The sequence below is a fragment of the Solanum dulcamara genome, chromosome 12, assembly GCF_947179165.1.
Source record: "Solanum dulcamara chromosome 12, daSolDulc1.2, whole genome shotgun sequence".
NCBI lineage: Eukaryota > Viridiplantae > Streptophyta > Magnoliopsida > Solanales > Solanaceae > Solanum > Solanum dulcamara.
This window is the reverse complement of record NC_077248.1, coordinates 10,318,784-10,390,872: the sequence shown is the minus strand read 5'-3', so window position 1 is coordinate 10,390,872 and position 72,089 is coordinate 10,318,784. Positions and strand designations below refer to the sequence as shown.

The window sequence follows — 72,089 nt, the reverse complement described above, 5'->3', positions numbered from 1 at the left end:
AGAGCTAGCTTATGATTAGGGGTTCCTCCGAACACTCTTCAACGAAAATTTATATTACTTATGTATGATTAAAATTATCGTTCGTGGATAAATTGATAAATAATTTGAACATATATTTTTAATAACGTGGATAAATATATAGGACGGAGGGATCGAGTAGTATAAAAGGAACTAAGGGAGTGTTAAACGAACACGACAAGGCTTGAATAAGTAATAGGGTTACTCTATTACTATTATGGAAAATATTAGATGGTACAACACTAAAGATTAATTATGAAAAATATTAAAGATAGTACAATAATTGAGGACAGGGAAACTAAAGGCTCAATTGATGCACGTCTTTTCCTTACTTACATTTTTTGTCAAAAATTAATATTTATGGAAAATATAATTAGGATGCTGAGTAATCATGAACTTTATTTGTGCTGCTACCCAACTAACATACATAATAAGGCACTATTTGGATCTTTAAATTAACAAGATTTTAAATGTTAGTATAACTTATAATCGAATTTAAATGTTAATTTGAAAAAATATAATTTGATGATGATGAAGGATGAATATTTCATCGGTTATGATATGAGGTCACGGGCTTTCTTAATATGATTTAGACAATTTTTTTCTTCTGAAATAGTTTTTAAAATTGAATTACGTTTAAAATTTATTTAACATAATATATTATAAAAATTAGTCAAATAGACCCCGTTGAGAACCAAACAAATTATGGATGGGATACTCATAGTAATAAATTTATCATTTTTCCTCTAAATATATATGACCAAAAATATGTTACAGTGGTGATATTAAAATATTCCCAAAAAGGAATACCAAAATATTCTCACTAGTATGGATCAATAGTAGGGGTGTACATGAATCAGGTTGGTTCGGATTTTTTACAAATTAAATCAAATTATTTGTGTCGGATTATTAAATCTATAAACCAAATCAAACCAATAAAAGTCGGGTTTTTTAATATCAATTTTTCTCAGATTTTTTGGATTTTTTTGGGTTTCTCGGATTTCTCGAGTTTTTTCGAATTTTTCGGATTTTTCATAGTATCTACTAAAAAGCACAGAGCAGTGCTTCTTAAAAAGAGTTTTAGTACAAAATATCAACATATAAGATGGACGCAGAACACTGTTTGAAGTTTTAACTTTATAATATAACTTTATAATATGGGCTATTTTTGTATATTATTTAGATGAGCTTCTCAAGTCCAAATCTAAATGTAAGAAAGAAAATAAAAATTATGAAAAAAATTTAAAAAATATTTATAAATTACATTTTAATAAATATTTTTATGTATAACATAATTTAAAATTAGTATATCTATAATCGGATCGGTTTGGCTTCGGTTTGACTTTTTTTAGTTAAAATCAAACCAACTCTATAATGGTCGATTTTTTTTTAAACACCAAACCAAATCAAACCAAACCACTAATCAGGTTTTTTTTCTGATTTGGTTCGATTTATCGTTTGATGCGGTTTATCGATTTACCCTGTACAGCTCTAATCAATAGTGGTGATATTTTATACTTGCCCAATCACTAGGAATATTGGTTAGCAAAAAAGAGAAAAATAATTTAAAAAATCAACTTTGTTTCTCTTCTTGAGAAATTGAAATGATTGCTTTTGATGATGCTTTTATGTGATGTTTATCTTATTACTTTATTATGTCTTTTTTATTTTTCTTTTAAAAACTATTTTGGTGTGTTTTTTTAGTTGGGGTCTTTTGAAAAATTCTATACTTTAAAAATAAAATTTGTGCGCATTTTATTTTTCTCATACTCCACTTATAAAATTATACTGCTTACATTATTTTTCTTGTTATTATTATTTTTAATAATGCTTTAGGACATGCAAGTGACTATAAATATTAACCCAGCAGACTATAGAAGCGAAGACGTTTTCAGAAGAATCATTAAATTTGAAATTTGACATTTGATCACTTGTCTTAGCTGTATGATATATATTTTTAGAAGAAATTATATTTAGATAAAATAATAGCACGTCCAATTCTTGTATTAATTTTATAATTTATAATTAACCCGACCAGAAAATTCTGAAGACAAAATCCTTCCAAATCAGCACTTGCAAAATATATTATGATGTCCATATAATCTAGATTTCTTCTTCATGTAAATATTTAAATGTCAGCTTTACAACTTATCACACTATAAAATCGGAAGTTTTTTATTACTATATAAAAGTTGTAAGAATAAACTCAGAAATTTGTTTTTTTAAAAAAAATAATTCAGAAATTACATTGTTGACAATACAAATTCCACTAGTTTAGGAGCTAATTACATGTATTTCTGTGAGTTTTCAATTGTAACGACCCGTTACAATTGTTATGGATAAGCCAAATGGAAAAATTTTGGTCGAAAAGCCTGTGTGTAGTAACTTAGAAATTTTGAGAGTAGGCCAAACATGGATTGAATCTAAGTCAGGTGAGGTCTAGGACAATCCGGTAAGGGATTGTAGTTTGATTTTTTTAGTTTGATTGTGTGACTAGTAGCCAAGGCGTTAAGGAGCCCATACGACTTTACAGAATCAAATTCGGACGAGTAGAACTCCTCGAATTGATCTTGGCGTGAAAGGGTTGTATTAGAACGTCAAAGTTTGATGTTGTGTTGCAAAATGGGGGTTTGGGACATGAATTTTAAGCTTTTGTCTCAGTGCAAACCGTTGCGGCGGGATTTATCCCGCTATAGCGGGCTAGACATGGATTTATCATGGAAAAAGTCTCAAAAACGTTATTATTTGCCGCAACTTCATTTTTGAATAGCAAAGGGCGACCTAGGACTATTTCCTTTCAGTTTTCCACCAAATCCTTTAGTAAAGGTAAGTTATTCATTCCTCTAACATGCAATTCGATTCTTTGACCTTAGAATTTATAGGGATTCACTTAGGGGAAGGTTTTGCCTGTAATTAATTGTGGGAAAAGAGCTATTTGGGTGAGATGATCATGAAATTGGTTAAGGGTTAGAATTTTGATATAATATGGATAAATTAGGCCATAGTTCACTGATTACTTGTATTCTTTGTTTATTTTAGATAAAAAACGAGCCAAAGCATTGAAAAAAGTGAAAGCTCCAGTTCTTTAGAGTTTTCAAGGCTTGTTTCGAGGTAGATGATGATTGTGTTATTCCCGTTTGTGTTATGTGTGCTTGTTAACTACTTCACTAGTATTGCATTCATAATATTTGATTAGAGAAAAGGAAAGAACATGAATTGAAATGACATCTTGTGATCGAATTGCAAGCAATGAATGTATTACTTGGTTATGCAAGTGAGTGTACCTATTCATTATGATTGTGATTTTGATGTGTGAATTCATGTTGGATCAGGCACCACGTTGACACATTTGGATCGGGTACCACACCGATACACTAACTATTGGAACGAGTACCACACTGGTACACTAACAGTTTGGATATTGGTTCCCATTGTGACTGCTAAACTGTTATTTTACCTGTATAATGATTTAAGAGTTGACATAACCGTGATGTGATATCTATTGACATTTATCTATACTATATTAAAAACACGAAGGTCTTTAATAATGTTGTTTGAACTTTTTGCTCTTCATTAAAAGACTTCTCTTTAGACAAAATTATTTTTTTAATATTTTCCTTTAATTATTATATTATTATTTTAATGATATTAAATATGGACTATACTATAAATCCTATAATAATTTTTCCCAAAAGAATTGGTCAAGTCCTAAATTTTTTGGTAGAAGGTTTTGTTAATTAATGTATCATAAAATAATGAAAGATTCCATGAATTCTAACTATATAATGAGAGGTTTGAAACTAAAAATGTCCATGAATAATCAAATTGAATTAATCAAGGACTCCTTTCAACTCATTATGATCATCTTTAAGAATTTACACTTTTATCATTAATTTTTAGTTTATAACCTAAATATATTGTTTACGTATTATGTTTTCGAGGTTTATTAGGAGTTATAATTTAAAATTTTCTACATTAAGAATTTGAAATAAAATATTTTTTATATATTAAACACATGTGTTTGGATTACCATTTTTGATTTCTTACCCTTTTTATTTTTAGAGGAGTCCACCTTTTTTTCTTTCGGTCGATATCCTTTTTAAGAAAACTTCCAATATAAATTAATATTTTTTCTACCGATACTAATTCAAAATCTGATTCCTGATTCTCAATTTAGAATTGACTTCCGACCTCGATTTGAGACACAATTCTCGAATCTCAAATCGGCTCAGGATCGAATTTTGATTTCGATGTCGTAAGTTTAGAGGTCAAATCTTAAGTTGGGTGTCGGAGTTGGGATTTGAGTCAAGATTTGGAATGGTGTTTTGAGTTGGATGTCAAAGTCAGGTTTTGGATTGAAAGTCGAAATTGGGTCATAGATCAACTGTCGGATTCGAATTCTGAATCGATCGTCGGGATCAAATATCGAGGTCGAAGCTCAATTCAAAAACTGAGTCATGAATTTGCTGTTAGGATCGGGTCCCCATCATGTGTCAGAGTCGGATTCTGCTTTGACAGTCAGGTACTGAATTAGGTGTCAAGGTTGAATCTCAGTTCAAAAGTCGGATCTCAAGGCCGGGTCCTAAATTAGTCGTTAGTGTCAAGTGTCGAGGTCGAGTCCTGATTCGAAAATCAAGTCTTGGATCAAAAGTTGGGGTCATGCCTGATTTAAAAGTTGAGTCCTAGGTCGAGATTCAGGCCTCGAGTCGGGAGTCGAGAGTCTGGATCGGATCCCGCTTCGAATTTGGGGTCGGGTCCTGGTTCAGATGTCACATCTCGATTTTGATGTTGGATCCCGGGTGAGGGAGCCAGAAATCATGTCTTAGGTTGAGTGTCGGAGTTGGATTCTAATCAATCATCGAGGTCATGTCAAAATTCGGATGTCGAGGTCAGAGTTTTCTATAGAAAACATTTTCCCACGTTTAAATTTACTCCTTAATTATTGATATGGTGATGAGTTATAATATTTTTTTAGGTGTATTTTTAATCTTAAAAAACTTAGGTTATTTTTTAAATTGTATACTTAATTATTATTTTTATTATTATTATTATTATTATTATTATTATTATTATTATTATTATTATTATTATTATTATTATTATTATTATTATTATTATTATTATTATTATTATATATTCATTAATTAACGTAATAGAGACATGCAAAGCACATACACTTAACTAGTAATACTAAAATAATACTACTACTAACTAGTAAACAAATATTAAAATATAGACCGAACAAACAAAATCAAACTCAGAAGGGAGAAATATTTATTCTAAATGAAAATCAATAAATAAACAATTCTGCCATATTACAAATAATAATTTGATTGATTTAATGTATTGTATAAAGAAATAGAAGAAATCACGTCTAATCAAATTAAATTGCTGAATCAATTACTATAATTTTTTTAAATAAAAAGATGAGTTCAAACATATGAAAAGGCAATTCAATTATTTTCCTTAAATCTTACCATTAATTAATAGATAATTTAACCAAAGTATATTGACTTAACTAAGGTACATGTACAAGAAAACATTTATTGAATAGACGTTCACCAAATGAGTTAAATTCATAATAAGCGATTAGGCGTTTTATATTTTAATTTTCCTAACTTATTTATAGTCATTTCTTTCTCTTTTATTAACGTTTACATTAATCTTCTCTGTTTCATTCAGGCAACGAAGTTTTAAAGCCTTTTGATATACAAAATTCTTTATGATTTTAGTATTCAAAGAACATTATATAAAAATGTACAAATCGTCAAACTGACTCAAATCAACAAAACTAAAATCGTTAAATATTACATTAAATTGGGTTTACTTTACATATTTAGAAAGTCGACTTAACTAGTTTAGTTCCTTCTAAACAAAAATTAAAATAATCTAAACCACAAACACAACCTAGTATTGAGTGTAAAATATTTGCACAATCACCTAATTTATAAGGTAATCACAAATCAATCTCTATAATAAATAGTAGTAACTGATTGTCTGAAAAATGGTAATTGACTTATTATTAATGGTTAAAACTTAAAAAATTATTGACATGTAAAAGAATCTTTATACAATCCATATATATAGCCAAAATCTTTTACAAATACATTTTTAGAAGACATACGTAAAAGAAACAATATGAAAAAAAAAAAACTTATTGACATATTTAAACATTACTATTCTATGTATAGAACTTTCTTTACGTGCAATTGTCAACCCAAATAAAAGAGGCGACTTCTATTATTAATAACATCAAATTACCTTTTCAAAATTCTTCCATATGTAAAAAGAAAATAAATTAATTCCTTCAATAAAATAAACCAAAAAAAAAAACTGTTTTTCCAAAAGTCAACATTCTTCACCTTTCTTCCCTTTGCAAGTAGCAGCCATAAGTCTTCATTAAGCCAATTATTTATATTAAATTAATTTTACCAAAATAAACTTGGAAGTGTTCAAATTTGGAGTACTATAAATTTTCTTGAAAAAAACTCAAAAATTTCATCTTTATTTTTTCTCTCTACCTTTTAATTTTCAATATTGAAGATGTTTGATTACTACAGAAAAAACAGAACAAACAAAATTCATCTTTTTTCTGTTCTTTCTTTTGCTTTGATTATTTTTATTGTCACTTTCTCTGATAGTCTCATATCTAATTTTTCTTCATCTCATTCAATTGCTTTTGTATCAAAACCAAGTTCACAACAGCCATTGAAATCAACTTTTGTACAAAAATCATTTATTTCAAAGAAGCAAAAAGTAATCAAAGAAGAAGAAGTTGAAGATCATGTGAATTTAGTGACTCCTTTTAATCTCACAGTGGAACAGAGAATTTCTTGGTTCAAGAAAAAATTGCCTGAATTTAGTATATTGAAGTCATCAAGATTGTCAAGACAGTTCAACAGTAGAGTAAATAAGTTTCTAATTTCAAGAAATTGCAGAGTTCAGTTCTTCATGACATGGATTTCCCCTGCAAATTCTTTTGGAAGGAGGGAATTTTTCGCATTGGAGACTCTATTTAAATCTCATCCAAAAGGGTGTTTGATAATTCTATCTCGAACTCTGGATACGCCTCGTGGGGTTAGAATCTTGAGTCCTTTTACTCAATTGGGATATAACGTTGTTGCCATTACTCCAGAATTATCTTTTTTGTTCAACAGGACGCCAGTTGAGTCTTGGTTTGATGACCTCAAGAAAGGTAATAAAGACCCTGGTGAAATTCCATTGGCTCAGAATTTATCCAATTTGATAAGACTAGCTGTACTGTACAAGTACGGCGGTGTTTATCTAGACACGGATTTTATCATCCTACGAGATATTTCGAGATTGAGAAACTCTATTGGTGCGCAGAGCGTATCAACAAATGGGAATTGGACTAGATTGAATAATGCAGTATTGATCTTTGATAAGAAGCATCCACTTCTTTACAAGTTTATGGAGGAATTTGCTTTATCTTTTGATGGAAATAAATGGGGACAAAATGGACCCTATTTGGTTTCAAGAGTAGTAGAGAGATTGACGATGACCTCTGTAGGGAAAAATCAACTCAATTTCACTATATTGCCACCAATATCATTTTATCCAGTTGATTGGATTCGAATTCCCGGATTCTTCATGAAATTAAATACAAGAACTCATTCAAGATGGATAGATGCAAAATTGTTACAACTTAGTGGGAAAACTTATGGAGTTCATCTTTGGAACAAGCAGAGTAGTAGAATGAAAATTGAACAAGGAAGTATTATAGGGAGATTAATTTCTGATCATTGTTTGTTTTGTAAAGATATTTACACTTGTTAACTTGTGAATTCTTTAATTTCAGATTTGTAAAAAGTCAGGACACTTTATTTATATTCTCAAAAACAAGTTTCATCAAGTAAGAAGAACTTCATTTCTTGCTCTTTTGATTTTAATTATATCAGATTGTTTCTTTCTCTATGTCAATGTCAATATACATGTTTAAACAATCGTACATATTTCTTGTTTAAAGTTTTACATTATTTTTTTCAGAAAGTGGGTATAGAGAATTAAAGAATGAAAATCTTTCAACAATTGTTTTTGAGGGGGGGAATCGTGGAGGAAGGGGTCGAGGGGGTAAAAAATAAAATAAAAATTCAATCTACTTTCTATTTAATTTATTTTTTATAAAAAAATTATAAAAATTAGAAGTTTGAGTGGTTAAAAATTTAAAATTTTAGAGGGGATGGTGGGTGTGGGAGGGGGATCATGGGGTGGGTGGTGTAAAAATCCAAAAAACAACTTTTAAAATTGTTTTTAAGATTTTTTTTGGGGTGAAGGGGTGGGTATGTGGTAATGTAGAAAATTCAGAAAAAAAAATTAAAAACTTTTAAAAAAAATTCGGGGTGGGGGGTGAGGGTGTTGGGATATGTGGTGTTGTAGAAAATTTAAAAAAATAATAATTAATAATTAAAAAAAGTGGGTGGGTTGTGGAAGGAGGGGGGTATGTACCGTGTAGGAAATTTAGAAGAAAAAAATATTTTTTTTTAGAGAAAGGGTAAAAAAATACCCTTGAACTAAAGAGGAAGAGGGAGAAAGACTGACGTGACTATTGGATTTTTTTTTCATGTGTTACTGTCACGTCAGCTTTAACAGCCAACCATTAAGTGGAAGGGTACTTGTGATCTCTTTAGATAACGACGAGAGTAATTTAATCTCAAAAATAATTAAAAGGTATATTTGAGATCCTTTTCCGTAAATTAAAAGTTGGATGATGATTTCGTGAAATTAAACTGCATTTGACAAAATCTTGTGCTAAGTGGCTTTTATTTGAAGCAATTCATCTTTGACCTATGACCTACACGGAAGGAATCGTCCATATTGGTGGCTTTATGAATTGCTATTTTCCAATGGACGCCCAAGGATCGTCATGAGTTACATCATGATCTAAAAACATAACCCCGCAATTTATTTTTTTAAAAAAGGGCTTAATGATGATTGGTGATTATATTCACCTAATCTTGAAAATTATTTGTTTGCAAATTTAACCAATTCGGAAATAATAATTTCATCTATATGCGATTGAAATTGTAAAATTCGTGTTTAATGTTCAACAACAAACTTCAGATATGACATGTAGTTGTTTTTGTGGAATATTAACTTTGAAAGCTATAAATTACAAGGTTGATTGCCTCATACACTGTAGTTAATTGGCCATTATTTGATATTATACTACAACTTGATGTTTACTCATCATATCTAATTATTCACGTTTTAGTACGAGTGTGTATCGGTTGATTTGGTTCGATTTTAATTATTATCAGTTTGGTTTATCGGTTTTTAATTTCTAAATATACTAAATCAATAAGATATTTGTTATCGATTTTTGATTTTCGGTTTAACCAATAAGAAAATATTTTTAAAAACAAATATACGATTCCTGGAGCCGCCGTCGCAGCAACTTGCAAATCCTTTCCGTTGAACACTGAACCTAAAGATGCAAAGCCTAAAAGGTAAATACTAAATATTAAATAATATGATATAGTGATTAACTGATTCTATACTTATATTAATACTTTTTGTTTGATATTTGTGTATGAATAAAAAACTAAAAATTAAATTAATAAATTATTATAGTCTTAATGGGTTATCGATTTACCCAATAACTCAATATTAAAAAATCAATACCGAACCGATAACCCAATATTTTTTTTAAAAAAATCATTAAATAACCATTAACCCAATAACCCAATAAAAACAAATCAATAACACTTTTTCGGTTCGATTTATCGGTCGGTTCACTTTTCGCACATTTACTATGTTTTAGTCCTAAAAGGGAGAATGTTTTTTTAATTAGAAACCTGAAATGAACTGTTACTACATATTCTAAAAGTTTTCTTTAGTACTAAGGAAGGGTGAAATCATAAACATATATAATTACTCTATCAAAAAGTTCAATTCATATATCCATAGACAAAGTTTATATAAATGTTACAATAATTACAAAAGAATTCACTTGTAAAGCCCCAATTGTGACATATATAGTTAGTGTAGTTAGAAAGCATGAACAAATTATGAAGCTGTATACTTTATAGTTTTGATATAACTTCAAAGTATACTTTGTTATTTCACTTGTGAGTCACTATGCAAATCCTCAAACTCAATCTGTAAAATTACACTGAGTCAGTTATTAATACAAGTCAAAATTAAGAAAGAATTTAATTATTCAATGAGGGACAAATTTGTCTTTTAAGATGAACAAGATTACTAACATCTCAAAGGATGTTAGACGGTAGACGTGCCTATTGGATATGTACAAAATCTCTTTAATTTTTATATTAAATCTGAAATTATAATTTTAATTATATAATGAATCTGGTCCAAAATCAAATTATTAAATTTAAATTTTGAATCCGCTCATAATTTTACTGATGGATAATAAGAATAAGATGCAATAAAAAAATAACTAATCAAACTTAATTTTGGTGGTTTGTATTAGTTTATACCTTATTAATGATGAAGAATTTTGCACTATTCTTACAGAATCCTTCATAATTCTACAAGCTACAAGCTTTGGAATATGTGTATTAAAAAGTAGATATTTGTAAGGGATAATTTTAAATATATCCAATTAATTAATTAATTAATAATAAATATAACTATATTTTATTTACATAAAAAATAATCAAAAATTATTGGAAATATATAATGACTATACAATATAGCTTGTCAAAACTCATAGAAAGTATACACTGACTATACAATATAAATTATTTATACATGAATTATACACTAAATATACATTATAATACAATCTATATATAAAATATACAACAACAACAACAACAACAACCCAGTGAAATTCCACAACTTGAGGTTTGAGAAGGGTAAAGTGTACGCAGACTTGACTCCTACCAAGGTAGGACGGCTGTTTCCGAAAAACCATCGGCATAATAAAAACATAAAAGAGGTTAGATAAAGCATATATAAAAAGTAAATAATGAGAACGACAGGAATAAAATAGAATAAATCTATATATAAAATATATATTAAATATACATAAATATACACCAAATGGCCATCTACCTTAATTATCCTACCTGTAATGGCCAACAAAGTATATATGGGGTTTCAATCTTACCTAAGGCAGGACCCTTTTTTTCTCTATTATCTTCGTATTCACATGTCACTCCACCAACTCTTAAATATGTATTAGGATTAACTACACTAAATACTTTTGTACTTTAACTTAGCTATGGATAAACCTCCAATATTTTAAAATCAAACACTTATATCTTTTATTTTATGAAAATCCTGCACTTACGTGACAATACTTACATTTGTTATTCAGTTGACCCATAGTCCCATACCCAATTGGATTTTTTTAACCTAGAACTAAGTTACACAAATTGCATACCATATTGACGGTGCGCAGTGCACCCCCTTCCCCACCCTCCCAAACCAATGTACCTTATTTTTACCCGTGATCACACTGTATCCTAATTTTCCATAATATTTGTCTAAACTATATACAAACATATTAAAGATGATATTTTTAATTTATCGTATCAAGCACAAAAAAATAATTAAGAAATTCACGTCTTTCCTACTAAAACATTACCAAACACACCCATATTGCTAGAAATTTGTTTTAACTTATCAAATAGTAAAAGTATTCATAGATTATTGTGAGAAGTCAAATAGTTGGAGGGTAGAATTGTCATTCTACCAGAAATTAGTTAGTGGAGTTGTTAAATCTGTTAGTGTAACTAATTTCAGTTAACAAATATAACATAGTGTATATATATACACTAATTGTAATTAGAAGAGGCAGCTGAAGAAATAAAAAATATCTTCCCCTTTCTCACTTTACTCTTTCACGTTTCTGCTCCTTCTCTCTTCTCCTTCATCTTCATCTTCATCTCTTTTTCTTTCTTTCTGTACAGCTCATGTTTTTCTTCATGGTATCAGAGCAGGACGCTGATCCTCGATGTGGAGTCAAAGAGTCTCAATGAGATTCACTGATTCATAGGTTGTTTTGTTGTTTGTGTTTGACAGAACAGTAGATCGGAGCTCCGATCTGTGTTAAAATTTGGCGATTGTGTTACTGGTTGAAGAAATGGCAGGTGACACGGCGGCAGCAACAAGTTCACCTCAAAATGTCAACCAAAATCACCAACAAGCTAGTGTGCCAGCCTCCTCAAGTAGCAATCTCACTCTAGGGCAAGGTATTGACTATAATCATCCGTTATTTCTTAGTCCTACAGATGTAAGTGGAGTTAGCATCATTTCTTTTCAACTGACTGGTGTTGAGAACTACACTCTGTGGAGTCGTTCAGTCAAGTTAGCCTTGTTAGGGAGGAACAAGTTGGGACTGGTTGATGGAACATGCAGAAAGGACATGTACAGTGAAGAACTGTGGTGTCAATGGAAGAGGGTAAATGCAATTGTTTTGTCGTGGTTAATGAACTCAGTCTCAAAGAGTTTACTTAGTGGAATTGCGTTTGCCTCAAGTGCATTGCAAGTGTGGGATGATCTACAAGAGAGATTTGATAGAGTAGATGGATCAAGGACTTACAGCTTACACAAAGAAATTGTTACTCTACAGCAGGGTACTAACTCTGTCTCAGTATATTATACGAAGCTGAAGGCATTGTGGGATAAATTTGAAGTGTTAGTGCCCTCACCTTGTTGCAACTGTGAAAAATTCAAAGGATTTGTAGCTCACATGAATAGACAAAAACTGTATCAATTTCTAATGGGATTAAATGATTCATACATTCAGGCTAGGAGTCAGATTCTCATGATAGATCCATTACCAACTATAAACCAAGCATATGCCATGATAGCAAGAGATGAGAGCCACAAATCTGTAGTTACAGGCATCAATAATTTGGGATTGCATTCATCTATTCTAGACTCAGCTGCTATGTACTCTAGAGGTGGCAGTAGTTGAGGTGTAAATAATAGGTACAGGAAGAATACAACTCTACTTTGTGACTTTTGTAAGTGTAGAGGCCATACTAAAGAATTCTGCTACAAGGTTGTTGGATATCCACCAGATTTCAAGTCCAAGAGGAAGGCACAAAGTATATATGCTGATGCCTCCAATCATACTCAAAAATCAGGCCAGGCGAATTTTTCTTATGGTTTGAATACAAATGTAACTAATGAATTAGTGTGTGGTAGGAATATTACAGGACAGCACTGTCTAGACACAACATCAGCTGAAGCTTCTACTAAAACTCTGAGTCAGGCTGAGAAAGATGTCAAACAACTACTTCAAGGGTGCACATTCACAAAGGAACAATATGAACAGATACTCAAGATGATGAATCAACAGCCAGGAGCTACTGCATCTGCTACTACATCTGACTGTAATAAGGCAAATAATGCAGGTAAAACCTTGTTTGTAACTGAAAATAGTGATGTGTGGATTGTGGATACAGGTGCAACAAATCACATGGTATCTAAGTTAGATATGTTACAAAAAGAATCTTTCCTCAAGCTTGACACACCCAAGGATGTATGCTTACCAAATGGTGGTACTACACAAGTTACTCATATTGGCTCTTGTAACCTATCAGCTAGAAGTATGATCACTAATGTGTTTCATATACCTGAGTTCAAGTATAACTTAATGTCTGTCAGCAAAATAACAAGGGAGTTAGGCTGCTCAGTCTCCTTCTTCCCTGATTTTTGTGTTTTCCAGGATGGGAAGGTGAAGGAAGTTGGTAAGGAAGAAGGAGGACTATACCTGCTGTGGAGACATTTAACTCAAGGTAGTGTCAATAATGTCAAGGAATCTGCTAATGCTGTTGATACAATTCCTTCAAATGGTAAGGAGTCAGACATGGAGCTATGGCATCAAAGGCTTGGACATCCCTCTTCTACAGTACTTTCAAAGATGTTTGCTGACAATAAAATCACTATGTGTAAAGTGTCTAACTGTTTAGTTTGCCCATTTGCAAAACAAACTAGACCTGTGTTTCCTTCTAGCAGCATTAAAAGCAGTAGATGCTTTGACTTGATACATATTGATCTCTGGGGACCCTATAATACAGCTACGTTTGATGGCAATAAATACTTTCTTACAATTGTGGATGATTTTTCAAGAATGACCTGGTTATTTCTACTTAAACTTAAGTCAGATGTTTCTGTATCTCTTCAAATGTTTTTGCAATATGCAAAAACACAATTTGACAGGGTTGTGAAGATGGTTAGATCTGATAATGGTATAGAATTTGTTAATTCTGTGTGCTGCAAATTGTTCCAAGAATGAGGCATTATTCATCAAAGGTCTTGTCCTTATACCCCTCAGCAAAATGGTGTTGCTGAGAGGAAACATAGACACCTGCTGGAAGTGACAAGAGCCCTGAGATTTCAAGCCAAAATACCTATCAAATTTTGGGGCCACTGTGTTCTAGTTGCAGCCTATCTCATCAACAGACTCCCTAGCAGTGTAATTGAGTTTCAAACTCCCTATGAAAGACTATATGGCATCAAACCAGGGCTATCTCACTTAAGGACTCTTAGATGTCTTTCCTTTGCTAAAAACCTTGCTGAGCATGACAAACTTATGCCCAGGTCAAGGTTAACAGCTCACATGGGCTACTCTGAAGTGCACAAGGGATATATTTTGTTTGACTTACTTAACAAATCATTCTTTATCAGTAGAGATGTTATTTTCAGGGAGGATATCTTCCCATTTGTCAATAAAGCTGATGCTGATTCACAACAGTTATTTGTAGACAGTTTACAAGAAGCAGATATGACCATTCCAGGTTTATCTACTATAGCTCCCATATCTTCTAACAATATTAATCAGATTCCAAGCCTTGATATAGGATGTGAGCATACTACTGTGGAGCATTCTGATGTGGAGCATTTTGAGGATCAAATACATGTTGCAGATGGTGCTGGCTCTGGGGAATCAAGCCTTGCTGAGGATCCTAGTGCTCCTAGAAGATCTTTAAGATCTAAGCACCCTCTAACATGGCTGAGGGACTTTGTTTCCCTAAACATAACCAGTGATGTTCAATATCCTTTATCCAACTATGTGAACTATTCTCATCTATCTCCCACATATCAGCATTATATTGCTGCTACCTCTACTATAATAGAACCTACCAGCTATGCAGATGCCATCAAGGATTCAAGATGGGTTGATGCTATGCAAGCAGGGATTCAAGCATTAGAAAACAATAATACATGGGAGATCACTACCTTACCTGCAGGTAAAAGACCTATTGGCTGTAGGTGGGTTTATAAAATCAAATACAAGTCCACAGGTGAAGTAGAAAGATTCAAGGCCAAGTTAGTTGCCAAAGGATACAGTCAGCAAGAAGGTATTGACTATAAAGAAACATTTTCTCCAGTTGTGAAGATGGTCACAGTAAGATCTATTCTAGCTCTTGCTGCCTCCAACCAGTGGCACATCCATCAAATGGATGTGTTCAATGCATTTCTTCATGGGGACCTTGATGCTGAAATCTATATGCACCTTCCTCAGGGGTTTGTCAGTCAAGAGGAGAAGGTATGTAGACTGACAAAGTCCTTATATGGACTTAAGCAAGCCCCAAGACAGTGGAATCATAAGCTCATTGAGGCTCTTATCTCCCTTAAATTTAAACAGAGCCAATATGACCACTCACTATTCATCAGTAAGTCAGAAACAGGAATTATACTTATACTTGTGTATGTGGATGACATGCTGATCACTGGAAGCTCATTGAAATTAATAGAAGACACAAAGAAGGCTCTACAAAAGGCCTTCAAGATGAAAGACCTAGGGGAGCTTAAATATTTTCTGGGAATTGAGTTTACAAGATCCACAGAAGGGATACTAATGCATCAAAGGAAATATGCCCTTGAGCTTATAGCAGAAGTTGGAATGGGAGCAGCTAAACCAGCAGGAACACCTATAGATATTAATGTCAAACTAACATCAAGAGAGTATGATCAACATGTGAAGAGAAGGCAAGAAGCAGATGATGATCCTCTAATAGACCAGGTCAGTTATCAGAAACTCATAGGGAAACTATTACATCTCAATATGACAAGACCAGATATTGCTTTCAGCACTCAGACACTAAGTCAGTTCCTGAATCAACCAAATAAGATAGGTGTAACAATTTACTTACCACCAAAAGTTGGGAAAAAAAAAACTTAAAATTAGCATATGCTAATCTAACTAATTAGCTTATCCTTTGATAGCAAATTAACCAGTAATTCGACACGTTATCTTATCTAAAATCATATAAGAAAAAATCGAAACATTAGCAAAAGAAGATGAAAGATTTAACACACAGCACATTTTGTTTTTACATACAAAAATATTCGAAGAAGAGTTTGACCGTTGACTTCGCCGACATATTGGCGTGGCGGATCCAAGTCAGCATTCCTAGTGGTGTACGGTGGCCTGAGGCGCCGGATGTGGTGGCTGGCCCGCTGGAGGTTTACATTGGTAACACTTTGCAAAAAGGCCAAATGTATCAACTTGTTTGATGAAATTGCTCATACTGGCCCATCCACCAAACCCAAACCCAACAACAAAAACCCAGCCCACTATAAATATGTTAATAGCATACATTATAGTCCAGCTTGGCATGAAGGATGGTGGTTTCTCTGCCGCATTCTGCAATTTTTAATCAAAGAAAGTAAGTTTAATATACCGATTATATAAGTATTATTATGTTATAGACAACATGGATTGGTCACATGATATAGAAAAGGAACATGTCAAATTACATTGAATATATATATATAAAAGAATTCTACATTGAATTAAAAATTGCACCATTCATTTCAATCTATGTGACACACTTTCGTTTTTATCCTTATAAATATCTATAACTTTTTTTGAACCACAAATTACAAAAATCTTCATTTTATTCTTAAATTTTGTACCAATTAAAGTCATTCACATAAATTGAAACGAAAAAACAGAAAACAGGAAATAACAGTGTACAACTTAATTAATAGAAAAAGTATAGGGTACAGACTAAGTTGACAAGTGAGTCAAGTTAGTGTCAAGAAATTTAAGAATTTGGGTCCACAAATCTATTTGTCAACACGTAGACAAGTCCTCACACAACTTATTACACAGTCGTGCGAGATACACTTTATTTTATTCCCTAATTCAATAATAACACAATATATATGTCAAGACAAATAAAATACTCTATGTAACAAGGGACATAAAAAGAATTGTAAATATAATCAAACATCTCTCTGTAACAATATCATTTGTTTAGATAATTTTTAATTGAATGACGTTGTTATAAAAATAATTGTAATAGAAGGGACTGACAACTGTATATACACAAATAAAGTATTAGCGAGTGAAGATAGAGAAAGAAATAAATGCATTACCTGTCGAGCAGAGGCTTTTCTATAAGTGAGCATATGAGCAAGAGCTGGGATGATGTAGACAGTGAAACTAACCAAAAGAGCCCCAACAGCAGAGTTAATAGGCCCAAAGAATGGAAATATAATAGCCAAAAACCATATAGGTATCACCACAGGCAACCTAACAAGTGCCCTTAAGCATATGCTTTTAGTGTCGTGCATACCTATCACTTTCTCCCACACAAAATACAACGGCGTACACGCGAACCCAAACGTAATAAACTGGTGAATAAGCATCAATATAACTGCAGCATCGCGCCATCCGTCTTTGGGCAGAAGCGAAAATGCGTTACTATGGTTTAGAAGTTGGTCACCGAATGCCCAGTAGACTGCTGTAGCTGATGGAATGGTTAAGGTGAAAACGTAAAGTGTGGCTATTAGGTAAATGTATTTGAATTTCTGGGGTTTCCACATTGCATGCATAATTTCCCTATATATAAACAACACGCAAAATGATGATACTGTGAATGTAAGAAGTTACAATACAGGAATATAGTCACGGGCGATTCAATTCTATAGAATTAGTGGACATACCTTAAACTTATTTGATGAAATTCTTATCTAAAATTTAATCTTTCTAACTTTTTGAGATACAAAGTAATTATTTCTATAAAATCAGCTTTATAAAAAAAAAAGGTAACTTGTTTCCTATTTACTATACAGTCAATTTCAAGTTTAAATACTATTCAGATTATGTACTTTTTTAAGGCATGAAAGCAGTGTCTTCATTGACTTGGCCACTTGGGGGTTAAAGTAGCCACTGAATATGGAATATAATGATAAGCTCTCTAAGCAATTATTTAAAGTGATTGTAAGTACATTGGAGAATATTGGCATTGGATTCTTCTGCACTACAACTCTAAGTTGTCTCGTATGGATTTAACTCACATATTGATATTGACATTACAATAAATAAAGAATTTTATGAAAATAATATAATATGGATATTTATAACTGAGCCGAGGGTCTTTCAAAAATAGCCGTCCTACATTGATAGAAGTAAGGTCTGTGTACACTTTACCCTCCACAGACCCCACGTTGTGGAATTTTACTGGGTTGTTGTTGTTGTTGTATAACTACTCATTTATATAAATGCCATTAAAAATTTTAACAACATTGAAAGCAATGAAATTAACTCAATCGACGTTAAATATAAAATATACACTACTCATACACTTTGTATATATTTTAAAAACTAGTCGACTAAAGTGTTGTTTAGGGCCCTAATTATACCAACTTTTTCTGTTAAATCGTAGTAATGTACTTTTAAAATAAAATATCATTTACAAATGGGTAAAAGAATTGAGAACTTACACAGTAACAGCATGTCCACCAAAGGTGTAAAGAATATTGGTTGCGCCAGTGAAATACAGCACAAGCTTTGCTGGAGCAGAGTGTTGTACATTTTCAACCTATAATAACACATAATAATTGACCCTTCCATCATTTATAGAAATTGCCAAAAAAAATAAATTGAATGCATATTAGAGTAATAAATACAGGATGATATGTTTTAGGAAATAATTGTATTATTATTTACCTGGCCATGAAAGACAGCAGCAATAGTTAAGTACCATGCTGTATAAGTGGTCATCCCAAGGCCAAGGAAAGACCAAATCCGATAGTTATGGAAAGATGGAATGAAAACTGTTGTGGCACAGCAAGCACCAAATATGTATGTCCATGTCCTCTTGTCTAAATGGTCATTGATGTAATATATGTTACTGTTCCAAAGTAAAAAAAAAATCTATCAAATTAATAATCAAGATCTAAGTTTACAAATTAACCCTCAATTTTGCATAAGTGGAGTAATTTTTTATTTATTTATTTTATATGTCTTCTAATATTTGAACTATATGTGGTTTTAAATGAAGAAGGATTTAATGGTTCCGTACCTTGCGCAAGCAATTAGTTGTATGACAGATCCAAACAGAAGGAACGTACAGTTGAAGGCAAGCCCTGCTGCTTTCCAGTAAGGACCCAATAGTCCATCAAGCACTTCAAACCACTACCAGTTGAAAAAGAAAATCAGATACAGAGCAAAGATGAATAAATCTATTTGCAAGTCAAAAAGATTCTGAAAAAGTACAATTCTTTTAGAAAATAATGAGAATATTACAAGTTGAACTGTGTGGCGATATTAAAGTTGTTTAAGATTTAATATTGATTTATGAAAAATAATAATACACCTTGATACGTATGATAATTTTTCGACAAAAAGGGTTTGCTCGTTTTCACTATGATACACTAAAATTCAGTCTTTTATTACTTTGATTCGTATAAAAAAAATGATTTTTTTTTGTTTGTACCCTCACCTGTATGACATGATTTTTAAAGTTAACACCTTCTTTCTCTTTTCTGCTTCTATACTCTATATAGAGAACACTGATGAGGTATGCAGTCCAACTCCCAACAAGACCATAGAACACTTGAAACACTATGCCAGATACCATACCAAGTTGAGAAAATGAATAAGGAAGTGTCAACAGCACTTGAGCAACCTGTCAAAATAAATGAATTAGAAAATACAGTAAAAAATATGACACAATAACACATCCAATAATGTGTCGAGGCTAAAGTGTAGACAAATCTTATCACTATTTTGCAGAGGAGATAGAGATAGAGATAGGTTGTTTTCGTTAGCAGTAGAAAATATGATATTTCTGAAAAAAAAGAACTGTGGTTAAAAATTCACAGTACCTGATTAGAAGCACAGCTGAACCAAGCATCCCAAACAGAGCCACCATGCCAGAGGAGGCTTTTGACACTGAAAATGGACTGTTCTTCTTCTCCGCCAAATTTCTCAACTTCCTCCCCATTATCATGATCAGTTCCATTGAAGTTTGAGACAATAGCTTCCTCCGCTTGCTTCTCGGGATACATTTTAATTTTAAAGAAAAGTGGTCTCAATACAGGCAGATCTGCAAACACAAACAACACAAATTGAGACCGGAAAAATAAATAAAAATTACACCACCTATAACTTCCCCACCCCATAAAACTAATTTCCAAGAATTCCCCAGATCCCAAAAAAAATAAAAAAATCCCACTTTCTTGAAATACCTTGTTTTGAGATGTCTCTTTGTTGAACTCAGATAGATCTCTTGTAAAATAACAAAAAACAATAAAAAGACTCCTCTTTTGAGCTATTATTCTTTATGTTTTGTCTCCTCAAAGTGAAAACAAAAACAGAGCAGTACTACTTCTACTACAACAATTCAATTTAGAGTACTGAGAAAGCAGAGCAAGAGGGAAAGAAAACAAGTTCCGAAGATTGCTCCATCTCAAGAATTGACAGATTTTAATGTTAGCTCAATAAGTATTTCTGAAACTACAACTGATTTAAAAGGCGACTTAAATGCAGTTGATTTTATATTTATAGTGAAGAGATAGGGATATTATGGTCTCTGCAGTCGGCAGGGGCGCGGCCGAATAAGAAAGACGGCGAAAGAGACCTCAAAAACAGCAAAAAAGGGACTCGCAGAAAATCTATAAGTAGTGCACAGACTAGAAAAGTAGAAACAGAGCAAGAAAAAGTCACTTTTCACTAGTATTAGCGTTCAAGGACACATATAACGTATTTATAAACAATTACAGTTCGTTAGTTGGCTAGTTTTACCCGTAAATTTTGGATTAAATTTTAAAAAAATCATTTAATTATAAAAATTTAAAATTCAAGTAAATTATATATTTAAACATAATTTCAAAAATTCAGTTCAAAATATATGGTTGAACAAAAGCTTTGTGTTTATAATAATCCACTCTTATGTTTTAATTTGTGTGTGTATTTTATTTTATTTTATTGTTGGTCTATTTTAAGATTCTTTCTTAATTTTTGGTAATTTTTAAATTTTAAGTGATATATTTAAAATTATAAAATTTTAAAATTATTTTTATACAATATATTCTTCCGTCTCAAAATATTTGTTGTGTTCTTTATTTACACAACCCTTGAAAAAATTAATTAAGAGAGGTGATTGACTATTTAATTTTTATTTTATTTATCTTAAAATATAATCTCTTTTCAATAAATATGTATTCTATTTATATGTCATAATTAAGATATTTATAATTTTTATGGACAATAACTATTAAGAATAAAATATAAAATAAAAATTATTTTGAACTTGTAAAATAACATCTATTTTGGGAGAAACTTTTTTAATAGGCCAACAAATAATTTGAAATGAAAAGACTACATATTTTTAATTTAAAATTTTAGTGCTCAGTCAAATCAAGAGGGAAAAAAATTGTCTACTTATTATGACTCTTTTCTTGAATCTTCGAATTTTGTACAAATAAGGAAAATATGAGAGCAAAAGAAAAAAATTGAAATTTTACTACCTTCTTCACAATCCATGTGACACTATTAATTGGATTAAGCTTAAATTAGGCAGAATGCATAAAGAAATTTTGAATTTGTTTGAGTTTTTTTTCCCTCATGTTTTAACTACGCCGTCTTTTTACTGAACCCTGAATCAGTAGTGGGGTCAAAATTTTAATTAAGAAGTGTCAAAATATAAAAAAACTAAATGGCGTGGAAGTCAATAAGTGTCAATAGTATATATATATATATATAAATATTTTTATCTAGTTACACAATATAATTTTTCGACAAAAGAGTGTCGATTGACACCCCTCAAGTGCATGTGGCTCCGTCACTGCCCTGAATCATCTATAATTTGTAATTTTTAAACAGACTAATCCTAACATAAAATTTTAGTAAATATTAATTTTTGGTTGTGTGGGTGAAATCCATCATTTTTCACGTGAAAAGTGCAACCAATCAAAACACTCAACTCATATAAATAATTTACACATCAGCCAACCTAAAATAAAACCTAGAAAATCAAAAGACAATTCATTTTTCCACCAAACACACTTCGATCTAACCCAAATGTGTTTAAGATTATCTCATTAACCACAAAACAATAGCTTTAAAATTATATCTTTTTAAGAATAAAAGTGTATCAAATAAATTAAAACATAAAGAATAACTTTCTAGATTTTAAGTTATATACACGTATAATCTATCTTATAAAAATAATTAAATATTACTTTTATCAGGTTAATTACCACTTAGAGCTTCGTATGCATATTTTTGTATAATAATTTTACAAGTAACCTAATTGCGTAAAGTTATATGCAACTTGAGTGCTAGAATTTAAACTCCTTTTTTATAGGCTGTTAACATTATAAACTACCCTAACGGCCACATAATGTAATTAAAACTTAATAAAATATATGACAAAAATAATGTATATCACTCTATGTTTGACTATCATTTTCTTCTTCATGTGCAATGGTTTCGTAAAAATTACAAAAGAATATTACAATTTTAAAATAATTGTTATCTTAATTTCAACAAAAGATATCATGAGCTAGATCTGTAAATTTTTATTTTTTAAATTTCATTTTGATGTAGTTAAGTATGAAATCCATGTCAATTGTTGTGAATCGCAGTCAAGTACAAAAAAATTCAACGTTCTATATAGCGTAAAACGTTCCAAATTAGCCACTTGATGGTGGATTTGCTTATAATAACAATCTAATTTCTCTTAATGTATTCCATGATTTTTGAGTCTTATTTGTATTGGTTTATTTAAAAATTACATTTTTTATTTTATAACTCTTAATTTTTGACATGTTACATGACGTAATCAAAATCACACGATTTGAATGTTAGTTTGATATATTAATACATTTTTAATTTAATGTCATTATATTCAAAAGATTTTCTTAAATTTTGTTCACAACACATGACATGGAATGAGAGCTTGTTTGGATAGACTTATTTTAAGTAACTTATAAGTTAAAAACTACTTATAAGTTTTTAAAAGATAAATAGGTGCATCCAACTTATTTTTTTGACTTATAAGTTATTTTCAATTTATAAGTTGCTTAAAATAAGTTCATCCAAACAAACTCAATTATTTATTGAAGCTTATTTTAAACACAAAATGATTTTAAGTTAGTCAAAGCTAAAAACAGCATATAAGTAACTTATAAGCCAATCCAAAGGATTCTAGTAGAATTTTATAAGTTTGTTAAAGGGTGTTTCATTTTAAAAATGATTATATTAATGTTTTACTGAAATTAAGATTGAGACAAAAAGAATATGCCTTATTTATATTGATTCCGTGAGAATTTAACACATTTACCTAATTCCGGCCTTCATTTCTTTGAATTATGTATTATTTTTACGAGAATTAGACAGAATTGAATTTATGAATCACTTACATTTTTTATTTTATTTTATGAATCTTTTATTAGATGATCTCAAAATAAGAGATACAAAGCATTCTAATATCATCCAACTTTTCCGATTTGATGATTTTATCTATGGTTTATATATTTATATTAAAGGTTTAAAATACTTTATTGCTATATGGAATATCTTAATTTAATATCATCCCACAATTGTTCAATTTTGGGGCACTTGAATTGGACCTGATTATGAATTAATATTAAAATTAAGCCTAACGTACGATTAAAAAATTAATTCAATTTTTTAACCTAAATTTTATAAGTAATTCAAGATTTCATTTATTCATTATCGCGAGTCATTTCATTCATCCCGTCACAGTCCAAGGAGCTTTCAACCTGGTCAAAGTCTTGGTGCCTTGTATAATTACATAGAGTTATTTTAAATACTTAAACTATTTAAAATGAACAAAAATATCCTCCGTTTATAGTTTGATCCAAAAATGTTGTTATCATTAATATTTTGGTCCAGAAATGCTCCTTTTGTTATTTAATGGGTCAAAAATGCTATTTTCTGAATATATATATGTATGTATATATATATTTTTTTTATCGATGAGACTTATAGTGGAGTTAACGCTAAGCTGGAGAATTGGAGACATACCCTGGAGTCTAAAGGGTTTAAGCTGAGTAGGATCAAGACAGAGTACTTAGAGTGCAAGTTTAGTGAGACACCTCAGGAGGCTGGCGCGGAAGTTAGGCTTGGAGACCAAGTCATCCAAAAGAAAAGTAGTTTCAAGTACCTTAGGTCTATCATGCAAGAAAGCTGTCACGCCCCGGGAGGGTACCCTAGACGTGGCCGGCACTCGAAAACCATTTTTGGCCTTCAAGAGAACCACTTGGTCCAATCACACTTTCATTCAGTTACACTCTATTAGCGGAAGACTCAAATCATATGAATACTATTCATAATAAGGTCAAAGGCCAACCACATCTACATTCAACAACTAGAAAAAAATAAAACTAGTCACAACGAAACAATTCAGCATCATCCACACTCTAGTCTATGAAGCCTCTATCAACAATATAAGAGGTGTCAATGACAGGTTCATGGCTACCACAATTCAAAATAAAGGAAAACTAACTCAAAGCTGAAAAGATAACTGCGGTATCCTCCGAAAATAAGGAGGACTCACCAACTAGCTCGAAGTGAATAGATCTTCAACGATGCGCTTGTTGATGATCTCTAGTACCTGTCTCTGCATCATGAAATGATGCAGGCCAAATGGCGTCAGTACGTGGAATGTACGAGTATGTAAAATGGCCGAATGAAACATACATCAAGGTGGGATCAAATCAACTCAGAATCTCAACTTAGAAGAAGGTACAACTCAATCAAGATGTTCTGAGTCTAAACAAAATATAATTTAGACAGGACCAATCACATACAATCCAACCCAATCCATCCCGATCCGACTCAAAGTACTATCAAGACCTACATGGGAGTTTCTCTTATCCGACAACCATCACTTATGAGCCAGTGATAGTACAACAAGCCTTCGTTGTTGCCACGTCCATTCATACCTTGCCAGGGTAAGAACGAATCAACAAATCATAGATTCATAACGAATCAAGTCCTATTATATCAGGAGAGTAATTTGGAAAACATCCGACTTTAACGGTCAAATACCTTCCTATGTTTGGCGACGTAGTTATTGAATTCGAGTTATTACTTACTCTTACCCAATTCGGTGCTCGATACTCCTCCCAAGACTCAATGCTCATAAAACTCTATCCAATCAATTCAATCTAATCATATCGACCAGTCTCGTTTGGACCTTTATCAATTCATCAATTCTATCCCAAATCAAGCCTCTTGACCAATCATATTATTCAATCAACCCCAATCTTATATATTTTTTTAAAGGCATGTAAAAGACAATAGCCTAGTCTATATCTTTTTTATTTATTTTTAGGAAATCTCAAGAATATTGCTTACTTTACTTTCTGTCATCACCTTTGACTAGAAAGAATGTCTTTTCATAGTGTTCTTTTGCCAAACATTATTATTTAATAACTATCCAAGTTGTCCCAAACTAAACCAAACACTTCACGTGAAATTAGGAAATAAATGATAAAATTTAGCTTTTGTTTTCTATATTATTAGAATATATCAAAGTGGAAGTATTATATGAATATACTAATAGGAATATAACTTTTTCTTAAATATAATTTAATTTCATAATGCTAATGGAATTCCATTGAGGCATCAACTCACAGAAATTGGATTCATGTTATATAACTAAAAGGTTAATCAAATATTGTCCCCATCTTGTTTCTAGCAATTTGGATCTGTGAAGGTGTTAAACTAATGAAAACATCCTAACCAACATTTCAGTATTCTTTCTATATTCCATTATTTGGTAATTGAATTAAACTGTAACGTACCAATGGATTCCAAGTTACTGCAAGCTAATTATCTATTGCTAATATAACAAAAATATGTTTAACAACTCATATCAATCAACTCTTAGACATAACAAAATATGTATAACAACTCATATCAATCAACTCATATCAAACATGAAGCATTTATCAATTTCTCAACTTATCAATATCAACATAACAAAATCAAGTTAATAGATGTATGAACTCATTAGGACATAAATCTATCAAAAAAACTCAATTGCTATGAAAATTCAATCTCAAAGAAGATGTAGGGCACATGGTGAATTTAATCCATGTTTTTAGTAGCCTTACATATCTTAGTGTAAATTTTGAAGAAACCTTGATGTTAGGTCTTCAAAGGGAAACTTGAATCCTTGAGTTTGAGAGGATTTTATTGGAGATAATTTGAGAGAGAAGGGGATGAAGATTTGAGTTGTTTGGAGAGGCAAAAGACTGAAATTATGATCCAAAACGTGTCCAGTTGTGTATATAGATATTAGGGAATTTTATCAAAATATCCCTACAAAATCTGGAAAATCGGCCAAAATTCGCTGCAGGTCCTCTCTGTTCGACCAAGCATAACTTTTGAGTCCGAACTCGGAAAAATACAATCTTGGTGGAGTTGGAAAGAAGACTCAAAGACCTTTAATTTGATAGGTTAAAGGACACCCAGTTCGTTACATTTTAGGAGATATGGTCGTTTGAAGTTGACCCTTATACTAACTCATTCGGAAAGTTAGCCGAAAGGAATTCTTTGAACTTGGCTTGATTTTTTTGGGATCCCTTATGATCCTAAATCACATCTAATATATTTTAAATACTTATGAATCAATCATAGATCATATATACAATTTGAAGCCTTCGAGTTTGATCTTATACGTACATGAAGAATGGTCCGAATCTTAGTGGGAAAAAAAGTTGGGGTGTTACAGAAGCGGAGAGATTGGCGAGGATGTCTCACACCGTATTGGGGCAGGGTGGATGAAATGGAGGCTCACTTTCAGTGTGCTATGTGATAAAAGGGTGCCACCACAACTTAAGGGCAAGTTCTACAAAGTAGTGGTTAGACCGGCCATGTTATATGGGGCGGAGTGTTGGCCAGTTAAGGTCTCCCACGTTCAAAAGATGAAAGTTGTTGAGATGAGAATGTTGAGATGGATGTGTGAGCATACCAGGAGCGACAGAATTAGGAACGAGTCTATTCGAGACAAGGTAGGAGTGGCCTCGGTGGAAGACAAGATGCGGGAAATGCGACTGATATGGTTTGGGCATGTGAAGAGGAGAGACTCAGATGCCCCAGTGCGGAGGTGTGAGAGGTTGGTCGTGGATGGTTTTAGAAGAGGTAGGGGTAGGCCGAAGAATTATTGGGGAGAGGTGATTAGACAGGACATGGCGCAGCTGCAGCTGACCGAGGACATGACCTTAGATAGGAGGGTGTGGAGGACCCATATTAGGGTAGAAGGCTAGTACATAGTCACGGTGGTCTATCGTATTAGTAGATGCTTTAGCACACTATAATTTCTTGTTCTCTGATGTCTGCTATTATATATTACTTTTCGTACTTTCCGTCCTTTGATTACTCTATTTTATTTGTAGCATCCCTGTTATGTGCCTTATCATATAGCTTTGAACTTATTGACCTCTTCACTTTTTAGCCTTATCTAACGTCTTTTATGCTTTATTGAGCCGAGGGTCTCCCGGAAACAGCCGTCCTACCTTGGTAGAAGTAAGGTCTGCGTACAATTTACCCTCCCCAGACCCCACATTGTGGGATTAAACTGGGTTGTTGTTGTTGTATATATATATATATATATATATATATTTTAAAAAAAACAAATCTTATTCCTTATAAAAATTAATATTTTTATAAGGAACAAGATTTTTTTTTTTAAAATAAATAAATAATATATATATATATATAATATATATATATATATATATATATATATATTATTTATTTATTCAAAAAGGGGCATTTTGGACCCATTTTGTAACAATAGGAAAATTTTGACCCATTAAATAACAAAAAAGGTATTTCTGGACCAAAGTATTGACAATAAAGACATTTTTGGATCAAACTATAAACGGAGGACATTTTTATCCATTTTAAATAATTTAAGGACATTTTTAATTCTCTTCCCTTAGAATTTAGACCAAGCCTTAAAATTCTCCTCAGTCATACTTTAAATAAAAGTTACTACTTTTTATCTTTAAAATTATAGTTTGTTGTTTAAAATAAAATAATGTGCCACAAGGTCTCCAATCAAAAGAATGACATTCGAAAAACTGCGATCTTTTCAGCGTTCATATTGTTTCCAAAACATATTCTTCCTAATACTGTTGTCATTATTATTTTCCCATGCATTAATAATGTAATGAGCATATGAATTAATCCACCACTTATATGTTGATTGTTGACTAATAAAGTGAAATCAAAGACTGATGAGGTGTAACCAACAAATTAGAAAGCCTTTTAGTCAATACTGATCATTATTAATTTCTCCACTTTTATCATGTTTATATTTTTCTTTATTAATTTTAAAATTATTAATATGGCTAATATAATGTTAGTGGAAGAATTAGTGATTAAGTAATGGATTATTTAGGGCACGAGAGACCAAAATTAAGCAACATGTTGGATTGTTGACATTCACATGGGGTCCAACTATTACTTATTATTAATTGCTATTCCACCACTTTTTTCACTATTTCTCAAGGAATTTTGAAATTAATATTACATTAAGAAAAAGCTCATAATTTATGGAATTTAATATTTCTCAAGAAGTCTCATGTCCACAAAAAAGTTCTTGTTCAGAGAAATCAAACTAGAAAACTGGCCAATTTCAAAAAGACAAATGTGATCAGATTCAAATGAAGAAAGTAAATGATTAAGATTCAAAGTTTTATATAGATTAAAAAAGGAAAAATTACTAGAAAAAATATTTTTAATAAATAATTACTGGTTTTAGCGATATTTTTTATTTATTACCATTTATAATAATATATAGCAATATTATGATATATCTACTATGTATTAAAAGTGAATTATGCATGCAATATAAATGTATTATAAGTGTTTTAAAATATATTATACTTGTTTTGTAAGAAATTGACACAATGTATTATAAGTGTATTAAAGTATGTGATAAATATATTATTCATGAATAAAACTTGTATTATATGAGTTTTATAAATTATTTTCACTAATATGTATTAAAATTGTATTATAAGTGTCCAGTGAAATAAAAAATATTATTACTATAAATGGTAAATATTTTCTTAATGTAGTACATTTATGTAAATTTCCCATTAAAAAACCTAACATAAGAAAAACGAGAGCACAAAATTAAACAGGAGAATATTAATTCATTTTATTGATGGAAAGAGATGTCAAAATTGAATATATTACTGAAATATTTGTTTTATGGTTTACTTTTCTTTTTAATTTGTTTTAGAGAGAAAAATCACTTTTTTTATAACTCTTTAATTCTAATTTTTCATATGACATATTTAAAACCACAATATTAAAGAACATTTTATTATATTCTATACATCTTTAATTTAAGACCATAAGATTCTAATGACTTTTTTCTATTTTTTAAAATTTTGTATCAAGTCAAAACCAAACAAATAACTTGAAACGAAAAAAGTAATATTTTATGAAAAAATATTTATTAAGAACACAAATTTTGTGATGAGAGATATAATTGAAAAGATTTGCCAAGTTACTACAAGTTAGGTTTTAGGAAATGGAGAAGGGTCAAATATACCCTATACGTATTATTGAAAATAATTTAAATATATCTCTCGTTATATTTGGGGTTCAAATATGTCTTTTTCGTTATACTTTAGATCCAAATATATCTTTATCATTATACTTTGACACAAATTTTCTCTTAATCTTGACGGAAAAACACATGAGCTCAAAATAGAATGAATTACTCCCAATTCAAAATACTCAATTCTTTTCAAATCTCATCCCCAACCCAGTCCCTCAACTTTGAATTATTTTTCTCTTCTTCTTCTTAAAAGAAGCTAAACAATGTGAAAATTGAGATCATTTATCTTTTCTTCCAAATTGAGATCGTTAGTAAAAATGTATAATAATTTTTAATTGTGCTTAACTTTTTTGTTTAAAGTATCAACAATCTCTTTTAAAAAATTTCAGTGCTCAACGAGCAACCGAAAAATCTAATGCTACCTCCGTTCATTATTTATGTTATAGTAAGAAGATTCTAGTACAATAATCATAATTTTATAAAAACAAATTTGAACAATGGCCTTCTTTAATTTGTGTTGGAAAAGTATAGCACATCTTTATTGTGTGTATACACACATTTCATCATATATAGCACAAGAAATTTATAAAAGAGAAGCTGGTGAAAAGAAAAAAAAATAACTCAGAGTTGAGGAATAGATTTCTAAAGATATTGGGAGTAGATCATATGATTTTAAGCTTGTCAAGTGTCTTTTCATTAAGATTAAAGGTAAATTTTTATCTATATATAATGGAAGAGTCATATTTGACTTGAAAGTATAACAAAAGAATTATATTCAAATTAAAAGTAGAATGAATAATATATTTAAATTATTTTAGATAGTACAGGATATATATGTTGTTTAGAAAATATGTTGTTTTCCAAGATCAAATGTATAAAAGAAAGAAAACTCAAAATAAATCTTCACAAGGAAAGAAAATCTCCATGATTTGACAAAAGATGCGATGGGCAGAAAAATTATGAAAGCTAATTAAGAAGGAAATCAGAGTGAACTTTGAGTAATATCTACTTGATTTTATATTAGTTGTTATTATAGCTTCCCGAGAATCATAATTTTATTTGGTAGGAGTGTTCATGATTTAGGTAAAAATTGATCTAAATCAATTTGATTAAATAAATTGATTTTTTATTTGATTTGGTTTTACATTTTTAAAAATCGATAATATTTTGTTTGATTTTGATTTTGTTCAAAGAAATCGAAGATATAACCAAATCGATGGATGTATATTTTAATTGGTTTCGTTTCGTTTTAATAATTTTAAAAATGATTAAATTGATTTAATTTTGATTTTTGATCAATACCGATCCAAATCGCCGTGAACACCACTAATTTTTGGTTAATACATTTAAATATATATATTTTCATCAAATTAACATTATTTTTTGTTATTTATAATACTTATCGCATATTTTTGAATATCTAAATTTAAATATAAAATATAAAATATAAAATTAATCTAAAATTCTCCTTACTCCCAATAGTAACAGTCTTAAAGTGCGATAGTTATTGTATGACGAACAAATCTTGAATTAATTATTGAGTCCAAAATTCGACCTCTAAGAATTAAGTATAAGAAACGTATCGTATCGTATCATATAGATTTTTCTTGTCTCTCTTCTAAGCAGTGTTGGTCATTTCTATTCTCTTGTGATATCTATTTGTATAGAATTATTCCGAAAAGAATACATAAAGTTAAAACTTTTTATAATATAGTTTCATAATTGAGAAAGAATAATATCAAAACTTGATTAAAAATTGATGATGACAAATGACAAAACATGTAAAGTTATTCGGATAAGAGCTAGGAAGGAACCCGTGCTAGTTCTGGATTTTAGACCCCATTCATTATATTGGCCCCATTTCAGACATCGTTTTAAATTTATAATATTGACATTTTTTCCCTTTCTTTTTAATCAAATATTTAAAATGATATTGTTCTATATTTAATAGTATAATTTAATTTTAATTTTTTTAAATTTTTTATCTATAATGAGATGGTTTATATATATGAAATATTTATTAATTTTTTTAAATAAAATATTTCTTTTAATATATTGATTGGGTGGTTTAATTCTTATTGAATTAATAAATGGATCAATCATATGTTGCCACATGGATAGTTATAAAGCTGAACCTATCAACATTTAGTTTTAGGGATATCTTTTAACCTTGAGGGTATGTTTTGTTCAATGAGTGGGAGGAAGATATTTGTGAGCCAAATAAAATAGATTAGGAGCATTTTTCCTTCTCTTATTGTAACGATTCGAACTGTCGTTAATTATGATTAAAAAAAATCTCAAAAAATTATTTGATTGGATCCCACCATCCCGTCAGAGCGGGATGATCCCGCCTGAGCGGGAATATGGCCGCCATAGCGAGAGGTCATGGAACAGAACTTAAGTCGCGAATTTTTTATTTCCCTCACTTCTCCCAAGTGGAAGTTAGAGGCGAATGTTTCTACAAAACCCTCCAAAAAGGCTGCTCTTGACCTGTGGAGAAGAAGGGAGAAAATCTCTGCATTCAGAAGGCTTCAACCGGTGGAATTCAATCCGGTCCTGCCCGTAGAACATCTGGAACCAAGAAACTCGACATCATTATCTCCCTACGATTGTTTGGCTCCCAGATGGGCTAGGCTTCTCTTTTCTGAGTAGTAAATCTATACCTACTGTGTAGAATAGAAGGAAATTTAGTGAGAAATCATATAACTAAATTGTGAGTCACGGGTCACGGAAAGAAATTCGATGGTGTTAGGGTCTTATTCGAATGTGACCTGGTGAAAAGTACTATAATGATTGAGAAAATGTTGGTGGTGGTGGTATTTTACATACAGATGGTTATTTCGTAATGGGCATAGTATTGTGTACAGAAATACAAAACTAAGTAGAGATTGATAATAATTCTAAGGGTTTGGAGGTGTGGGTGTTGGTTAGGTTCCCGAAATTGTCTCAAGGGTGTAATTGCGTTATTTATGATATGCCTAAATGTGTACCGATAAGGGAGAACAAGTTAGTTTTATATAAATGATTACTTGCTGGCTTGTTTGCAATGGACCTGCTCTTGGTGATAAAATATTGTAAATAATGAATGTATTTGTGATTGTGGTATATTTGGATCGGGTGTCACGTTCCGATACATAATTGGATCGAGTGTCACGTTCCGACACAAAGTTGGTTGTTTGTAGGTCCTTTGAGAGGACCCTTATGTGAGGTTATAGCATATGTGGTATTGCTGAAAAGGGTTGAACTTTGAGATATCTGTATTTCCATGTACTAATAAAGTAGTTGTAAGTGAGCCATGGACTAAAAACCTGTAAGTGAACTCTTGAATTGTGGGGTGTTAGTTATAAGGAATGACGATCTTGAAACAACCTATTGGTGGATAAGAGAATGAGACCTGTTAGCCCTGGATGTGATCTATATGGTATAATTGTATTCTATATTTATATACTTAGAAGTTGAGGTTTCTGATCGCCAGAGAGTCTTACCATTGTGATTTTCACGAATAACTGAGGTAGGGATTGTGGCTACCTAGAATTCGGGTGAGTTGGAGAGTGTGGTTGTGAGATGGATAGGCCTTAGGCTGAAATACAGTTGGACTAGGACTAGTGATGGTTGAGTGAAAACATTGAGTGGATAAGGTTGTTAGATAGGGGACTTTTATAGTAAATGAATAGAAGTAAGGTGGGTTCATAACCCACAAGTCTTAAGTTGTAGCTAGAATGGTAGTGGAACTCTGAAGTTTAGAGTGGGGAACACCTTAAGGTAGGAGTAAGTAGTGTACTTGTTGGGTTGGGATGAATACAATGATAAAGTTTAACTATTATGATATCTCTTACTTTTTTGTTAATATATTATGCGGTGAGTAGGGCTGAACACGAAAAATCAAAAAATCGAACCAAACCGATAACCAAACCAAACCGGAAAAAAAACCCGACATTTATTTGATTTGATTTGGTTTGGTTTTTAAATTTAAAAACCGACTATATTTGGTTTGGTTTTGGTTTCAAGTCTAAAAAAACCCGAAAAAACCGAACCAAACCGACTTTATATATACATATTTTAAAAATTAAATTTGTATATATATATGTGTGTGTTTAAATTTTTTTATGAAAAAAATACAATTTATATTGAGTTTTTATATTTTTGATCTTGGGCCATTCTTTTGAATTATACTAAATAAAGTAAAAATAAATAAAATATAGACTTCATACGCAGAAAAGCTACTCACAATTACAAATAGAAAAACTTTAGGTGAGTCATTCTCTATTATTAAACATGTATGCGTCAATCTTGGCTAGTAGCTACTAGCTACAATGAAATTTATAATAAGAAAATACTTTTGAAATTTATTTTCTGTTTATTCAAATAGTGACTACAAGGTATTTTAAAAATCGACAAAAACTGAAAAAACCGATAAAAACCGACAAAAACCGAATAGTAAAAACCGATATAGTTTGGTTTAGTTTGATTTGACAATTTGAAAAACCGACTCAATTGGTTTGGTTATTTTTTAAATAAAAACCGATCCAAACCGAACCGTGAGCACCCCTAGCGGTGAGTATCAAATAGAATGATGATACCTACCAGTACGTGTTGTTTGTACTGATACTATTCTTGCTATGCCACTTGACATAGTTTGGTTGTAGGGTCAGTTATTGTTGGGTTTAATTGATAGGTTGAATGAGAAATTGAGGGAAAAAGAAGTGGAGAGGAAATGATATGTTCTCTCTTATTTTATTAAATAAGCTTTGGTTCCACATAGGTGGTGGAAATGAAAAGTCTCCTATTTAAAAATAGAAGCACTCCTTCATGTTGCTAAAGGGTCAAGAAGAGGGTCTCCCCTCGCGCCGTCGTCGTCGTCGCTCGCTCGGCTCGGCTCGGCTTCGGCTACGGCTACGGCTTCGGCTTCGGATTTGGATTTGGATTTGGATTTGGATTTGGATTTGGATTTGGATTTGGTCAATTGATATGATTGATTGATAATCTTTTTGGACCAAATTTTCTTTAAATTTTTAATTAATTAATATTATTTATTTAATTAATTAATTAAGTGGAAAAAATCCTGACCCGCGACCCGCGACCCGTTTCTTCCCGGATTAATTTAAAATTTCCCTCCGTTTTTTCCAACCGATTTTTGAATGGTTGCAACCTTGTCCGAAAAGTTGCAAACCTTCTCAACAGGCAAACCTTTTCCCAACAGGTGCCTTTTCTGAAAAGGTATAAACAGTCTATATATATCTGTAAATCTTCAGAATGTTCCATACGAAATTCTGAATATACAATCTTCTTCTTCTTTCTGCACTTCCTAAACTCGTGTGAAATACAACCATCAAGTGGTTCGAAGTCATCAAAGATTTGCAGTACCTCTACTTTGGTGAGTAAATCGTTCTATCCTGGGAGGAAAAATTCCAAAACCTCAGGTACTTTGAGGGGAATAATTTCCTTAAGGACACACTGTGCATTCAGTGGGCTCGATTCTGTTTCTGCATTAACTTTTCCAGATTCTGTATTTTATTACCTTTACTTGTTGTTACTGGTTTTAATATTTACAATACAGTTTACTATCAATCTTAAGGAAATTATATTATTATTGTTTTCTAACCAAACTGTATTCTGTCTTTGGAGACTAAAACCTGTGTGGTTTTCTACTCCGTATGAAATAAATATTCTGATTTGAAGAGTATAAAAACGTCATTGAAATATTAAAGTTCATACTTGTACAACGATTTGAAGAGTATAGAAACTTCGTCGTTGTTTTTGTAAAAGGTCTGATATTCTGAAATATTAAGACAGTTTGTCTATTTTGACAGTGAAAAGAAATGACAAGTGATACTGCTACTACTTCTGCGACTGTTGCTGCAACAAGCCGCACTTCTGTGCCACCGGCCGAAAAAGCAGGAAAATTTTCTGGAGCCAACTTCAAAGGATGGCAGCAAAGGGTGTTCTTTTGGCTTACCACTCTTGGTATGCAGAAGTTCACTAACGAAGATCCTCCTGTGCCCGCTGTTGATATGCCGGCCAATGAAAAATTTATGATTACTGAGGCATGGACACAGGTAGATTTTCTATGCAAGGGCTACATCCTAAGTGCTTTGGATGATGATTTGTACAATGTCTATAATGCTGTGAAAACTTCTAAAGAATTATGGGATGCACTTGAGAAGAAGTACAAGACTGAAGACGCATGCTTGAAAAAATTTGTGGTTGCTAAGTTCCTAGACTATAAAATGATAGATAGCAGAACTGTTGGAACCCAAGTTCAAGAACTACAACTTATTTTTCATGACCTTATTGCTGAAGGCATGGTAGTTAATGAAGCATTTCAAGTGGCTGCGATGATAGAAAAATTGCCTCCTTCGTGGAGAGATTTCAAAAATTATCTAAAGCACAAGCGTAAGGAAATGAAGTTGGAAGATCTTGTGATTCGTCTCAAGATTGAGGAAGATAACAAAACAGCAGAAAAGAAGTTGCGTGGAAATTCAGCAATTATGAGAGCGAACATCGTTGAAGATGCTGCTCCAAAGAATAAGAAAAGGAAGCAACCTTTTGGAAAGAATCAGGAGCAGAACAAGAAAAAGTTCAAGGGCAATTGTTATAATTGTGGGAAAGTTGGACACAAAGCTCCAGATTGTCGTCTTCCGAAAAAGGACAAGAGAAAGGGACAAGCCAATATGGTGGAAAATAAAGAAGCTATTGATGATCTGTGTGCAATGCTATCAGAATGCAACCTAGTAGGTAATCCCAAAGAATGGTGGCTTGATTCAGGAGCTACTTCGCATGTGTGTGCAGTCCGAGAAGCATTCTCTACTTATTCCCCTGCAGCACCTGATGCGACGATCTATATGGGAAATTCTGCAACTGCAAAGATTGAAGGATATGGGAGAGTTTTTCTGAAAATGACATCCGGCAAGGTGGTGACGCTGAACAAAGTGTATCATGTTCCAGAAATACGAAAGAATTTGGTGTCTGCCGGCCTTCTTATCAAGAATGGATTCAAGTGTGTTCTAGTTTCAGACAAAGTAGTTGTCAGTAAGAATGAAATGTATCTAGGAAAAGGCTACCTCACTGAGGGTCTTTTCAAACTAAATGTAATGGTTGTTGATGATAATAAAGTTCAAGCTTCTTCTTACTTACTTGAGTCAAATAATTTATGGCATTCACGTTTAGGACATATCAATCATAAAACCTTGCGAAAACTGATTAATTTAAATATATTGCCTAACTTTGATTGCAATAAATCAAAATGTCAAGTATGTGTTGAATCTAAGTATGCTAAGCATCCTTATAAATCTATTGAACGGAATTCTAGTCCCTTAGAATTGATTCACACAGACATTTGTGATATGAAGTCTACACCAACTCGTGGTGGAAAGAAGTATTTTATAACTTTTATTGACGATTGCACTCGATATTGTTATGTATATTTGCTTAATAGTAAGGATGAAGCAATTGATGCATTTAAGCAATACAAGAACGAAGTAGAAAATCAATTGAATAAAAAGATAAAAATGATTAGAAGTGATAGGGGTGGAGAATACGAATCTCCTTTTGAAAAGATATGTTTAGAATATGGAATTATTCATCAAACTACTGCCCCCTACACACCTCAATCAAATGGAGTTGCGGAAAGGAAAAATCGAACATTAAAAGAAATGATGAATGCTTTATTAATAAGTTCCGGTTTACCGCAGAACTTGTGGGGGGAAGCTATCCTTACAGCTAATCGAATACTCAACAGAGTACCCCACAGCAAAACACAAACTATTCCATATGAACTATGGAAAGGAAGAAAACCCAACTTGAAATACTTCAAAGTGTGGGGGTGTTTAGCAAAGGTCCAAGTTCCTTTGCCCAAAAGGGTAAAAATCGGACCAAAGACCGTGGATTGTGTTTTTATTGGCTATGCTACAAATAGCAAAGCTTGTCGATTTTTGGTTCACAAATCGGACAATCCTGAAATTAATGTTAATACGATAATTGAATCAGACAATGCTGAATTTTTTGAAAATATTTATCCGTATAAAACTAAAAGTGAATCCTCAAGTGAAAGATCTAAACGACCAAGAGAAGTTCAAAAGGAAAGTAAACCATCCGAAGAGGATCCAAGGCGTAGCAAACGTCAAAAGATATCTACTTCCTTTGGACCAGATTTTGTGACATTCTTGCTTGAAAATGAGCCTCAAACATTTAAAGCTGCAATGTCTTCTTCTGATTCAGCATTTTGGAAAGAGGCAATCAATAGTGAGATTCAATCAATTTTGAATAACCATACATGGGAATTGGTTGATCTTCCTCCTGGAAATAAACCTTTAGGATCAAAATGGATATTTAAAAGGAAAATGAAAGCTGATGGCACTATTGATAAATATAAGGCAAGACTTGTGGTCAAAGGTTATAGACAAAAAGAAGGTCTTGATTACTTTGACACATACTCGCCGGTAACAAGAATAACATCTATTCGGGTGTTAGTGGCACTTGCAGCTGTATATGGTCTTGAAATTCATCAAATGGATGTTAAGACGGCTTTCTTAAATGGAGAATTGGAGGAAGAAATTTACATGGAACAACCTGAGGGTTTCATAGTTCCAGGTAAAGATAGGAAAGTGTGCAAACTTGTTAAGTCACTTTATGGACTTAAACAAGCACCTAAACAATGGCATGCAAAATTTGACCAAACAATGTTGGCAAATGGATTTAAGATTAATGAGTGTGACAAATGTGTTTACATTAAAAATACTCCAAATCATGAAGTCATTGTTTGTTTATATGTTGATGACATGTTGATAATGAGTAAAGATATTGCCAATATAAATGCTACGAAGCGTATGCTTGCTAGCAAATTTGACATGAAAGACTTAGGGGTTGCTGACTTAATCTTAGGAATTAGGATCCATAAAACTCCACAAGGTCTAGCATTATCACAATCACATTATATAGAAAATATACTTGATAAGTTTAAATATTTAAATTTCAATGTTGCAAAAACTCCAATTGATGTAAGTTTTGCACTTCAAAAGAATGAAGGTAAAAGTGACTCACAATTGGACTATGCACGAGTTTTGGGAAGTTTGATGTATATTATGAATTGTACACGACCAGATATAGCATGTGCTATTAGCAAGTTGAGTCGATTCACGAATAATCCTAATCAAACTCATTGGATGGCAATGAAACGAGTCTTGGGGTATTTGAAACACACCCAAAACTATGCTTTGCATTATAATAAATATCCCGCAGTAATTGAGGGATATAGTGATGCAAACTGGATCACCGGATCATCTGAAGTTAAATCCACAAGTGGATATGTTTTCACCGTTGGTGGAGGAGCAGTGTCTTGGAAATCATCAAAACAGACATGCATCGCCCGCTCTACAATGGAGTCTGAATTTATAGCTTTAGACAAGGCTGGTGAAGAAGCTGAATGGCTTCGAAATTTTTTGGAAGATATTCCATTTTGGCCCAAACCTTTGGCACCCATATGTATACATTGTGATAGCCAAGCGGCAATAGGGAGGGCAGGAAATGTTATGTATAATGGAAAATCGCGTCACATTCGACGGCGACACAATACTGTTAGACAACTACTCTCTAGTGGTGTTATCACTATTGACTACGTAAAGTCAAGAGATAATATATCGGATCCACTAACAAAAGGCTTATCTAGAGAGGCTGTTGAAAGATCATCGAGGGGAATGGGGTTAAGGCCAAGGACAAGTCAACATGGCGGTAACTCTACCTAGTAGACTGGAGATCCCAAGAACTAGGTTCAAAGAGATCAAACAAAGTTATGATTGACGGTTCAACATTGTCAAATAACTCAACCCATTCTCGTGATGATGACAATGTTCAGAAACAAAGGATAAAACCTTAAGGCTTTTAATGAGTTAATAAAGCTTTAAAGGTTTTTTAATGATTATCTAAATCTGACGGAAAACAACTAGATAGTGTGTCTATAGGACTACACGTTTAGAAATCACCTATGTGAATGTGAAGTATAAGCCACTTCAAGGGGAATGACAGTAAAGGCCCATTCTCTATGCATTCACGAAACCAGGCGGTGTTCATGGCTGAAACGAACACAACCGTGAGAACCATATATGGTTGATGATTGATTGTGTGACTTATGTTGTCTAGTTATACAACAAAGTTCGACGGTTCAAAGATATCGCATCTACCGATTGATCGAGTATATCCTATATAAGTTCACTATGGAAAGTTCAAAGGGAAACCTACTTATCCAGATGCAATTAATTTTCGCTTGTATATCACACACTTATCCGTGCATTCCTTTATCTTGTAGACATTCCCCATTCATATGGGGGATTGTTGGGTTTAATTGATAGGTTGAATGGGAAATTGAGGGAAAAAGAAGTGGAGAGGAAATGATATGTTCTCTCTTATTTTATTAAATAAGCTTTGGTCCCACATAGGTGGTGAAAATGAAAAGTCTCCTATTTAAAAATAGAAGCGCTCCTTCATGTTGCTAAAGGGTCAAGAAGAGGGTCTCCCCTCGCGCCGTCGTCGTCGTCGCTCGCTCGGCTCGGCTCGACTTCGGCTTCGGCTTCGGCTTCGGCTTCGGATTTGGATTTGGATTTGGATTTGGTCAATTGATATGATTGATTGATAATCTTTTTGGACGTGGAAAAAATCCTGACCCGCGACCCGCGACCCGTTTCTTCCCGGATTAATTTAAAATTTCCCTCCGTTTTTTCCAACCGATTTTTGAATGGTTGCAACCTTGTCCGAAAAGTTGCAAACCTTCTCAACAGGCAAACCTTTTCCCAACAGGTGCCTTTTCTGAAAAGGTATAAACAGTCTATATATATCTGTAAATCTTCAGAATGTTCCATACGAAATTCTGAATATACAATCTTCTTCTTCTTTCTGCACTTCCTAAACTCGTGTGAAATACAACCATCAAGTGGTTCGAAGTCATCAAAGATTTGCAGTACCTCTACTTTGGTGAGTAAATCGTTCTATCCTGGGAGGAAAAATTCCAAAACCTCAGGTACTTTGAGGGGAATAATTTCCTTAAGGACACACTGTGCATTCAGTGGGCTCGATTCTGTTTCTGCATTAACTTTTCCAGATTCTGTATTTTATTACCTTTACTTGTTGTTACTGGTTTTAATATTTACAATACAGTTTACTAACAGTTATGTCTCTAGATGAAGAGGAAAGCGATCGTCCAGGGGCTTTTATTTTTCCTTTCTCTTGGTGGAAGATAGGTCATTAGTCTTTATTTTATTTCCACTCTTACCAACTCTTGTACCTGTTTAGACCAGTATCCTTGGATTTTTTGTATAACCTTGTATAAGCTAGATTTAATATAGTTTTCTTTAGAAATTTTGGTTTGATTGTTCAAGTCTTTGATTTAACTTCTACAATATTTTTCTAGAATGGTTTAGAATTTTCCTACTTAGGATGTATAGTGGGTGTCCGCACAGCCCGGTGGGTGGGATCGTGACACTTACGATATTAAATTAACAATTAACAGAAATAACGTTAACTCTTATAACATATATATATATATATATATATATATATATATATATATATATATATATATATATATATATATATATATATATATAAATTATTATACTTGTGTAGGAGTTATAAGAAACATTTCAATATTAAAATATTAAAGTGCACGATTAGCGAGGACAAAGTGAAGAAAGTGGTCATTTATTATTTACCATTCATGTAACCATTATCTCCTGCTTATTATCCACAACATCTCAAATTGTTATTCAATTATTTATTTTAAAAAACGTTATTCAATTTCTTGCCATTTACTGTATGAAAGAAATCTTATATTTATATAAATGATTTTTTTTTCTGTTGTATTTATAATTTGAGATTGGTATATTGAAAGAGAGTTGCGATAAAAAATATTTTAAATTTTTATCTTATTATCTAAAACTACATATTTTTACACAAATTATTTTTATTTTTGTAATGATTTAAACCGTCATTATAAAAGGCATCTTGTTCGGAGTCTCAAAAAAGTTGACTTACGTTGCCAAAATAAAATGGGCTGACATGACGAAAAATTTTAAAATTGATCTTGAATTTAGTTGACATCATCCCGCCATAGCGGGCGTATTACCGCAGCGCCAATTTAGTGGGATAGGGGGTGCTATAATGGGGTCATCAAGACATAATCTGAGAAATGCGAATTCTTTTGTTTTTCCTTTTCCCCTTCATTGGTAAATAGATAAGGGTTACTCCTAAAATCCTCGAAAAGCTACTCTAAGCTTTAAAAAGGGGGAGGAGGGATTCTAGCACAAGATGGTCAAAATCCACGAATTTCAAGTGCACATCCGCTAAGATCCGCCTCTATAGAGCCAGAAACTCACAAATCAGATTTCTTCAGTAGTTTCTTGGCGTCCAGATAGGCTACAGTTAAGAAAATGAGTATTTAAACCTGTTTTTACTGATATAATATCTCGCAGATTATCAGGAGATTTCATACATAGGCCTTCGAGAATGGAGTTAGGAGGGCTAAATATGTGGTTGGTTATGGTCTAAGTTGATGGTGGATTTGATTAGTTATTGTTGACATTATAGTGTTGGTTGGGTGTTATCCTGGGAAAGGTAATGATGGGTAATCGAATTTCAATCAGGAATTATTTGGAAATGAATTCTCTCAGGTGGGTGATGGTTGTGTTTTTCCCGTTTACGTTATATGTGCTTGTTAATTACTTCATTAGTATTATATGCATGTTATATGATTAGGGAGAAGAAAAAAATGTGAGTTGAAATGCTAATTGTGGTCAATTGCATTGAATGAGTGTGTTACTTGGGTGTGCAAGTGTGTGTGTGTGTGTGTTATTCATTGTGATTGTGATTGTGATGTATGTTGATTGTTGGATTTGATACCACGCTGGTACATATCATTATTAGATCAGGTACCACACTGGTACATATTATTATCGGATTGAAAATCACATTGATACACTAACAGTTTGTGTGTGGTTCTAGGAGAGAACCGGTTGTACTTCTTTGCATTGTTGGCCCATTAATAATTGAGAATTGTGTTTTAATTGCTGAGATGGCCTTTGTGTATACCAGGTTTGCATGTCAGACATTTATGAATGACGTTGTGGATCCTAGGTGGTCCGAATTACGTGGGATGTGTGAGAATAGGATATGGCTTGTTGTGTTGTGGTTATTGTGCATATCAATTCAGGATTTAGGACTGGGAGTCCGGGCTATGTAATAGTTATGATCTAATTGTGCATAAATTATTTATTAAGTCGTAGTTATTTGTTCATGTATAGTATAACTAAAATGTTGTTAAGTCAAGATGTTGATTGGGAATTTGATTGTTCACTAGTTGGCCTAATTTCTCAGTCTGGATGGTCTGGGACATATTGGATAAGGGAGAATTTGAATTGAGAGGGTGATGACCTAGATGGTAGAGTTGGCAGCAAAAAGGGATGGGGTGACTTGAGAGTGATGATTGAATGGACGGGGTCCTGAGTGTATTCTTAAGGTTTCATGTTTTTTCTGATTAATTGCATGATATTATGTGGTGGATTTGGATTGCCAATGATGCTTATCAGTACGTGTTGTTTGTATTGATACTACTCTCGCTATACCAATGGCATAGTCTGATTGTAGGATCAATGATATTTTTGAGGTGAAGACGATGATCATCTCCGATGTCTTTCATTCCTCTCTGCCTACGGTGGAAGCTGAATCTATTTTCCTTTATGTCTTTTTATTTGTAGAAGCTTTTGTACCTGTTTAGTCAGTTCCTTGGGAGAGATTTCTTTGTATTTTTCATAAGTTAAGAATTTTTATTGTATTTCTCAAAAGATTTATACGAAAGGCTAGATTTAAGATCTTTTCTTATTGTTATAAAAAGTAATATATCATGATTCATTTTACTTTCACATTTTCAGATTTAACTTGGGTGGTAAGGGTTCTCCTATTTAGGTGTTAGAATAGGTGCTCGCACGATCCGATGTATTGGATCGTGATAATTTCGTGGTGCTCTTAAATTTTTGTCCTCAAATATGATTGTCTTTAATTTTTGTTCTTGCAACTTATTTAATGATTGTGATCTATGATTTAACTTTGTAGGACATAAGTTTCAAAAATTCTTATCTTGTCCGATATAAATTCTGTAAATATTAAGTTATTCAGTATAAATTGTATAGTATCTAATTCACACAACATAAATTTAGAGAACTTTGCCTTGTCCAGCATAAGTTCTGTAAGTGCCAAACACATACTGTTAACATCCTTGATCAAAGGAGGTCCTGCTGTGAGAAAGACATTTCATTATTGTTTTAATTGTTAGAGTATAATTACACCCCCAAAAATAGAAGGTATATACATTAACGTGTCATTTAAATTGAACTCAACTGATATTTATATTTTTTTGATTTTAGGTGTACACAAGTACACACTTAAACTTGTATAAAGTTTAACAAGTAGACATATACATCCTATATATTTGTTTGAGTGTATCTCATGCGAATTGTCACATATGACATATGTGTCTACTGGTGATGTCAGTTGATTATGCCACAAGAAAAAAGGCGAAACCCATCGGTGACCCCCTAAAATTGACACCAATTTTCAGTTAGACACCTAAATCAGGAGATGTTCATTTTAGACACCTTATGTAAGGGTCGAATGTGTCATTTTAATACATTTTTGACAATCACCAAAATATATTAAGTGTGTGTAATGCACTCACTTGACGTATCAAAAACAATGAATTAAATAAAGACAAGTGGCATATATATATATATATATATAAAATAATGACTTTTGAATTAAAAAATGACCAATAATATGATGACACGTGACATTTTTAAAATCCAAATAATATTTTTTTTAAAAATAAAAATTAACACCTATTAACCCCCACCCACCCCGCCGTCATCTTCTCCAACCCCACTCACCCGAACCCCAATCCCTCCCCCACCCCGCCGTCATCTTCTCCAAACGATCGTGTATAGGTTATATGTAAATCGGATTACTGTAGCACAAAGATTTGCTGGTAAACCTATTTTTTCTTGTGTTTTAATTTGGTGTTCATAGATATTTTTTTTTGTGTTCAATTTTCAGATAGGGTTGGTTAAATTTTGGTGTATCAAATCTATGTGGGTCGTCGCCAAGAACTTTGAATTTACAAGATTTGAGGAAAATTCTTGATCTTGATCGAAAACTAAATCAGTTATGAAAATTATTCATTTTTTGATGGGATGTAACAATTTCAATTGATGGTGGGGGATCATGATATATTGATTTCTTGAGAACCCATAAAAAGTTTGGATCAAAATTTGGAATGTGTGCATTTGACTGATGCTTTCATGTCAATTTACTATAACAAAAATGGAGAATGCTAAAAAATGAAGAAGAAGAAGAACAAAAAAAAAATTAAGAAAAAACAGCTTCTACGCGCCTCAGATAGGTGGAAAACACGCGAGGTGCCAACTGTGTAAAAAGTGTCAAAATGACACATTCGACCCTTACATAAGGTGTCTAAAATGAACATCTCCTGATTTAGGTGTCTAAGTGAAAGTTGGTGCCAACTTTAGGGGGCCACCGATGAGTTTCGCCCAAGAAAAAAATATCATCAAGCTACTAAAAGTTGTGCAATCACATTCCAAATTACTAAGATTACTAAAAAGATCAAACACTGGAAAGACTTTTCCATACAATATAAACTGAGTTTTGTGAGATATTATCAAGAGTAAAATAATATACTACTTGCTGTTTTAGATCCATTATCAAGTGCAACCTTATAATACACTTGATGCCTGTTTGTCTATTGTAGTCACCGTGTACACCTATCTACTTACTCATCACCCATTTCCCCCAATACAGATACATTAATATTCAAGAAGTTAACTCAATGGAAGCATAGCTTTTTCTTTCTTTGAAAAACATGACATTGGATTTGAGACTCTCCAATACTAACTAAAGTCACTGATTAAGTGGAGAAGCATGGAGAGGCATGCCCAAAATCTATTTAGTTTCGAACCGTGTATCACTGAGACGCAGAGATGTTTCGGTTATAAAAATAAAGCCACTTAGTATGGGTATAGGAAGTAATTGTAGACCTTGTTGAGTATATTATATATTTATATTGAAAATCACGTTCAGAAAGTACCTGCATCAGAAGACTTAGAGCTCAGATTGACTTATAAGTTACTTATAAGATGTTTTCAACTTTTTTAAGTGTTTGGCTAGCCAACTTAAAGTTATTTTGTGCTTAAAATAAGCCACAATAAATAATTAAATTTATTTGGATGAACTTATTATAAGCAGCTCATAAGTCAAAAAAAATAAATTGAGCTGAACCTACTTATTTTTTTAACTTATAAGTAGTTTTCAACTTATAAGCTACTTAAAATAAATTCATCCAAACATTCTCAGATTCATTAACCAAAGTACAAACCAAGAAGATCTAGGAAAATAAACTTTACAGAAGTATACCAAATCAATAAACTTTCTTAATAACAGTAAGAGCAATTGAGATATCATCTATTTTTAAAAATATAAGGCAAACCAAACAAGAAAAAAAGAAAGATAAGACTTAGGTCTAACTATGGTGAACAAAATTGATCTCTTGCATTTATGAAAACAAAGATTTTGTAATCATTTACTATCATTGTAAAAGATAGGTCGTACAGCAGCCTTAAAGTCTTCATAAAACCTTTGCTCTGAGAACATGGAGGCCCGTTTCCTTGCAGCAGCAGCCATCTTCAGCCTCTCATTCTCTGGCATCTTAATAACTTCAATGATGGCTTCAGCAAATTCCTCTACGCTCTCGGCAAGAAACCCAGTTTGCTTTCCATCTTCTGGTAACACAATATCCATTCTTGGGCCAGCTGAATTATGTGCTGAATGAAACCATCAAACTAGAAAGTTAAAAAATAAGTTCAGTGAATATGTTAGAATATTATGTATATAGAGTCCCGCAGGGAAAAAGATTATTATGTATTGTATAGAATATAACTAAAAATAGGACCAATTGTAATAATGAAGTTCCGATTTTAGTAAAAAAAATTCCATGTTTTCACACATGGTACCAGAGCACTCATAAGAAAATATAGGTGTGCAAATACCAGCTTCTTCAGGAGAGAAATTTCAGTTACTGCAATTTTCTGGGATCTAAGTGGTTGTCTGTGTCAATACCACTTTCTATCAATATTTGGTGAAAATTAGTACTCCCTCTGTCCCAGTATATACGACACACTTTCCTTTTTAGTCAGTCCAAAAAAGAATGATGTAGTACTGCAATGGATCCAAATGTTAAACTCTTGCCAGGACAGGGTGCCCCTAAGTGATCCTAAAAGATTTAGGCAGCTAGTTGGTAAGTTGAATTATCTCCCAGTGACTAGACTTGACATTTCTTTTCACAAGTCAGTTTATGAATTCTCACTGTGAAGTCAAATGATCAGCTAACATATATTTCCACCAAGTCCCTAATTGATCCTCGTATTAGTTACGTTTGTAACAAGCTCGTTACATATGACTTATATGCACCAACTTGAGGGTGTGTTTTAGAATATTATGTATATAGTGTCCCACATGGAGACAGCTTATTATGTACTTTGTAAAATATATAAATAGGATAGTTTCTCGTGTTTTCTCACAGAATCAGATACATGACTAACCAATTGGTATAGCGCCAGCAGCCATGTATTCCACTACACTTATGCCGAAGTGCTCATCTGTCATGGAATGGATTCCAGCTACAGCACCACCCAGAAGTTTGACCAAATCACTGCATCAACAATAGATTAAAAATGAGAATAAAGCTTTTATCCAACATGTATTGAAGTGATAGAAATAGATATCTACCTAAACATTTCACGTTCTCTTTCTAAACACACAGAGAACTAACGGCACTAAAGACATCCAATCAAATCTAGTTAGCTTTTTACACCCATGCATAGTATTACTTCTCTCTGTGTATTACAATGGCCTGTATATCCAGCCAATTTTTAAATTTTTTAATTAGTTTTCTTTTGGGAGGAGGTAACCAATGCAAAAGGTCCGTCCCAAATGAAACTCTTGCCTTGACAAAATAGCTCAAGCAATGAAAGAAAAATCTGGTTCAGACAGTTCAGCAAAATCATGCCTTGGAGTTCAAGAATTTCAGACTACCAAAATGGAGTCGTACTAACCTGTACAAGACATTCTTGTGGAACTCAACATGATCATCCACATTCAATTTAATAGCTAGGTCCTTCAAATTTTGCAACCTTTTTTCATCCGCTTCATTCCTACAACTACCCACTAGTTGGATTTTCGGCCTTGGAAGATCTTGGTCTAACATTTTTATAGCAACTGCAAACGCCTCAAGTTGGAGTGGATGTGCCTAACTCACGGAAAAAAACAAATTTTACAAGACATCCAAGGTTGCAATATACCTTGAAACACCTGCACAAGTATAGGTACCTTGATTTCCACAAGGACCACATAAAAATGCCCACCTTCTCTGGACGGAACTGAGCGACAGATACTATCTTCGGAGGCTTCATTGACTTTTCCAACGGAAGCACCTGTCAAGAGGAACGTCATGTTTGTAGCTTGTATTAGCCATGCAACAATGCAGCTTCTTAAAATCCAACTCAGACTCAATAAACTATAACAAAAATTGGTAAGACCTTCAAAGGAGGATTCCGTAATGTCATTACCTTACATTTTCATCAAAGAAAGAGCATGGAAGTCCAATAAGATTGAAAAGAGAAATTTGTCTGGAAATTACACTCATCTTACTCCCATCATATACTCAATAAATTCCAAAATGCAGGACAGTACTTAAATTTTAAAAAAATTGAGAAGGCTAATAGTAAAAATATTAGCCTCGATAGTAAATTAAACAAATCTACAGAAAAGGGAGAAAACACTAACAAGTTTAGGCATCAGGAGGAGGAAGAAGGGTTATAATAACACGAAACAAGTAAAAAATATACACCTGAAGCCCAGAAGTATCACAAGGAGGATACACACGCCTAATTCGAGCTGGTATTCCCCACAGCTTCTCAATATGAGATTGAGTCCATGAAGAATTAACCATCACAAGGTGTGCACAAGAACCAACGATGCTGTACAGCCAGCCAAACAATGCATAATAAATGACCTTGAACCGGGATAGTATCGCACTGCCAGAAAAGCAATTTCATGAGCTTCATGCAGTCCCTTGACTATATAATTTTACAAGACCCACTAATGCATCTGGATGTACACGTTCATGGAGAAGCAGAGTAACATCTAGCCATAATATTCTAATATATCTTCTTATGACTGCCAGTTAGTGTATGAGCACATTAATTTGTTAAAGAGATATGCATACATGTGACAATCTAACTGAAAAAAATGTTATTAATGGAAATGTCAGATAAAAGATACAAGCATACCAACAATTTCTTGTAGGGGACCCAGGCACCACTTAGTTGACAGACAAAAAAATGGCTCGCCAAACTAGTTAGGGTCTTTTCCTTTATGTTTAAATAGCACATGCTTATTATCTTCAACAAGATAGACAAACCTTTAGGTGCTTAGTTCCATGTAATACCATCCAAATGACGTCTTATCATGAAATCCTATAGATGGCATATGCTGATATAAAGCAGTTGAACTCACCTCTTGGCAATGAAGGAATCATTGTTGTACATTGAACTGCGCCCACGAACACGAGACAGCATGTCTAAACTGATAGTTGGATAATGAGTATAGGAAATAACTTTGCATCCAAATATACGGGCAACTGGATAAGTAAAAGCATATCCACTGGTATCAAAGTAATATAAAGGTGTATATTTGCACAAAGCTTCCCAAGCAAGGTAAATCGATCCAAGGCTTTGACCAATCATTGTGAAACGAGGGTAAGTGGTTTCTTCGACCCACTTTCTCTTATGCAAATGGACCACCTGATGTGCAGGATATCAGTAATCTTGAGCAAAAATGACATTGAATGTGAAGATCTCGGAGTTTGGAACAAACTACGACATTATGCAACAATTATTTGTACAGGGTATTATACATGAGAGTGATTACCACCATCAAACAAATGCCAGTGGTTAAGCATCAACAAAAGAAACACAACATGCAGCAACATGGGTGAAAGGAGCAGAAGGAATATATAATATAGATATCTCAATGAACAAACTAACATACATAAATATTAAGTACAAATCAAAATAGATTAGAAGCTTATTATTAAAGAATGCACAGGAGGATTTCAATGTGTTATTAGGGCTGAAGTCAAGAAAATCCAACATAGAGGAAACGCAATGATTACATGGTAATGTTGAAATCCCTGCTAATAAAATGCCTGTCAAGTAGCTAGGAGCTCCCCTGATAACTACAAACACTTGATACTCTACTGTTGTAAAGAAGCAGTGGGATTTGAGACATGGGTGGGGGTGGGGGTGAGGGGAAGAAGATGACGAAAACACAGGCAAAAGAGAAATAGGAAGTTCTTTGTATAGCTAAACAGGAAGGGTTATCGACCCATCCTAATGTTGGATATTTGGAACAAAGCTGTCATCATCACACTACATGCTATTACAAAGTATGGCATGTGGATGAAATAGATGCACTTTCTTAAAACCTCGAGGAAATACTCCCTCCTCTCTGTTACAATTTATATGACGATCTTCTATTTGTGACTTTCCAAAATGTTTGAGACTATTCCAATTTTATACTACATTCACAACTTTTAAGAATTCAAATTTATTAAACTTCTAAACTTTAACATGACATTTCCTATCAAATCTAGCTTTTCCGCCAATACTTTAATAGTCTTCCCACCATCAGTGATGCCATATGTAAGTCAAATTAACGACGTACAATCATATCTAGTCAAAAACTATCATACAAAATGAAAAGAAGGAGACATGCTGGCTAGATGGTAAGGCCAATGCTTTAGGCCTCAAAACATAGTAATTAGTAGGTATCATTATATATACTTGATCCCTTTTTAATTTCAGTGCTTTAAATCTGTTTAAAATAGAATGTCTTTCAATATTTGGAACTTTCTAATGCTCACATTCTACGTGGTCCGTTTAAGACCACAAGATTCAAAAGGCATTTGGCACATTACACTTGCACACATCTTTAATTTGAGATCACAACATTCAAAAATCTTCCTTATTTTCTTAAATTTACTTTCTAGTTAAGCTAATACACTTGAATTTGAAACGGAGGGAGTAATAAATTTATTTATCAAATTATTACTAATAATTTTTTAAAAATTTTATGTTTTTGCTTGAATTTTGAAAGTTTGAATTAGTGAGCAGGTTAGTGCGTATAAGTTTTGATCTGTTGTTAATTAGTGCATTTATTCATACATGTATTCATTTTTTCTATATACGACGAGTTCAATTTTTTTAATTTTAAACACACGAGAAGTAAAGGGTTACCTTAGGAGGGTGGATTAATTTGACTCCAAATCGATCAAGGGCACGAGTAGTAAGGCTGTGAGGAGAAGATTCGAAATCTCCTGTGTATATAACACAATCTAGATTTGGGCTTTCATCTTGGATAGCTTTCACGGCGCACCACAAGACTCGTTCTCCACCACCTCCGTCGTTGGTGTATGGGTGGAAGATCCCGACAGACTTCTTTCTGTTCCTCCGGCCATTGATTACCATAAACAGTAACCTCACTGCTTGAGCAATTAACACTGTTACGGCAATAATGGAACTGATCACAAGCCAATTAGAAACCCCCATTTTCTGAAATCAAAGAGGATGCCAAGTTTCAGATTTTAGGATGACATTTTTGTCTAAATATTAGTCATTTAATTTTAGGAACTGCTTTAGAGATGAGAATTATTTACTTTATTTTTATGGAATACTTTTATATTTTATTTTAAAATTAGTGTATGATTATAAAAAAAAAAATCCAACATAAAGTTAGCTTTCAAATTTGAAAAAGTTTTCCAAATATGTTTTCCAACTCCCAAATTTCAAAGGGTAAAGGACTAAATTTATTGTTGAACTATGAAAAATGAAATAGATTTAGCATTTGTTAATAGTAGAGATCAAATTTGTCCCTAAATTATGTAAAAACGAATTAGTTGTTATTAGTTTCAAATGACGGAAATTTAACATCGAACGATGTCACGTGCCATACAATTAAAAATTAACTTTTAAAACGAATGATAAACTTGAGCCTTTAGCATCATTTAGGAGCAAAATTGGCTCTTTCACGTTGTTGAAAGGTAAATTTGATCTTTGATCTATTTTTGAGTTTTTAAAATTTTTTGGTCTCTTCTCTCTTCTTGCTACCTCTACCATCAATCAAACTTTCTTCATCCTTCCCTCTTTCTTTCCCTCTGCCACCATAGTCACATCACCATCCTCTCTCCCCATTATTCTAGCACCACCTATATCATCGGGAGCGGGGGCGACCTACGTAGGTGTCAGAGCTTCATCCGAATTTCCTCAACAAAAAATTATACTATACGTATTGGGTAGATTTTTATATTTTTATACATATACTAATTTTGAACCGTATAAATCAGAAAAGAGAGATAGTCCAGTGATACTAGACTACCCAACTTGGATCGCGTATACTCATAAGTATTTTACTTTTTAGGATATATGGAGACACACACACTTATTACTAAAATCTCGGAGCGATTTGATTTTGTAATTCTTTATAAATTTAATTTTTTCTTTTATTATTTTTACAAGAGTTTTTTATTTTTACGAAAAAGGATCAAAAATACCCTTGAACTATTACAAAAGATTTAAAAATATCTTCTGTTCACCTTTTGGTCTAAAAATATCCTTCCATCCACCTTTTTGGCTAACTATAACCCTTGAAACTAACAATCATTTTTTTAAAGTATTTATCATGTATCATTTTCTTATTGGATGAAATAAAAATCCTACGCCCACTAAAAAAAATTTCATGATTATCTAAGACAAAAATAATATACCTCTTCAAGACCCCAATTTTTTTTTAAGAAAAATCTAATAGTTTTTTTTACTGCTATAGCTTCTTTTTTTTTTTTATAAAGTTTGTTTTGGGATCATGAAGAGGGATATTGTTTTGATTTGGATAATTATGGGAAAAATATTTAAAAAATAGTTTTTTTTATTTGCTGTAGTTTTTTTTAAAAAAAAATAGTTTTTTATGATCATCAAGCATGTATATTGTTTTGGTTTGGATAAATTATGAAAAAAAAATTGAAAAACTTATTTAAAAAATCTATTAGTTATACGTATTATTACAAGATGGTTTTACAATAACTATCTAAAAACTATCTTGTAATAACTAATTTAGTTTAAAATATTTTTTTACTATCTTGTAATAACTAAAAAATAATTTAGGTATACGTTAACTAAATTTTTTTAGTTATTTTATTTATACGTATTGTAAAAAAATCAGTATTATTAAACAGTAAAGAAAAATCAAGTCAAGATCTAAAAAAAATTTTACCTTTTTTTCCTGGTTAACCGGATAAAAAAAATCCTAGTCTTATTTATCAATGTGGCTTTTAAAAAAAAATTGGAGGGGGGGGGGAGGGGAGTCTTGAAGAGGTATATTGTTTTTGGCTTAGATAAATTATGAAAAAAATTTAGTGAAAGTGAAATTTTTATTTCATCCTATAAAAAAATGACATATGATAAATACTTTAAAAGAATATAAAATAAAAAGAGGGTTGTTAGTTTTGAGGGTTAAAATTAGCAAAAAAGTGGATGAAGATTTTTTTAGACCAAAAAGATGAATAGAAGAGTATTTTTAGACTAAAAAGTGAATGAAGGATATTTTTAAAACTTTTCCAATAGTTCAAAAATATTTTTGGTTTTTTGGTCATGAAAGGATGTTTCTTCTTTATTTAATTTGCTAATTAACATAATGTTGGAGGAACCTTGCCGAACTGTGAATGCATATGAACGATATAAAGAAGAGTAAATGTAAAGCCCTTGGAATCACTTCGTCTCTACCCAAGGTGAAGAGATTTAGGTAGTTACACTTTTCAAGCAGAAGATGTAACGTTTTGTATGTCACAAGTTACCAATATATATTAACAACGATGCATAATAACAAATGACGAACACTATTAAGAGTGAGAATGTCAGACTGTCATCACAACCGTCACTGACCGGCGAAGCTATCGTGTACAGTAGCATCTTGGAACTAAAGAGTGTATTGAAGAGTACTCCAAATCCATTTGTTGGAATTGATGTTGTAAATAATGGAGATCTGTTGTTGTTTCATGTGAAAAAATGGTGCCTAATAATTCAATTTAAGCGTATGTTGGTGTTGGATAATCTAATTGATCTCCCCAATTCTGTTAAGGTGTTATTGGCTGACAGAACCATCACTTTTATAGGTCCTAGAAACATAAGTCAAAAATCTACTCTGTCATATAAATATGGAGGTCAAGGCCAGAAAATCGAAATTAGTAGAATTGTTGATGTTGGTTATTAGGCTGGTAAACTTTGTAAGAAGCCAAATCTGCTGAGTAGTACACTAGAGTTGTTGGGTGAAGTTGGCGTTGATATTAAGAAGCCTGTAATTTGTGAAGGCTCTATGCGTCCTAATTGGCAAGCGTCTTCGATTCTCTCGGTGGAGGAGGTGAAATTGGCTATGTATAAAGTCCATTCGTGCTATCAAATTGCAAGCAAACTAATTACTGAGGCGACAAGTGTAACTGCACGCGCCCCAGTAACTTAATTTGTTTCTGTAATTATTTATGGATGACTCCTTTTTAAAATTTAAACTGACTTCAATCAAGTTAAAATTGGCAAAAATAAAAAACAGGAGGATTTCAAAACTAAAGTAAGAGGAATTCAACTTGATAAGTCTTCTATATTGAGGTGTAGGTTAACTATAAATAAATGCCATGTAATTATGTGTGAGTTTTTAGAAAGACTTGTGAGTTTTTAGAAAGACTTCTTATAGAGTTAAGAAAGAAGAGCCGAGAATTTTAAAACTGAGTTTTCTTTCTGTCTGTGTAATATTTTACTATTTGTGTAATAAAAATATTATTTTAGTCCTGATTTTTATTTCTTCAAAGTTTTTATTTGGAATTGGGAATGCCATTTTTTTTCTTCAAATTAATAGTGTTGGTGTTGATTAGATTAATTAAAGCAATATTTTAACTATGATTCGAATATAATATATTTCCATGTTAGATTACAGAACTTTCTGATAAATCCTATTCCCAGATTTCAGAAATTACAATAATGAGTCTTTTGAGTACTGATTTGTATTCAGTTCTACTATTAAATTAAAACGTATACATACTCATAGTACATAGATACATGTTGACTTTTGGGTTAAAATAATTTTGCATACCGAGAAAATGGTATAGTCAAATTTATTATATGAGGTCAAGGACATGCGTTCTAATTTAACTTGTTAGATTTAGTTACTAATATGTTGATAAAGGAAAGTAAATAGCGAGATAAGAACAACTAAGAAAGTGAACAGAATGAGGCTTTTTAATGGTGTAGCGTCGTGAGATTATGAAAAATTAGATAGGACCAACAAAAGGACCCATTGATTTATGCAAACGTCCAGTTTTAGGTAGTCATTTTGATTTTCCTTCTATTTTTATTATTAATATTGTGCAAATCTAGTCCTCAGTAAAGTTATCTTTTCTGATAATGTTAGACACAACTCTAGTATTTGTTCATATACTAATATACATATTTGTGCAATGTACGAGTAATATTAAATTATTATTTTTAATCGTTTCATATTAAAATTTCATTTGAGCATATTAAAATCATATAATCTTGAAAAGAAGTTCATCTATCATATTCTTTTTCAATAAAATAAGGGGGGGAAAATGTCTACTCTCCACCCCTATATTCCACCCTGCTAATTTTTTTTAAAAAAATATTCTACTCTCTCCACACCCCCACCACCAAATGACTTAGATATCCCAACTTCTAATCCAATTTATACGAAAAATATTTATGTAACTTCATAGTTTTTTATTATATCATTCACAATCTAAAATATTAAATTGTTAATATCTCTCTTCCCAACCCCATCTCCTCTCCCTTCCTCTATCTCTAGACAAAATCTATACGAGTAAAAATAATTATTTAATTACAAAAAAGTTATTGCGTTTAGGGCTGTTCAAAATCGATCGCTATCGATAACCCAACCGCAAAATTGACTTATTGGCTTATTGGTATTGGGTTATCAAATTAGCGGATGGGAAATGAATTTAAATTTTATAATTAACGGCTTATCGGTGTGGGGGAAGGATTACTCAATTTTGTTATTGGGTAAACCTTTAATCCGTTAAAAATTTATTATATTTTAATATATTTTATCCCTAAACATATAAAATATGTATGATATTGATAATTATAATTTATAAACATAAAGATAAGCCTCAACAGGCCAAGACCATTTAAAATATAAGACATTAGACAGCAAGTCAGCAACTATATTACTATACCCTAAAATCTAAATCCCTAATTTTTAAGAGAAGCAACCCTACTTCTACTTGGCTACTTGCCGCCTCTGTCTCAGACTCTCATCTCTCATTCTCTTTTGTGATTTGCGAGGCCAAGAGGTGGCGTCGCCTTGTCTTCTCCTCCACCAGACCTCCTTTCCTTTTCCTTAGGCTGTCGAACCTCCACCTCTATTTTCTTTCCAAATGCTAGGTATGAACACTACTGAGGGAGAGAAGGGATAATAGCAGTTCAAAATCTCGACACAAAAAGGGGTTTCGAAGATTCACTGATATGATATCAGTGGTCGACGCAATATGGAAATTTTTTTGTTTATGCAATTTGTTTTCTTTAATCTTCAAAGCTTAGTGATATGCTTTTCTGCCATGTCAAGATTTTCCTCTCTATTGAAGTTACATGTTACCAAGATGAGTGTTAAGCTGTGCTTGTGTGTACTCTTCTTGACTATCATGGTGGTTGTAGCTATGTATGAATATCTGTGAAGTTTAATTGGCGGGTTGTTGTTAACCTGTTCACATATCTGCTTACCTAACTTCTTACATTGTGCATGCTTGTTGAGAAGAAGGAAAATTGAAGTAAATGACAGAAATTTTACATGTTACCATACCACCGATACACCGCCCGATAATCGTCCGATAATTGTTAATTCGATACCGAATCAACCGATATCTTATAGGTTGGCTAGCGAATTAGTACTTTTAAAAGCCGATAACCGTTAAGTCAAACCGTTAAGAATAATAATCCGTCCGATCCGTCCGATAAGCACCCCTAATTGCGTTTGACATTTTTTAAATTATATTATTTACAATATAAAGATTTCTGGTTGTCAAAAATAATTAAAATTTTTATACTACTTTTCTCCCATCTCTTTTGTTTAAAATTTATAAATAATAATATGCGTATTATCTAATTACTTCATTATATTTTTAAAAATAGTTCAGATCCCCCAACCCGCCAATCCCCTGTTTATATTTTTTCTACTGTGTTTTAATTATGTTATTTTTATCTAATTTGACTTTGAGTTAAATTATCGAAATTAGCATAGATAATTTTGTTATGCATAATAAAATAAATAAAATATATATTTGAAGAAGACTCCAGAATAATCTAATATGTTAGAAGCATTTATAATTTAAAATTTAAGTTAAAAGACTTTATAAAAAAAATATAAAATTTTATCTTATATTTTATTTTTTAATATTTTTACTCAGATAAGTTATTAACTTGTCCTAAGAATTAAAAAAAATTCATAATGCACATAAAATTTCAATATGAATTTTAAAGAAAATAATAAGTCATGAATAAAGAATTCTAACTTATATACACTGTGTTTAATTATATAATTTTAAAAATTCGTATTTCTGTGGAAAATGCATTAAACTTAATATGAATGTGATATAGTACTGCTTCAGAAAGTCGCTTTCATACTTAAGAGAAAGACAAGAAAAAAGTGATTTAATAATATTTGTAAATATATTCACATTCACAAATTTACTCTCGAAGTATTTATTTTTATCAAAAAATAAATGAACAAAATTAGAATTGAAAAATGGTACTTGCTCGAATTGAAGTTTGCATATCGTATCCAAAAAATTAGTATGTAATACGATCATTACTCACCTACATATAAACAATGAAAATATTGAATCAAAAAAAGTTTATAGAAAGTGAAGAATGCAATAAATAAATTCAGCAATAAGCTAATAATCAATAACAAAAAAAAAAGGTAAGATTAATATTATAAATCATTTTATCATGAGTATATATAAAGAGAGTCTAAGAAGTGAACTCTATTAGAATTCAAATTACATTTAAATTTGAATTCATTAATTTTCTTAAATGATGATTATTTTGTTACTCTTCCTTATCATTGATTTTATAAATACAATGATTTTTTTTTATAAGATAGATATTTAAATTATTATTTTTTTGAAATTAATAAGATTCACCCCCCTCCCCCTCCCCTCCCCCTCACCCTACGTTTTTCCCTTTCCTCATTCATCTTTTTTTTTCTTTCTTATGTTTGTTTGTTATTTTTCTATTTTTTTTAATAATTATTTTTACTACTACTACAACTAATTATTATTATTATTATTGTTGTTGTTGTTGTTATTTATATTACTATTGCTATTATTAATTATTATTATTTCTATCATTATTATTATAAGTATTATTTTATTTATTTTATTTATTTTTTAATTTTTTTATAATATTTGAAAATAATAAGTTTAGAAAATAGTAAGAGTTCATTTAGAACTCTTCTGCCTATGAATTTCTATTTCTTTCCTTCTTTTTTGTTTGTTTGTTAATTTTTATTTTATTATAGCTACTACTACTACAATTTATATATAAATTATTATTATTGATATTACTCGTGCTACTATTCCTATTACTATTTTTTTTATTATTATTAGTTCTATATTTTTATATTTAAATTTATTTACAATATCTGAAAATGATAAGTTTATGAAATAGTAAAAGTAATTTAGAACTCTTCTATCTATGAATTTCTATTTTTAAGCTAATGAAAAAAAAACTTTTAATCTTTCAATTAATTTTTTTATTACGAAATTTATTAACTTTGACTTAAAATTGCCAAATTACTTTTCATTAGCTTGTCACTTGACTTAATCATATTACAAACTACTCTCTTTTAATATATATATATATATATATATATATATATATATATATATATATATATATATATAATGTTTCTTCAAATCTTACAAATAAAATATTAAATTATAATCTAACGTTTATAAAAATTTACAAAAAAAAGTGTTTTTCATAGAATTTTCAGTTTATTTAAAAAGGATCCCTAGATTTGTATCGGATAAAAATGGCTAGAGTGTGTGGCAGCATGTATCTATACCAACCTTGTCAACATCGCCAAATTCTACATTACTATTTAGGGACATAAATATACAATATTAAAAAAATATTTATCATTTATAGCAATAAAAAAATAATTTTACTGAACACTTATAATATATTTATAATACAGTTTTAATACATATTGTAGAGAACTATTTATAAAACATATATAATACAAGTTTTATAGATGGATAATATATTTATCACATATTTTAATAGACTTATAATACATTATGTTAGTTTCTTACTACACAAACATAATATATATTTTAAAACACTTATAATACATTTATATTGTATGCATAATTCACTTATAATACAAGTGTAGATTTATTATAATATTACTATATATTACTATAAATGATAATAAATAAAAAATATCGTTAAAATCAGTACTTAATTTTTAAAAAACACTCAATCATCAATCAAGTAATTTTTCCTACTATTTACTACGACCAATATTGCCTGGACTCTCCCAAGTCCCAACTGCATTTTCGGATGAAGAGTCGTAAGCAATAAGACTCCGACTACTTTCAGGAGAATATCAAATCCCGTATACCCCTCGCTTTCTTCCTCAGCAAACCCAGACGCCCTCTTTTCTTCCTTTTTCTTCTCCCTCAGATCAATGCACGCAATCTCTCTTCCAAGCGGATTCCTTTAGTAATATCCCTCCAATTTTCCGTTTTACTTTTCGAATTCGTACGCACGGAGAGATCTATTCACTCTATCAATAACCGAGCCTTTTCTATTGATTCCTGCGGATTGGATCAGAAATCCAAGGAATTTTCGTCCTGTAAATCACTCCCCTTGTTGCCTCTGTTCACTCACGATCCTGATTGCCTAAATAACGGAGACCTTAGTTTCGTAGAAAATTTACTGCAGCAGTTTTCAAATATTAAGAGTGAACATGTCAGAGCTGTTGCCTATTTCTTGGCTGATCCAAGCGAGCATTTACAACGTGAAAATTGGTAAGGAGATTGTCATCACAACCGTCACTGACCGCGAAGCTATTATGAACAGTAGCATCTCGGAACTAAAAAGTGTATTGAAGAGTACTCCAGATCCATTTGTTGGAATTGATGTTGTAAATAATGGAGATCTGTTGCTGTTTCATGTGAAAAAACGGTGCCTAATAATTCAATTTAATCGCATGATGGTGTTGGATAATCTAATTGATATCCCCCATTCTCTTAAGGAGTTCCTGAAGGACAGAAGTATCACTTTTATAGGTCCTGGAAATATTAGGCAGAATTCTACTGTGTCATATATATCTGGAAGTAGCGGCGAGAAATTAGAATTTAATAGAGTCGTCTATGTTGGTTATTTGACTGGTAAGCTTTGTAAGAAGCCAAATCTGCTGAGTTGTACACTAGAAGAGTTGATGGGTGAAGTTGGCATTGATATTAAGAAGCCTGTCATTAGTGAAGGTTCAATACGTCCTAATTGGCAATCGTCTTCGATTCTATCGGAGGAGGAGGTGAAATTGGCGATGTATCAAGTTCATTCATGCTATCAAATTGCAAGCAAGTTAATTACTGATGCGACAAGTGCAACTGCAAGTCAGTAGTAACTTCATCTGGTTATTCAGTGCTGTTATTTATGAATTCTCACTCCTCTCCTTGTCTTTATTTCTTCAAGTTTTTATTTGGATGTGTCACTATTACAATCGGCACTCAACCTTTAGGTGGGCCGACTGGGTATTTAATTGGAAAAATTACTTAATTGAGTGTTTTTTAAAAATTAATTACTGATTTTAGCGATATTTTTTATTTATTACAATTTATAGCAATACATAGCAATATTATGATAAATCTACACTTGTATTAAAAGTGAATTATGCATACAATATAAATGTATTATAAGTGTTTTAAAATATATATTATCTTTGTGTAGTAAGAAATTGACACAATATATTATAAATCTATTAAAGTATGTGATAAATGTATTATCTATCTATAAAACTTGTATTATATATGTTTTATAAATAGTTCTCTGCAATAGCCAATATGTATTAAAATTTTTTTTTATTGCTATAGATGGTAAATATTTTCTTAATATTGTATATTTATGTAAGTTTTCCTATTTTATTTCTGTTCTAGTATTAGTCATAAAGTTGCTTTCTTTTAATGGCTGTTTTGGTAATAATTAATTTCTTTCTTTTAGAATAAAAATACTTTAGTTTTTAATTTTTAACTAATATTAATTGTTTATTTAATTTTTGTCAATGTGAAATATTTTATCAATGCAATAAGTGATAGTTTAGATATAAAACTCAAAAAAGGATAGTTTAGGTGTGTTTTTGATACAACAAACTTCAAAATTTTGGTAAAAGGAATTGCTTTTTGACTAGCCTAAGCATCCTGTAAACAACAAATTTTCGAGCCGAAAAAAATAAATAATCAAGACCGAAAAATTGGAGTAACAAAGAGTAATATTTGATTTCAAAATGTAATGCATGTTACAATCTCTATGATAATTCATTTTCTGATTCTTCAAATAATATGAAATATGTTAAACTTAAATTTGATTTAGAATCAAGGGCTTGAATAACTTGATCTTGAATCTTCGTCTTCAAATTTTGATTTGAATTATTTGTCACGAACACCTGTATGGTTATGACGGATAATAAATATGAACAAGTAACTTGATCGTGAATTTTTTGATATTTTTCTTCGTTCTTGAGCTTGAATTTGATTACTTGAACTTTGTAGCTTTGTAGAAAATTTGTGGCCTTTGATCCACGAGCTCTCTTCTTGCTTTTTGTAGTAAATTGACAATTTTGATGCTCTTTTTTGCATACACTCTTGAGTTCATCAAGATACGAGATACGTTTTTTTTTTGTTTAGGCAATTTTTTTAGGCTATTTTTTTTAGCGGAGAGAATAAATTTGTACCATTCCACTAGAGTCCTAACCCAAAAAGTAATTATAGTTACTTTGGGAGAAGGACTTCCTCACCATCATTATTTGTCTATAAATAGACTTTTTCCTTTTATTTATTTTTATCATTGACATTGACAATTTTGATGCTACTTTTTGCATACACTCTTGAATTCATCAAGATACGAGGTACATTTTTTTTAGTGAAGAGAATAAATTTGTAACATTCCACTAGAGTCCTAATCCAAAAAGTAATTATAGTTACTTTGGGAGAAAAACTTTCTCACCATCACTATTTGTCTATAAATAGAATTTCTCCTTTTACTTATTTTTATCATTGGCATTGGCAATTTTGATGCTCTTTTTTGCATACACTCTTGAGTTTATCAAGATACGAGGTACATTTTTTTTTGTTTAGGCCATTTTATTTGTTTAGGCCTTTTTTTTAAAGTAAAAATATTACTTCATATGCAATGAACTTTTATTCTATTGGAGTCAAAGGTGCTGCATTGTTTGGGCCAATAATTTTACATTATTCTTGGTAAAGACTTTACACCATTTGATCCGAAGGTGCCGCATTGTTTGAGCCAAAGTCTTTACACTGTCTAATACAAATATTTTACATGATTTGTGATAAAAACTTTACACCGTCTGAGGCAAAGACTTTGTATGATTTGTGGCAAAAACTTTACATCGTTTGAGTCAAAGGCATCTCATACTCCAAGCCAAAGACTTTACACCGTCTGAGGCAAAGACTTTACATGATTTATGACAAAGACTTTACACTGTATGAGTCAAAGGCATTTCATAGTTCGAGCTAAAGACTTTACACCGTCTAAGGCAAAGACTTTACATGATTTATGGCAAAGACTTTACACCGTTTGAGTCAAAGACATTCCATAGTTCGAGATAAAGATTTTACACCGTCTAAGGCAAAATTTTTACATGATTTGTGGCAAAGACTTTACACCGTATGAGTCAAAGACATTCCATAGTCTGGGCTAAAAACTTTACACCCAGAAAATTTATTCGAACCTAATTCTTCAAAGGCAAAGACTTTACATGATTTGTGGCAAAGACTTTACACCGTTTGAGTCAAAGGCATTCCATAATCCAAGCTAAAGACTTTACACCGTCTAAGACAAAGAGTTTACATGATTTGTGGTAAAGACTTTACACCGTCTGAGCCAAAGGCATTCCATAGTCCGAACTAAAGACTTTACACCGTCTAAGGCAAAGACTTTACATGATTTGTGGCAAAGACTTTACACCGTCTGAGTCAAAGGCATTCCATAGTCCGAGCTAAAGACTTTACACCGTCTAAGGCAAAGACTTTATATGATTTGTGACAAGTACTTTACACCATCTGAGTCAAAGACATTTCATAGTCCGAGCTAAAGAATTTACATCGTCTAAGGCAAATACTTTCCATGATTCGTGACAAAGACTTTACACCATCTGAGTCAAAATCATCCCATAGTCCAAGCCAAAGACTTTACACCGTCTAAGACAAAGACTTTACATGATTTGTAAAGAATTTCCACTATCTAGATTAGGCATAGGTCTTGCTCAAAGAATATAATCGTTCATTATTGAGATTCATGACCATGATTATCGAATTACTAATTGAAGCGCTAATAAAACACTTTTTTTTACAGATTAGAAATTTGACTTCCTCTTCTTCAGAGTTGCGATACCTTGTGTGTTTCGATAGTACAAGAGATATATTATTGTATGAAAGCACCAAAGTCAGGAAAGACTTAATTTATCAGAAACCAAACTTCTTAATCTAAAACATATCCAAAATTTATATCTCAAGTCCCCCAGGATCGTTCTAAACAAACTTCAAAAATGAACTTCACATACAGGAAAGCTGACTGATTCATATCCGCATGATCTTATTAAAAACACTTATATCTCAGCGTAGAGAAGCCGAACAGAAGGTTCATAAACTACATTGTGTACAATAATCACAACTAATAAATTTACGAATTTGTACAAATATTTCTTTGAAATCAATTCAAATTCTATCTTGATTGGCCTTCTCTAATTCACACATTATATATGACAATCTACAAGAACATTGTGATGCTCAAATAATAGCGTGCCCCATTTCTTTTAAATTTATGAGACTAAACTTAGGATGTAACTCTAAGCACCACGGACCTCGGTAAAGAGGGTCAAGAGAGACTATGTGTTTTTTTTGATTACTCATGCGACTGAACTCAGAATGTAATTTCAAGCGCCTACGTACCTCAGTGAAGAGGATCAAGTCATAACGTAGTTCTGAAAGAGTGATTTTTTTTGCGTCCTAACTTTTTCCTAGGCCGCCTCTTTCGAGATTTTCAACCTAGTGGATATTTTTTTTGATGTCGTGCACAGTTTATACTCTTGCGGACCACGAGTAACATGCAGGTTATACTCGTACCTTAAGGAGTGTGTTTTTTTTCTTCAAGGATAGTATCTCTTTATGAACTTTTCGTTAATGGGGCCAATGCGCAATCCTTCTAAATCAACCAGTTTGTAAGCGCCACTTTAATATACTTCTTGTACCACATATGGTCCATGCCATTTAGCGGAGAACTTGCTTTCAAACCGATGAGAAGTAATAATGGGCCTTCTTACAACAAGAACTTGATCACCCACTTGGCAGCATCTAAGACGAACCTTCTTATTAAAAGATCGAGCTAGACGAGATTGATAACATTTCAGACTTTGTTGGGCCTCTAGTCTTTTTTCATCAAGAGCCTCCAATTCTTCAAGCCATAACCGAGCATTTTCTTCATCAGTGAGTCCTTCTTGAATGGCAAGGCGCAATGACGGAATTTGACGCTCAAGTGGAAGAACTGCTTCAACTCCATACACAAGAGAATAAGGAGTCTCTTCTGTTGGCGTGCGATACGTAGTCCTATATTCCCAAAGAGCCTCTTCTATTCTTTCATGCCAATCTCTCTTAGAATTGGAAATAACTTTCTTCAACAAATTGCAGAGTGTCTTGTTAAATGCTTCAGCGAGACCATTAGAAGCCGCATAATTCATAGATGAATTGTGTTGCTTGAAGCCAAAAAGATCACATATCTTCATCATTAACTTGTTTGCCATTATCTGTCAATATGTATCGAAGAATACCAAAATGGTAGATAATATTGACTCGAATGAAGTTAGCGACATTCTCTTTCTTTACTTCTCTAAGAGAAACAACTTCTGCCCATTTTGAGAAGTAGTCAGTTGCAACCAGAAAGTACAAATGTCCACCCAAGGACTTAGGCAATGATCCAACAACATCCAAATCCCGAGCTTCAAATGGCCATGAGGCAATCGTTGGGTGCAATACTTCTGGGGGTTTATGTATAAAATTCGCATGGAATTGACAAGCTTTACATCTTTGGACGTAATTCAGACAATCTTTCACCATGATTTGCCAGTAATATCCCATCTTTTTTTATGTGAAAATGGAGTTTTGGCCCAGATTGATGCGCTCTACATACTACAGAATGTGCTTCTTGCATAGCTTGAGTAGACTAATCTGCCCCCAAACATCGTAAGAGAACTCCATTGAATGACCGCCTATAAATATATTTTTATAATAAAGAAAATGAGGGGCTCGTCGTCGGATTTCTGTCCTTCTTGACAATTTTCTGGCAATATTCCATAACATAAATAATCTATTATTGGTTGTCGCCAATCATCAATTTCAGCCTCCGAAGTGGCGATAACTTATCAAAATTCTTCTTCATGCTTATCTGGAGGCGGAGTTATCCATCTTTGGCAAACCACAATTTGCATTTCTTCAGGCGATACTAATGCAGAAGCTAAAGCTGCCAATGCATCCGCCTTTTTATTTTCCTTTCTTCAGACATATTGAATAGTCACCTCTCCAAGCCATCCTATCATCTTTTGAGCATAATTGCAGTATGGGATTAACTCAGGCTTCTTTACTTCATAATTAGCCAAGACTTGATTGATCACTAACTTGGAATCCCTAAAAACTTGTAGTTGCAATTATTTCATATCAATGGTCATTTCAAGCCCAAGCAAGAGTGCTTGATATTCAACAACATTATTGGAGCAGTATTGAGTTAGAGTGAAGGAGTACGACAAAACTTCTCCATGGAAAGTGACAAATACCACTCCAGCACCGGCTCCTTCACGATTTGCAGCACAATCAAAATACATCTTTCAAGGTGGCTGAATTTCCACTAGCATTGCGTCTTCATCAGGTAATTCATCAGATAACTCCCAATCATTCAGAATTGGATGATTGCCCAAGAAATCTGCTAGCACTTGTCCTTTTACTGCCTTCTGAGATATATACACAATTTCAAATTGTTGAAATTGGAGGTGCCACCTTACTAGTCGATCACTTAAGACAGGCTTGGACATGACAAACTTGATAGGATTCGCTTTAGAGATAAGTTGCACAATATGAGCTTGGAAGTAATGCTTCATCTTCTGAATCGAGAATAAGACTGCCAGACATAACTTCTCAATAGGTGAATACTTGATCTCGTTTTGTGTCATCATCCTACTTAAGTAATATAGGGCATTTTCTTTCCCTTCATTATTTTCTTGTGCGAGAAGTGCTCCAACTGACTTTTCTTGTGCTACAATATATAAAATCAATGGTTTTCTAGGTATAGGAGTTACAAGTACTAGAGGCTTTATCATATAAGACTTTATGTTCTCGAAAGCATTGGTACAAGCTTGGTCCCATTCAAAAGGAATATCTTTCTTCATAAGGCGATTGAATGGTTAACATCTCCCAGCCAGATTTGAGATAAACCTCCTAAGGTATGCTAATTTTTCTTGTAAGCTTTTTAACTCATGAATATTTTTTGGCTCAGGCATCTTCAAAATAGCATCTATCTTATCTTGGTCAATCTCGATTCCTCGATGTAGAACAATAAAATCGAGAAACTTTTCTGAAGTAACTCCAAAGACACATTTTAAAGGGTTCATTTTGAGTTGGTATCTTCGAAGTCGTTCGAACACCATTCTCAAATTTTGCAAGTGGTCATCACTCTTCCTTGATTTTACCACTAAGTCATCGACATAACACTCAACATTTTTATGAAGCATGTCATCAAAAATATTCTACATGGCTCGTTGATAAGTGGCCCCAATATTTTTTAAACCAAAAGACAATACTTTGTAGAAATATATATCTTTAGGAGTGCAAAATGCAGTAAGTTCTTCATCCCATGGTGCCATGCAAATTTGATTGTATCCAGATGAACCATTCATGAAAGACATTGTCTCGTATCCAGTCGTGGCATCAATCATAAGCTCAGAGATTGGAAGAAAAAATTCATCCTTAAGGCATGCATTATTAAGATCTCTAAAGTCAACACAAACTCGAATTTGACCATTATTCTTTCTTACAGGAACAATGCTCGAAATCCATGTAGGATATTTGACTTCATGAATGAAACCTGCTTCAATGAGCTTGTTAACTTCAGTTTTTATCAAAGGAACCAGTTCAGATCTAAAGCAACGTTGAGCTTGTTTAATAGGACGAGTCCCTCATTTCACAGCAAGACGATGAATTGCAACTTTAGGGTCTAATCATGTCATCTCTTTGTAACTCCAAGCAAATACATCCCTAAACTCCATAAGCAGCTCAATATATTTCTTTTCTTCATCGTCATTCAGTGAAGTACTTACATATGTAGGCCTTATATCATCATCAACCCCAAGATTTACTTCCTTCAATGCATCCTCATCTTTTTGAGGATCACCATTATTAAAAGATATATGATGGCATGCATGAATATCTACAAACCCATCCTCAATTTTTACATATAGTGAAGTACCTTCTTCGTCACAAATTGTGATGTAATTTGATGATCCCACACTTTCTTTATCTTCATCTCGCTCTCTAGTGTGAATTATGGTATGAGTTCTTTCTCTCAGAACATCTCCACATAAAACTACAAGTTTTGTTTCTCACCTCATTCTAGAAGAAATCAAATAGGGCAATTTTTGGGTGAATTATGCTTTTGAGCATGTACTCATTCTTTCATTGTTCTATAATTTCATCGGCGCTTGTATTTCTTCTTCATTGGTTCCAACTGATCAAACACTAAAGTTTTTGGAGTTGATTCAATAAGTCGATCAAATGCAGAAACATTAAGAGCATGTCACTAAGTCGATCAAACACAAAAGGTTTCTTGTTGAACATCATATGTTCTTCCTCAGGGGTAATGTAGTTGATGCTTATCCTTTTTATAGAGATTCAAATTGGTGATGGTTGTTTGTAACCCAAGCCTTCACACAATTGTTTGAAAACATACTCTCTCTCTATTATCATCATTTGAGTAGGATTTAGGCCATGATTTGCCTTTTCAATAACTTCTTTTGGAAGCTTTCCTACTTTAAAAGCTTCATTGGGATTGTACCCTTCTTTCACCACCAACTTATAAGCATTTGGTTCAAAACCCTCATTTGTCCGCTTTTTAGGAAGTGATTCATATGAATCATGGTTTGATGGTCTGACAAATCCTTTTATCATTTTTTAAGGTGATTTAATTAGATCAATTTGCTTGATAGGCAATGTCAACTTGCTACTCTGCGACTCAGAGGGTGGGATCTTGACCTTATTTTCCTTTGGGACATAGTGAAAAATAGGAATCACTCTCTTATTTAAAGATGCCTCACTTGTCTTAGGTACTTTGCTCATATCTGAAAGCGCTTTATTCTTTTCAATCACAACCCCCGCATTATCAGGTGCTACATCAACTTTCTTTGTGATGTCAGCTTTCTGGTTGGTATCGCGTTATCAACTTTGACTTATTTTGAGACATGATTCTTTAAGTAGAATTTTGCATCTGCAAAGTGCGCTTCTGTCTCGGTGAAATATTCATCATCGGCAACTACCTTTTTTTGAACCCCATTTTCAAAGTATTTAAAAATATTGATAGTAGGTGGATGGTACCACTTTGTTCTTATGTATCCATGGCCTTCCTAACAAGATATTATATGAGGTCTTTGAGTCAATAACATGTATCCATGCACTCGAACGCATATCTCTCATTGTTATATCTAATTTGACAACGCCAATGGCTCTCTGCCCCTCTTGATTAAATCCCTGAATCACCAGACAACTTTCCGACAGTTCATTTATTGGGATTCTAAGTTCCTTCATAGTGCGAATAGGGAGAATATTGACCCCAAATCCGTCATCTACCATGATCTTATTTACTTTATGTCCACACACAAAACCTACCATATATAAAGGATGATTATGCAATACTTCACCCAATAAAAGATCATCATTAGTGAATGTAAACTTTGCATCACAAGTGTCCACTTCTTTAGAGTGAGACTTGATAGGGCCTTCATGTGATGGAAGTAATGATGGCGATGAGTCTTCTTCCGTTGTCTCTTCTTTATCAATGTTACAACATAAGGCCTTGGTGTCACAATGAGAAATATTTTCACGGAACCAACTGGCAAGAATTCCTCTAATATCACCAGAGAACGTTGCTTTTGATAGTAATTCCCCCAACTCTTTGATAGTAATTCACCAGAGAACGTTGCTTTTGATATTCTTCTTTACCCTTTGAGTTTTAGGTAGTTTCTTCATTTTTGCTCTTATCACTTGCTTACTTGGCTAACTTTGCGAGATTGTTTTACAACGTCTTCATCGTGTTACTAAAATCCATCCTTCATCATCAATATAAGCACCGCAAGATTGATGTTCCTCCAGAGGTTTATCTTCGCTATTACTTCATTCATCAAGGGGACGAGCGATGATGTGTTAACATTTATCGGCTCGAAGTTGCCAAATTTAATCATTTTTAGTGGTGATGTGGCGAGGACATCGCTACCATCATGTATTTTGACAAAGTCTCAAAGAAGTATGGGATTGAGTGAACCAAAAGTGACAAAGACTTGATTTAAACTCTCTTTCTCATCTTCAAGCAATATCTTTCCTTCACAGGCCAAGTCCATGATTTTTCCTTAAAAATAAAATACTTTTCAATAGGATGACCCATCAAATGATGATATTTACAGTAATTTGAATCATTAGTCCTCCCAGCTTTATCTAGACGCTTCATTTCAGGTAGCTCAAACAGTTTTAATGCCAGAAGCTCTTCAAAAATTGCTGGAACATCTGAGTCCAAGAAAGGATACTCTTTTGCCTGCATTTTCTTCAAAGTCAGCTTTCTACTAGCATTATTTTGAAAAGTCGTGGTCTTCACCCTTTGATTCTTGCTTAGATTTGTAGACATTTTTAAAGGTACGGCATTAATATTTATAGACTCCTTATTTCCAAACTTAGGTGCCGATTTTTCTCCTTTGTTTACCTTCATTTTATCTTTTCTCTTGCGAGGCTCATAAATAAGTGGTCATTCAATTCCACTTGTAGACATACTCAAATCTATATCATGAGCACGTGTGGCTAGTTCTTCAAATGATTTGGATTTAATATCCTGTAGGATATAACGAAGTCCCCAACGCATTCTTTGAATACATATTTCTATTCCGGAAGTTTCACTAAGATTATTCTTACAATTGAGGCTTGCATTTCTCCATCGGTTGATGAACTTGATGATATGTTCATCTTCCCATTGACGTGTATTTGTGAGTTCAACCATGCTCACAGTACGCCTTGTGCTTTAGAAACAATTGAGAAATTCATGCTCAAGTTGTTCTCAACTATCAATAGAGCCAACCTCGAGATTCGTATACTAGTCAAAGGCATTTTCTTCTAAGGAGCGCACAAATTGTTTGACCAGATAATCTCCATATGTTCCAGCATTATTGCAAGTTTCAACAAAATGGGCAATGTGTTGCTTTGGATTTCCCTTTTCGTCAAATTATTGAAATTTTGGAGGTTGATAACCTGCAAGCATCTTCAAATTGAAGTTATGGCAATCCAAGTCAAAATAAATAGGCCACTAAAATCATGCCGCGTGTCAAAGTTATGTGGCAATCCAAGTCAAACTATATAAGTCACTAGAATCATGTCATGTGCCAAAATTAGGTGGCAATCCAAATCAAATTAAATAAGCCACTAAAATCATGCCATATGTCAAAGTTATGTGGCAATCCAAGTCAAATTAAATAAGCCACTGAAATCATGCCATATGTCAAAGTTATGTGGCAATCCAAGTTAAAATTAAATGAACCACTAGAATAATGACACGTGTATATGTAACATGTTCTGACCAATCAAATTGAAACTCTTCACCAAAGGCATCTGATTGGTTAGTTCAAACTGATCAATCAAATCACATAGGGATACCACTCCCTACAACTATAAATAGAGGTCCTCATTATTCTAAAGAGGGGGGAGTTTTCAAGAACAAGAAGCAAGAAGAGAGCTCGTGGATCAAAGGGCGCAAATTCTCTACAAAGCTACAAAGTTGAAGTAGTCAAATTCAAGTTCAAGCTCAAGATCAAGAACGAAGGTAAATATCAAAAGGTTCGAGATCAAGTTACTTGTTCATATTTATTATTCGTCGTAACCGTACTAGTGTTCGTGACGAATAATTCAAATCCAAATTTGAAGACGAAGATTCAAGATCAAGCTATTCAAGCCTTGACTCTAAATCAAATTCAAGTTCAACATACTCTATATTATTTGAAGAATTAGAGGATTATCATAGAGATTGTAACACACACTATATTTTGAAATCAAATATTACACTTTATTACTCTAATTTTCCGGTCTTGATTATTTATTTTTTTCGGCTCAAAAATTTATTGTTCTTTTCTTAATATATGTGTATTACATTAGAAATTCAACTAATATGAAATATAAGAAGTAATTAATATTTACTCCGTCTCAAAATATTTATCATAATTTTTATTAAATGACACATCTTTTAAGAAAATATTAATAGAGAAAGCATTTTAACTATTTTACCCTCCTAAAGATATGCATCATGTTATCTCTCCTTAATAAATATGTTTTATAGATCTATGCCAATTTTATCAATGATGTACTCCGTCTTAAATATTGTCATTAATAATCCCTCTAATTTATATTAATTGAATTTTTGAGAGATTTTTCATTGTTTAAAATAATTGAATTGTTCAAAGTTCAAGATGCATGTTTGAAACCTTTTTCATATTTGC

General features: G+C 32.4%; 5 protein-coding genes, 1 non-coding gene and 1 pseudogene across 7 annotated transcripts; 5 read left to right on the top strand and 2 right to left on the bottom strand.

Annotated features, from left to right (window-relative positions):
• The first annotated feature begins 6,561 nt into the window (after positions 1-6,561).
• Positions 6,562-7,866, top strand: LOC129876699 (uncharacterized). The gene has a single exon (XM_055952191.1). The coding sequence runs from the start codon at positions 6,562-6,564 to the stop codon at positions 7,813-7,815; it is 1,254 nt and encodes a 417-aa protein (XP_055808166.1). The 3' UTR covers positions 7,816-7,866.
• An 8,321-nt stretch (positions 7,867-16,187) lies between these two features.
• Positions 16,188-20,928, bottom strand: LOC129877410 (auxin transporter-like protein 4). The gene is made up of 8 exons (XM_055952909.1): positions 20,446-20,928; positions 20,083-20,303; positions 19,698-19,883; positions 19,278-19,390; positions 18,923-19,106; positions 18,697-18,794; positions 17,347-17,812; positions 16,188-16,609 (listed from the first exon to the last, which is right to left on the bottom strand). Exons 2-8 carry the CDS (start codon positions 20,263-20,265, stop codon positions 16,376-16,378), a joined length of 1,464 nt encoding a protein of 487 aa, XP_055808884.1. The 5' UTR covers positions 20,266-20,303; positions 20,446-20,928; the 3' UTR covers positions 16,188-16,375.
• Positions 20,929-35,721: 14,793 nt separating this feature from the next.
• LOC129875585 (uncharacterized) lies at positions 35,722-41,049 on the top strand. Its single transcript, XM_055950882.1, has 3 exons — positions 35,722-36,316; positions 40,903-40,907; positions 40,959-41,049. Exons 1-3 carry the CDS (start codon positions 35,780-35,782, stop codon positions 41,047-41,049), a joined length of 633 nt encoding a protein of 210 aa, XP_055806857.1. The 5' UTR covers positions 35,722-35,779.
• Positions 41,050-46,274: 5,225 nt separating this feature from the next.
• LOC129877527 (GDP-Man:Man(3)GlcNAc(2)-PP-Dol alpha-1,2-mannosyltransferase-like) lies at positions 46,275-51,603 on the bottom strand. Of its 2 annotated transcripts, none has more exons than XM_055953043.1 (7): positions 51,218-51,603; positions 49,437-49,723; positions 48,769-48,955; positions 48,284-48,352; positions 47,975-48,168; positions 47,462-47,571; positions 46,275-46,684 (listed from the first exon to the last, which is right to left on the bottom strand). In XM_055953043.1, the coding sequence occupies exons 1-7, from the start codon at positions 51,527-51,529 to the stop codon at positions 46,440-46,442; spliced, it is 1,404 nt and encodes a 467-aa protein (XP_055809018.1). In that variant the 5' UTR covers positions 51,530-51,603; the 3' UTR covers positions 46,275-46,439. The 2 variants fall into 2 exon arrangements, with proteins under 2 accessions (XP_055809018.1, XP_055809019.1); XM_055953044.1 differs by having other exon boundaries at positions 46,617-46,702.
• A 2,091-nt stretch (positions 51,604-53,694) lies between these two features.
• On the top strand, positions 53,695-54,488 carry LOC129875584 (uncharacterized; annotated as a pseudogene).
• A 2,213-nt stretch (positions 54,489-56,701) lies between these two features.
• LOC129878001 (small nucleolar RNA snoR109) lies at positions 56,702-56,792 on the top strand. Its single transcript, XR_008763704.1, has one exon. It is a non-coding gene; the product is annotated as a small nucleolar RNA snoR109 (small nucleolar RNA).
• Positions 56,793-59,591: 2,799 nt separating this feature from the next.
• LOC129876682 (uncharacterized) lies at positions 59,592-60,874 on the top strand. Its single transcript, XM_055952170.1, has one exon. The coding sequence runs from the start codon at positions 60,033-60,035 to the stop codon at positions 60,690-60,692; it is 660 nt and encodes a 219-aa protein (XP_055808145.1). The 5' UTR covers positions 59,592-60,032; the 3' UTR covers positions 60,693-60,874.
• Positions 60,875-72,089: the final 11,215 nt, after the last annotated feature.

Excerpts from the sequence above, each read along its gene's own strand:
- LOC129875585 (XM_055950882.1), top strand. The coding sequence starts at position 35,780 with ATGCAGAAGTTCACTAACGAAGATCCTCCTGTGCCCGCTGTTGATATG.
- LOC129876699 (XM_055952191.1), top strand. The coding sequence starts at position 6,562 with ATGTTTGATTACTACAGAAAAAACAGAACAAACAAAATTCATCTTTTT.
- LOC129877527 (XM_055953043.1), bottom strand. The coding sequence starts at position 51,529 with ATGGGGGTTTCTAATTGGCTTGTGATCAGTTCCATTATTGCCGTAACA. Across the intron at positions 49,724-51,217 it reads AATTAATCCACCCTCCTAAG|GTGGTCCATTTGCATAAGAG; the intron begins GTAACCCTTTAC and ends CCTGCACATCAG. Across the intron at positions 46,685-47,461 it reads TGCTGGCGCTATACCAATTG|CACATAATTCAGCTGGCCCA; the intron begins GTTAGTCATGTA and ends GGTTTCATTCAG.
- LOC129876682 (XM_055952170.1), top strand. The coding sequence starts at position 60,033 with ATGTCAGAGCTGTTGCCTATTTCTTGGCTGATCCAAGCGAGCATTTAC.
- LOC129877410 (XM_055952909.1), bottom strand. The coding sequence starts at position 20,265 with ATGTATCCCGAGAAGCAAGCGGAGGAAGCTATTGTCTCAAACTTCAAT. Across the intron at positions 19,107-19,277 it reads CAACTAATTGCTTGCGCAAG|TAACATATATTACATCAATG; the intron begins GTACGGAACCAT and ends ACTTTGGAACAG. Across the intron at positions 17,813-18,696 it reads GGTGGACATGCTGTTACTGT|GGAAATTATGCATGCAATGT; the intron begins GTAAGTTCTCAA and ends GTTTATATATAG.